Source organism: Zootoca vivipara, chromosome 8 (assembly GCF_965207765.1).
Source record: "Zootoca vivipara chromosome 8, rZooViv2.hap1.1, whole genome shotgun sequence".
NCBI lineage: Eukaryota > Metazoa > Chordata > Lepidosauria > Squamata > Lacertidae > Zootoca > Zootoca vivipara.
In genome coordinates, this window is record NC_142591.1 from 58,717,271 (window position 1) to 58,781,980 (window position 64,710).

At 43.3% G+C, this 64,710-nt stretch overlaps 1 protein-coding gene and 1 non-coding gene across 6 annotated transcripts; both read left to right on the plus strand.

Moving 5' to 3' along the window:
* The first annotated feature begins 23,259 nt into the window (after positions 1-23,259).
* On the plus strand, positions 23,260-59,476 carry PKIA (cAMP-dependent protein kinase inhibitor alpha). Of its 5 annotated transcripts, XM_088675628.1 has the most exons (6): positions 23,260-23,310; positions 23,854-24,003; positions 31,158-31,328; positions 54,407-54,485; positions 54,636-54,813; positions 57,486-59,476. In XM_088675628.1, the coding sequence occupies exons 4-6, from the start codon at positions 54,432-54,434 to the stop codon at positions 57,563-57,565; spliced, it is 312 nt and encodes a 103-aa protein (XP_088531754.1). In that variant the 5' UTR covers positions 23,260-23,310; positions 23,854-24,003; positions 31,158-31,328; positions 54,407-54,431; the 3' UTR covers positions 57,566-59,476. The 5 variants fall into 5 exon arrangements, with proteins under 5 accessions (XP_088531754.1, XP_034981183.2, XP_088531756.1 ...); XM_035125292.3 differs by lacking the exon at positions 54,407-54,485; XM_088675630.1 differs by lacking the exon at positions 31,158-31,328.
* On the plus strand, positions 45,561-45,634 carry TRNAN-GUU (transfer RNA asparagine (anticodon GUU)). Its single transcript has one exon. It is a non-coding gene; the product is annotated as a tRNA-Asn (tRNA).
* Positions 59,477-64,710: the final 5,234 nt, after the last annotated feature.

Here is a 64,710-nt window from a genome sequence, read left to right on the forward strand (position 1 = left end):
ACGTAAAAAAATAACAGCAATTTAAACAAAAAACAAAACAAAATGGAGCTGTCTCTCAGCAGCAGTCCTTTATAGAGCCCATCAGGCCCCGCCCTGGGCCAGGTGATGAGTGGCAGGACTGGGGCCCTCAGGCACTGAGCAGGGGATGTGCATGTTGCATTTAATGTTATGCTCTGTTGTGTCTGCGACAGTTGTACCTATGCTAATATTAGAAGATACAGAAGCCGGGCCCTCCAGATGTTGTTAGACCCCAGCTCCCATCAGCCGGCACGGCCAATGGTCAAAAATTATGGAAATTGTAGTCCAAGGCTGAAAACTTTCCCATCCCTGTTGCCAGATGTGGCCACTACCCTTATTTTACTTACTCCAAAACAAAAGAGGCCAACCCCTTGTATGTTTAGAAAACCTGGGTGTTTTGCAAGGAGGAAGAATTGCTGTCTGAGTTGCCCAGTTGGTGCTTACTTACATGTTTTGGGGTGCGAGCTTATGCCAAAAAACAGATAAGGATTTAGTTTGTAGATTATTTGGTTGGAATTAGCGGGGAATTATGTTGGCTTGAGTCAGCTCCTGATTTTATGTACATTCCTTCTATAGCCCCCAACCATCTTTCCAAAGTTAACAGTCACAGCACAACCCATGATGGGTGTCCAATTGAATTATTTCATCTCAATGCCAATACAAAGTTCTTTGAGGAGGGAACTATCAGATTAGTTGGAATCTGATAATCTTAGGAATTCACTGAATCATAGGAATTTATTGAGTTAAGTCTTCTCAAATGTAATATTTTGTATTTTGTAACCCCATAGATATGTAGAATCTAATGTTTTCCAGCTCTGTTGCTGTTTTCAAAACTATGGATATTTGAACCAAATGCGTGTTTTACATTGATTTTAAATGTAATAACATTGGATCAGAATGCGGCAAAAGGGCCAGATAAGGATGTGGAAGATAAAAACATTGACGAATATTGGCATAAGTGGACCAAGCATATGTGTCTTTGTGCTGACTGTTCATCTATGGCAGCTGTCACCACACTGTTGCCTTCCAGGTGGTTTGGCCTACAACTCCCAACAGCCCCAGACAGCATGTGCTGGCATAGGCTGATGGGAGTTGTTGTCCAAAACATCTGGAAAGCACCAGGTTGGTGATGGCTACTATCAGGGGTTTCCCACTTGCTAATTATGGCCACTGCTGTCCTTGGAATTCACATGGAATCTTGCATTCACACCAGAGTTGCAAGGTGAGCCATATAGCTATCAGAATTAGCATAGAACATCTTGCTGGCAGTGAAATATCTTGTTGTGGACAGGCCCTGCTCACCCAAACTGGCCAGTCAAGGCTATAAAAGGCTGCCTGTTGGAACTAGGATCATGCTTGAGCAACAAAGTGTTCCTGGTTCTGGTGTGTTTCCATGAATTCCTCAGCTTCATCCCTTTGGCTTGGTCACTCGGCTTCCGGCTCACCTTTAACAGCTCCTTAACAATTTAAGCAAACATAGAAGTACAGGCAAGCCCTGTGTTAAGAAGCATTAAAGAGAGCATAGACAACCTGATACCCTACAGATGTGGATACCCTGGTACTCCCATCACTTGTGACCATTGGCCATGCTAGCTGGGACTGAGGATAGTTGTACGCCCCCCTGCTGTAGAGATGGGAACATTTCTTGCTGTTTCTCTGAAACATCCGTCAGTGCAACTGGTGATTCAAGAAACAAAATCCATCAAACTTCCTAACTGCTGCTCCTCTGCTTCCCCAACCAGCATACTGCCTCTGTTGCATCCCACTATTAGTCTACCACTATTCCCTATTTCCCTTGGAATCAAAGGTTTTGGTATGTAATTGGTATGTAATTCCACATGGCAGGTTGAATTTTATTCCTTTCCAGGAAGATAGCCATGTTAGGCAGTGTACACATTACCAGCTCAAAATGCAGTTAGGTCATTCTTTTTCGCCGCTCAGATCCTAGGTGGTTTGGAGAAAAAGGCATCAAAACACAGGATTTCATGACAAACAGCAGGAGAGGGACAGGATAGAGACAGATTGTGGCTAATGTTGTATGTTTACTGCTTCCCAAACCAGTGGTGGGAGCTCACTCTATGCAGAATAAACAGGATAGTGTACAAAGCCTTAGGATGTTATAGCAAAAACTAAGCGCTTTGTAGTACCTTAAACGCTATAAAAATTATTACGGCATAAGATTTCATGGATCACAGTCCATTTTATCAGATACATCTGATGACGTGAACTATGATCTATGAAAGCTTATGTCACAATATGTTTTCTCATCTTTAAGATGCCAAAGGCTCCTTGATATTACTTCAGTCACAATTATACGTTTTCAAGTGCTGTATATTCAGCTATTCGCAGTAAGAGATTCACTTCATAGTAAAATGAACTCATTTTTTAAAAGAAGCACATATATTTAATGCATCCTTACAAAGCAGGCAGGCATTTGTCCTGCTGCAACTTTAGTTTCTGCTCTCCTCCCCCCCCCTTTCCCCATCTATGCTAATCTAGATGGAAGTTATATCGCTGGAACCATTTGAGTAATCCTGTTTATTCTGAATGTTTCACAGGTAACTAAAATAATTTCTGGTTGATTTTGCTTCGTTAAAGAAAAAGAAAACATTTAAATGGACTTCTCGTTACAGGATATATATAAAACCATTGTGCCCTCTCATATTTGAATGCCTAGCTGGAGCCTTCCCTCACTTAGGGACAAACCTAATAAAGGCAATTAAAGAGGGAAACGGCAGGGAAGCTGAGCTCACCACTCTGGTTACAATAGCATTCCTGCTGCTTGGACAACAGGCACACAGCAAACAAGGAACCGCTCCAGAAAGACAAGGAACCTGCAAAAATAATGAGTTTTAAATTATCATAGAAGCTCTTTAAACAAAGCACAAAAAACCCACCCCTGGAGGGAGGAGATATATAAAAAGTCAGCTATGGGAGACAGGAAGGAGCATCCACAGTATAAACCAATCCCTCTTTGCCTACCACTCACACACAAAAAATGACCCCCACCACTCTAGGAAAGGTATTATAGAACGTAGGTTGTTTGCTGCCTGGCTGTCAATGAAAATGTATTGCCGCTCCAATCCCACTGCATCTCACGCACCCCCCCCCTTTTTTTCAAAATTAAAATGCTTTGTCTGGGGACAGTTGTTGACTGATAAGGAGGGAACTGCCTGGATTTCAGTGTGACATTATTTCCTTGCAAAAGCATGGCAAAATTAATTTGGCTAAAGGGAAGGCAGCACCGATGCAAAATTGAAATGGAATGAATTAAAAGAAGCTTTCTTCTGAAAGCAGGCTGAGATGGCTTCCCCCCTTCCCCCACCCACCCCTCTTCTGTTGTATCTCTACCTGTATTACCCTTCAGTTACAGGGAATGAAATATGTGTTTTTCAGAGCACTCCCGTCTGTTTTCAGATTCAAATGACTGAGAAGTAATGCAGTTGGGGGCATTAGGAGAAAGACTCTATGCATGTTTTGATTGAACATTTCACATTCACTATCCTGTTTTTAAAGAGTTTTATATGAGTTGAGTGAATATCAGCCAATACAAGATTTGTATGGAAATGGACCAATAGCCACACCCTTTGCTGTCATTTGTGCAAAATGCCTAGGGATTGAATGGAATAGAATGCCTGCTGTATATAAAAATACTCATTTTACAATCTAATGAGATGGGACCTTTCTGGCCACCTGGAATAAGAAAGCAAACCATAAACAAAACCATTTTCACTCTATTACATCTGACACAGGGCCTCATAGATCTAGATTTGGATGTTATTTTTTCAGCATATTTAGCTCTTGTTTTATTTCACTGAATCACAATAACCCTTGTTTGAAATATTCTTCCCATTTAAACAGTGTCCTAAATATCTATTGGAACGGAGATGTATTCTCATCATCCCGAAGTCAAAAACTACAAACTGGCAAAAAGAGCTAGGTTAAGACAACCATTCACTTCACTATTCTAAAATAAAGTGATTCTTTCCAATCAGGTGAGTGGTTCTTGGCTGTTGCCGTTTCTTTTTTAAAAAGAAAATATGCATATGGTGCCCATTTTAATAGTTAACATTCAGCATGGTGTTTGCCCATTCAGGAACAGCGCTGAGATAAATGGTGACTGTGGTCCAACTTTAACTGCTCTAATAAATTGTTGCTTTTATGCAACTACTGTGCTTCTGTGTGGCCCTCATTATCTTGACCTATATTTTTGCAACCTTTTAATGCAGTGCTTTATCTTTTATCATTTTGTTCCCATATCCTGTGTGGTACTTTAAAGAGAGCTCGGGGCTGTATCCAATGCAGTACTAAGTTCAAGTCCCTTAGCTATATGTCTTCTTCCACTGGCAAAATGTTTAGCACCAGCAAAAAAGTGTGGCACAAGAAGATGCACATATCCCAGAGGTGAAATACGGAGGTGAGCCTCTCCAGCGAATCTTAATTCTTGGGCAGGAATATATGGGGAAAGTGCTCCCTCAAGCATCAAGGTCTCAAGCTGTTCATGGGTCTTAGTGTCATCACTATTTGGGAAAGACTGCACCACTGGTAGAAACCAGGATAGGGATTGGGAGAACATGTGGCTTGACTGTTTCTACTGCCCTGCCCACTTACTGATCAAAAGAAGAAACTTGACTAGTCTGTGTGCTGGACACCTTCCCAGATACTGTGGCATCAAGATCTGAATAGAACCTCAAAGTCTTTAGAGAAGGAGGAGGAGGAGGAGGGGGAGGAGGGGACAAAATAGGTGACACAGCAGGTAAGCAAAGGTTTCCAAACAACTTCCTTCCAAACATGATCCCAATGTGCTCTTTCCCTGCCGCATAGTAAGCACAGTGTTATCTTCTTGCTTGTGCTTGACCACATTCACTGTGTGACTTGACCCACTTGCATTCCAGCCATCATCTTGCAGCCTTATTGCTGTATCCGGGTTCTGTGTTGCACCCAGTAAGAAAATGACAGGTAGCAGCCAATGGAGACTCCGGGGTTTCTCTTTAAAGGAGAAAGGCTTTATTTGCAAATAAGGTACTTGGCAAGTAACAACTCACAGAGCAAGTACAAAGGAATGATTTTCCAAACTCAATTCTTATACCCTTTTCTGACTATGATTTCCTAAGACACAGACGCAGGATCTAAAGCATCCACGCAAAGGCAAAAGGTCAGAAACATAGAACATAGACGCACTATGGTGGTCTGTGCATCCTTCCCCCTTCCTCCACATCATCTGTGCATGCCGTCAGTTACTTATCTCTGACTTTCTCCCTGTGCCCTTGGGTATGTTCCCTGTCTGGGGCAGCTTAGCGCATCATTCCCTTCTGATAAGGGAATCCTTTTGCTAGGAATGTTTTCCTTTGGCAAGGCTGCTCTGTCTTCCTGCAATGTCTCCTTCTCAAGGCTTTTACTTCATTGGGGCCTCTGGCATAACGCAGGGTGTAAGGGACTATGAGTCAGGCCCCGCTTTGGGATTCCTAAGTCAACCTTTTACTTGGTTCCTCTCTGAGCTTGAACAGGTATAGTACAGGGATATATTCAATATGCAGCAATAATAAGCTGCGTTCAATTCAAATGGCCACCATCATCCCTCCAATCTGAGCTGCTTAATTGCCTGTAGACCTTCTGAGAACCAGGGAGCCTTATAGACCCTGCAGCACTGGAGAGGGTACCAGGGAGAATTTGAGTCAATAGCCCTCCCTACTCTTGTCATTCCATGGTGAGACCAAAGCTTTGACAGAATCTGTCAACCACAAAATTCCCCCAGAGTATCCAGCAATCCGTTGGGTCCCATAGGTGCCCCCCGGGGGGGGGAGAGAACTTAATTTTTATTCCATCCTTCAGGGAAGGATTTCCACTGTCAATCCAAACCCAAGAAGGACAGAGTTTGTGCTTAACAATATCTCATTTCCCCAGTGGGAGAAAACAAATCCAGGCTACAACCTGCCATGTGTGTTGGGCTGATGGTCTACTGAGGCATCCCCATGGCTGTCATGGCAACCATGGCAGGCCCTTCCTAGCATTGACATTGAAGTCTCCCAAAACAATAGCCCTGAGGTTCTCCAACACTAGCTAAGAAACCACCTCAGCCAGGGAAGTTGGTGATTAGCAGGGTGGAAGATGCTATGCACCAGCAGGATCCCTGCTGTCTCCATGGCTCAATACCAGGTATGAACCCTAAAGCTGGTGCCCAAGTAGATAGATCTCTTTGCAAAGGCAATGGATTCATTTTGCTGCACTATTTCCAACATAACTATCTGATTTCAAGTAATTTAGATACTACACGTGCCAAGTTAATCAAATGAGGTCACTTGAAACATCTGCATATTCTTTGTAAACTCCGTATCTATCTATCTATCTATCTATCTAATCTATCATCTATCTATCTGCATCTTGATGATCAGGCATGTAGTACTTCAGTAAAGCCCTGTGTCTGTGATGTTGTATTTCACCAAGAAAGACTAAGTGGCAGTTATTGAAGCCTTTATTAGAGAGCTAGCTCCTATCTACCAGCCTTCACCCCTGTCAAAAATGCAGGAAGCCTAATACGTGGGTGCAACCTCGGAGAGCATAATGCAGGATGGTTCTGTAACCCTGTAAGAAAAGACTATATTGCAGCCATTCTCACTCAGCCTGTTCCTATTCTGCCATATGCAGATGTTAGCAGTGGATTGTTACATTACATTAATGGCAGGGTTATAGTACATTTCTAACTCTTCCTGCTTCAGCTCATTACTCCCTGTGATATGGGCATAATATTATTCAGAATTGTCTCTCACCCATCTGAAACATGGCATCTATACTACATGAAAGCATCTACAGGGTGTGTGAACACACACATGCGCGCGCACGCACACACACACACACACACACAAACACAGTGTGTCCGTGTCCCAAGACTTGAGTGAAAGAGTATAAACTTCTCTGTTTCTACCTTCTTTGGGGTCTGCTGCTTCCAAATCACTGCAGTATCAAATTCCTGGATTTATCCGTTGTCTCCTATGAAGAGGTGACATTGTTACCAATCTAATGAGAGAAAGTCAGAGCATCAAAAAGAACCAAGGAAGCTGGACTGCAGACAAAGGAATCGTCAGTCTAATAGCTTATGTTTGCTGCCACACATACAGATATTCAGCCCTAAATCCACCCGCGTGAATGTGATTTCTTAGCCTGCTCTGCCACCACAAGGCCACAGTACAAAGCACATGCAGAAATCGGGAAATATTTGGTGTGTGTGTTTTCCCCATGTTGAAATATTCTGAATCTTGGACACTTCTGGAAACAGGGTAAATAATGAAGGTGCCAAAAATAGGATCTATGCATTTACATAACTGTAATAAATAAATGTAAATAAAACAGATTTGGGAATTGGATTCCCAAATCAATTTTCCCAAAGTCTCCATTCAGGCATAACATGGCCAGCTGAGATTTATTTATTTATTTATTTATTTACATGTTTGCAACACTTTTCAATGTATCAAAATGTTGAATTACAAAACCTCTCTTACGCATCCTCACAGAATCCCCTTCAGTAGATTTAGTGTTGCATGAAACCCACTGAAGAAATGCTATTATTAATTCTCTTTCTCAGTCCCACTGAGAATCTATGGGATGGATTAACAACCAATTGGTTCCATGGGAATGTCTGTTCTGCACTGCTTTTTCATTTGCATTGCCCACAATGAATTAAGGACTCTGAAATTTTAAAGCTGCAATTATGGGCTGTCATCCTAACCCTATTAATTTGGAAGGAAGGCAAACTGAAATCATGTACATTCACTGTCAAGTAAACATGGCGGCAATGAGAAGTTGAACAGGATTTGCCACAAAAGGTCTTCAATAAGATTATTGGAGGAGGTTTGACAAGGAATTATGAAAGTATTGTGAGAGTGAAGCTCTCTATGGCGAGTGTGGAAAGTGTGCTTGTTGATGCCTGTCCATCTCTTCTATTATTATCATCATCATCATTATTAAAAATTTGTATACCGCCCAGAACATACATAATAGAATTACTGGAGCAAGGATTTTGTTAGCCCAAAGATGGAAGCAAGGAAAAATGCCAACTAAAGAAGAGTAGCAGTAGAAAATGGAGTTCTTGGTAAATGGAATTCTTGGTAAAGTCCAGAAATAAACAGTAAACTGCAAGAACTCGGGCCAGAAGAAAAATCAGGGCCTTGTCCTGATTTTTTACTGGAATTTATTTTTATTTGCCTACTATACTGGGATTGATTCCTATTTGAACTCTTCATCACACAAATAAAACCTTGTGAAGATATATTTGAAATCCATTTTTCTTCTGGCCCGAGTTCTTGCAATTTACTGTTTATTTCTGAACTAAAGGAAAGTGGCAAGAGAAATTGATGAACTATGCTGAGATGGCGAGATTAACCGGGAAAATTCGGAACCAGCAGGACCAGACTTTCCTAAAGGAATGGAAGAAGTTTTCGATATATTTGGAAAGCAACGGTAACCAATTGACATCGCTTGTAGGGTTAAAAGAAGTTTTGTAAGGAGTAATATATAAATTATTGTGAAAAGAATTAAGAATAGCTATTAAGATTTGAATTTATAGCAATAACTATAGTAACAAAATGCATAATTAGAAAAGATTTTAGAAAACCATCAGTTGAGGTTGAAGGAAGTCTTAGGCTGTGATCGCCAAAGATTTGAAAATGATGTTTAAAAGAATGATGTGCTGGAAATTATGTGTAAAAAACCAATAAAAAATTATAATATTTTAAAAATTACATAATAGAATTAAAAACAAAGACAACTCTGAAGGATAGCATGCTCCCACATAAAATCTGTTGGATTATAGAGATTTTCAACTGAGGCCTTACTCTGAGTATCCCTGCACAAGTGAGGTAGTGTCTTACAGGCAGAAACGAACCTAGGCTCCCTTGCACCGTGGGCCAGGAGCTAACAGTATCGCCAGCCAACTGGGGAGGAGACCTCACAGGGTTGGTGCAAGGAGCCAGAATGGAAAGACACAATTTTTCTCCCCACCCCAGGCCTGGGCCCTTGGCAGGGGTCAATCCCTAGGTACACCCCTGATTACAGGGATGGGACCTTTCTGGCACTCCATTTGTGAAACTTCCTTTTCCAGCCATTAAACACCTACTTTACATAATTAAGCAACCCTTGAACAATGCAAAACACTTATACCTAGTCTTCTAAAACAAAGAGTCCCGCAAGGTGGCTGATAACTCTGGAGACCAGCAGCCTAAGTGGTCTCTTTTTGTTACCTGTTGGCTTTGTCTGTGCTCCTCTGAGCCTTTTTGACAAAGTGGAAAGAAACATCTGGGTTTGTATCTGTCCGCTAAACCCTTGGTTTAAAATCCTTGCCTCACTCCCAGCAAAATCGCAGTAAATAATGATAATAATGATAATGATAATGATAATGATAATAATAATAATAATAATTTATTATTTATACCCCACCCACCTGGCTGCGTTTCCCCAGCCACTCTGGGCGGCTTACAACAGAAAAATGAAATAAAACAATTAAACATTGGTTACAGGTAGGTAGCCGTGTTGGTCTGGGTCGAAGTAAAATAAAAAAATTCCTTCAGTAGCACCTTAAAGACCAACTAAGTTTTTATTTTGGTATGAGCTTTCGTGTGCATGCACACTTCACAAAAGCTCATACCAAAATAAAAACTTAGTTGGTCTTTAAGGTGCTACTGAAGGAATTTTTTTATTTCAATTAAACATTAAAAGCCTCCGTAAACAGGGCTGCCTTCAGATGTCTTCTAAAAATCTGGTAGCTGTTTTTCTCTTTGACATCTGATGGAAGGGCGTTCCACAGGACAGGCGGCACCACCGAGAAGGCCCTCTGCCTGGTTCCCTGCAACTTGGCTTCTCGCAACGAGGGAACCGTCAGAAGGCCCTCGGTACTGGACCTCAGTGTCCGGGCAGAGCGATGGGGGTGGAGACGCTCCTTCAGGTATACTGGACCGAGGCCATTTAGGGCTTTAAAGGTCAGCACCAACACTTTGAATTGTGCTCGGATATGTACTGGGAGCCAATGTAGATCTTTCAAGACTGGTGTTATGTGGTCTCGGCGGCCGCTCCCAGTCACCAGTCTAGCTGCCGCATTCTGGATTAGTTGTAGTTTCCGGGTCACCTTCAAAGGTAGCCCCATGTAGAGCACATTGCAGTAGTCCAAGCGGGAGATAACCAGAGCATGCACCACTCTGGCGAGACAGTCTGCAGGCAGGTAGGGTCTCAGCCTGCGTACCAGATGGAGCTGGTAGACAGCTGCCCTGGACACAAAATATAAAACAGGATGTTTTGCTGCTTTGGGCAACACAGAAAATGCTGCAACTCCCCACTGCCAATGATACCTCTGCCTCCCCACCCAGTAAATTATGTCAAGAAAAAGGCTGGGAAGAGTCGGCATCGGGAAGGAGGAGGAGGAGGAGGAGGAGGAGGAGGAGGAGGAGGAGGAGGAGGAGGAGGAGGAGGAGGAGTTTGGATTTGATATCCCTTTATCACTACCCTAAGGAGTATCAAAGCGGCTAACATTCTCCTTTCCCTTCCTCACCCACAACAAACACTCTGTGAGGTGAGTGGGGCTGAGAGACCTCATAGAAGTGTGACTAGCCCAAGGTCACCCAGCAGCTGCATGTGGAGGAGTGGGGAAGCGAACCCGGTTCACCAGATTACAATTCCACCGCTCTTAACCACTACACCACGCTGGCTCTCTTGGGAGAAGAGTTGGCAGCATTGACGGGGGGGGAGCCGGCATTGCTGGGCATTGACAGAGGAGGAGTTAGCAGTGGCGGGGGAGAGGGGAAGTCAGTGGTGGCAGAGGGGAAGTGTCAGGGCGGTGAACAGCTAGCTTCCCATGGACCCAGATCTGCTTCTCTCCCCAGCTGTCTGTACCATACTTGCTGCCCTGAGGCAGCTGCCTCGCTGAGCCTGATCTAAAACATAAACTAGCTTGAGAGAAGATGCACACATCAATTTTTATGCCTAGCATATGCATCTGTGAAACAAAACCTTGCAATAAAAAGGGACTTGTATGTGGTTGAATAGCATTGCAATTGAGTGAAGGAGTAATTCATGCAATTGATGACACAAAGAGCAAAACACCAAGCGTGCTAAACTGTTCCTCCCTGATACCTGTGTGACAGAAAGGAGAAGGAAGGCAAGCTTCTGCTGAACTGTGAAATCAGGCTAGTGGGAAAAGCTGCAATCCTAGCCCCACTTACGAGGGAGTAAACCTCATTGCATCAAATGGGACTTATTTCTGAGTAGACATGGCTAGAATTGCAGCAGTACATGGCTTTGTGATGGGCTATTTGTTGTTGTTTAGTCGTTTAGTAGTGTCCGACTCTTCGTGACCCCATGGACCATAGCACGCTATTAGCCACTTCGTTAACCTTGTATTTAAGGTTCCACAAGACTCTGTTGTTTCTGCGGCAAAAGACTAACAGGGCTACCCATCGGGAAATTCATTAACTTTGAAAGGCAACACACAGGTAAGGTAATTGATTTGTTAATATCTGTTGGTGACTGAGGTATGCATGTCTACTGTGCACTATAATATAGGTAAAAATTCATATATTTCCACATCAGCGGAGGATGCAAGGAAAGAAAGACGTGCTCAAAATAAACCAATTGCAGAGGAATGGGAAACACCAGGTGAAAGCATGGATGACTGCCAGAATGGGATAAGGCACATTTGTAGGTATATCCTGAACATGAACACAGGCTGCAGTCTTTCGTAGCCTGTCGCCAAGCAAGCAGGGGCTGGGAGTCTATTTATTGTTTGTCTTTGCCCTATTTAAATGTATATGGCACTTTAGATTTTGTAAACGGCTTTGAATTTTATTACAATCAAGTGGTATATAAACCTTACGAAATAAATAAATAGCAGCATAAGCAAAAGGGATATTTTCTTTCTGCAAAGAGCTTCCAGTCTCCATTTCAACCATGGGCAGAGGCCACAGAGGAGAAGGATCAGGTGATTCCTGGGGACAAGTGAGGTGCTGAGTACATTATGTCAGTTTGCTAAGCCTGCAATTCTAAGCATGCACACCTGGGAGTAAGCCCCACTAAACTCAGCTGGATTGACTTTGGACTAGCCATGTGCATGATTGCACTGTACAGGACTGGGCAAGCAGGCATTCCTGTGGGTAGGCCATGTCTGCTCACACTCGGACATTCAGCAGCACTGGAAACATACCCTCCCACATTTCTCTGATGAAAATAGGGATGTCCTCTCTCTCTCTCTCTCTCTCTCTCTCTCTCTCTCTCTCTCTCTCTCTCTCTCTCTCTCTCTCTCTCTCTCTCTCTCCACACACACACACACACACAGTGGAACCTCTGTTTATGAACACCTCAGTTTACGAATTTTTGGTTTACGAACGCCGCGGACCCATCTGGAACGGATTAATTCACTTTCCATTACTTTCAATGGGAAAGTTCGCTTCAGTTTATGAACGCTTCGGTTTATGAACAGACTTCTGGAACCAATTACACCCATGCTTCGGGTTAAGTACACTTCAGGTTGAGTACTCCGCGAAACCATCCAGAACGGATTAATCCACTTTCCATTACTTTCAATGGGAAAGTTCACTTCAGTTCATGAACGCTTCAGTTTAAGTACTCTGCGGACCGTCTGGAACAGAATAATCCACTTTCCATTACTTTCAATGGGAAAGTTCGTTTCAGTTTATGAACGCTTCAGTTTATGAACAGACTTCCGGAACCAATTGTGTTCATAAACCGAGGTACCACTGTATATATATATATATAATCCCTCACCCATCTAACTAGGTTCCCCCAGCCACTCTGGGTGACTTCCAACACATTTAAAAACATAATAAAACATTAAACATTAAAACTTTCCTATACAGTGGAACCTCGGTTTTCGAGCGTCTCGGAAGCAGAATGTTTCAGAACCCAAACACCGAAAACCCGGAAGTAATTGCTTCCATTTTTTAACGCGCCTTGGAAGTTGAACGGCTTCCAAGGCATGTTTTTTTAAAAAATTTCTCAATGAAAATTGCCAACAGCTCTTCTTTGTGCCTCAGTTCTTGTAGAACGTTTCGGAAGTCGAACAGTCTTCCGGAACGGATTACGTTCGACAACAGAAGTTCCACTGTATTGGGGCCCCTTCAGATGTCTTCTAAAGGTTGCATAGTTACTTATCTCCTTGGCGGGTGGTGGTGGGGTGTCACTTAACTCAATACACTCCAACATGTCTCTGAGGAAAATAGGGATGCCCTACCATACACTTCAACATTCCTCTGATGAAAACAGGGGCCTAAGGAAAAGCAGGACATTCTGGGATCGAATCAGAAACTGGGATGGCTTCTGTAAATCCGGGGCTGTCCCTGGAAGAGAGGGACACTGGGGGGGGGGGCTGCTCAGTCTGCTCACTGTGCAACTCATGTTCATGCCTTCCTGGTTACCAGGGCAACCTCACTGAGGTGGGTGATGGAAGACTTGATTCCCCTTGCCTCTGTGGGCAGGAATGTCTCCTAGTGCAGTGTTTCTCAACCAGTGTGCCTCCAGATGTTTTGGGACTACAACTCCCATCATCCCTAGCTAGCAAGACCAGTGGTCAGGAATGACGGGAGTTGTAGTCCCAAAACATCTGGAGGCACACTGGTTGAGAAACACTGTCTAGTGAACGACTTAAGAGTCTTACCTGCCACCTCATTCAGTAATCTCCTCTCCCTCTGATGAATCCTGCCAGGACCTCCTTGTTTGTTCTCACTGACCTCATAACACAAACTGATGAAGAAACGGGATGAACTCAATTTGACATGTGCAAAATTAAATAAATCGGGGGAAACCAAGATTTATAAAGATATCCATCCCTTCTAGAATAAGGATGCTGACCAGTTTTGTACAAATCCCAAGGTTTAGATATGTATCAGGCTGGGCAGCCGTGTGCAAGCTCTGAAACCTCTTGCTTCTGTAATTTAAATAATAATAATACTAAAATATCAGTACAGTAGGTAGATTTTTGTGTTCAATCGTAATGCCATTATGTAAGAGACACATTCCTATTTTAAAGACCACCACACGAGGGCAGCCTTTGAATATATTCAAATAAAATGATGTAGCTTTTCAAGCTGTTTACATAGCCTGAATTAATAAACTATCTCAAGGTGTTTTTACAACTTGATCTCTCAAGTTCAAACGAGAGGCTTAGCACAAGATGCAAAAATGACACACTGCAAAACTACCCCTGCCTTAAGATATGGCAAGGAAGAAGGTTCCTGTAACTCAAGTTTGCATTAGGGATCTGCTGTTAGAATTTGAATTTGGATTATTATGTTTTCATTTAATTGATTGTTTGATACCTTCAGGGAAGGAGTTGCATATTTTTCTATTACTTGTTGACCTGAGAACCCTAGTTGTTGAAGATGTAAGCTATAAATATATTAAATAAAGAAAAAGTGGGAAAGAAGCAATGAGTGCATTAGAGGAAAATGAAACGAGTGCAATACTTGCAACACTCAGGAGTCAGATTAGCTGTCTGGAGCTGCTAAGTTGTCGAACAAATCGGCTCCCGAACGCCACAAACCCGGAAGTAAGTGTTCCAGTTTGTGAACGTTTTTCAGAAGCCGAATGTCCGGCGCGGCTTCCGATTGAGTGCAGGAAGCTCCTGCAGCCAGCTGGAAGCCCCGCCTTGGTTTCCGAACGGTTTTGGGAGTTGAACGGACTCCCAGAACGGATTAAGTTCGAGAACCAAGGTGCCACTGTATGCACATAAATAGCAGTTGTTTCCAATAGATCGCAGGTTATGTGGAGGAAAGGGAAGCCCACATACAGTGTACCAGGCCCAGGAAATTCTGTTGGCATTATACCAGCTACTTTGCATTTCTGCGTTTTATATTTTCTCAGTTCTATAGTGTATGAGCTAGTCCCAAGCTTTTCAGCCTTGGATATGACACTAATCCACTTACTAAGAGCATTTATGTGTATCTTCAGTCCACTGGAGTCAGCACAACGGCACAAGAAGTCCAATTGGTTGCTTGGGATTGTAATATTTTTAGAAGCACCAAGGGAGGCCATAATCACACAAGCTGTGCTTTCCCCCAGGGAACTGAATCTTTCCAAGATATCCCACTGCACACCTCTTGCGTCATGAAGCACAGTCATTTTGAACATCAAAACATCTTCCCTTAGCCCTGCAGTACCTGCAAAATAAAATGCTTCTTCAGCTACCCATCCTATTTTTAAAGATATTCTCAAAGCCTTACGTGCAACCCATCTCGTCAACTCTGCATGACCCTAGTGACCTTTGCATCCAGGGCTGTATTTCCAAACCCCATCCCTCAGTTTTAATGAGGTTTGCCACAATGAACCAACAGCACAAAATATATATTCTAGCACAAATCCTTTATAACGGTACGCAGTGGAGCGACAAAGCACCAGACAATACTGGGACTGTCTGGGCATTCATTATATTGTCAGTGTGCTAACAATAAACACATTGTGGAGAAAACAAGAAGGCAAAGCAAGAAGAGGTCTGAAATCCGTTTTAAAGGAAATGCCTGCGAAACATGATATAGTTTTGGCAGGGTCCTGCTGGACACACGGAAGGCAAAGCAAATGATAAACTTGGTCTGAAAGCAATCAAAGGTACCAGACAGGAGGAGGAGGAGGAGGAAGAAAACAAAGTCACTTGCGGTTCATAATTGCAACTGCCAGGTGCATCCTTCATAAACAGGCATTCTGGAAACCTGGACTCGAGAAGATGCTCTCAGGCCACCCATTGCTTTCAAGAGTCCTCCTCGGCCACCAGTCAGCCCCTCCAAAAAGAAGCCCGCAAAGTTCAGGTGGAACCAAAAATTAAAACGCATTGCACATTGCACACTTGTCCATTCTTGAACGTAGCATCACTGTTATCACATTGCCACCATTCATTTCTGCAGAGCTTATGGTACGCCATAAACCTTAGAAGAGTTTTCTATCTCATCCTCATTGATGGTAGGTAGCTGTGTAACCAAGAGTGTCAGGATATTACAGACCTGGTGGGTTCCAATGGAATTTACATGCATCATAAATAGGTGCAGAACACCATCGGCTACAATGTTTTGTCAGAAGATTTGTGATACCTGAAGCTTAAAGATAAAAAAAAGGGTACCGTGTCTTTACGGGCTGCTGCCCTGCCAAACCTCCTGCCACTCCCCACCATGTTAGACCCCTTGAGCTTCCTCTTCCTACCCCATGCACTAAGTATTTTCGACTTCACAAACCTATTTCTGAAGTAGCTGCTTTCTTCCATTTAGCAGCCCCACCTTGCACCAGTCATCACTTTTACCCCCATGTCCATGCCTCCTTCCATTTTTTGGCAAGCCTGCCCCCCCTACACACATACCACTCCCCATGGTGACCTCCTGCATCGTCCCACATATTGCAACACTAAGCACCTTTTTCGTTTTTCACTCAGTTACAAAGCTGCCATCCTGTTCTATTCTGCACACCTTTAGTACCCCTTTCATCTTCACCCCCTATTCCCATGCCTCCTATTCCTTCATTTGGATAATCCAGCTATTATTGCCTCTTAGGCACCCTTCACTTTCCCAGACCAGCTGCTTCCAATTTGGTGCCCTGCAGATATTTTGGATAAAACCTCTGCAAGCCACCAGGTTGGCAAAGGCTGGCCCAGTCAGTCGAGAACAGGACTGTGCTGTGTTTCTAGGTAATTGTGGCGGTGATTGATTTCACCTAATATATCAGCTGTAGCCAGGGCTTTCTTTCAGCTGGAACTCAGTTCCAGCACCTCAGGCAGGTTCCGGCACTTCTTAGATGGGCACCATTGCCATTCTAAGAGAACAGGGGAGGGCTTCGTGGTGAGTTCTGCTACCTCTTTTTCTAGGAAAATAGCATTGGCCGTAGCAGTTACGGTTTGTACTCCTTTCCTCAGGTAGCCATCATTGCACATAGATATATTCTTGTACAGGGCCCTTCTGTTTTGGTTCGCATAGATAGGCACACCTCCCCGGTCTCTAATGGCACATGCCCTGGCAGCACATGACTTTTCTAAAAGTGGTGTGGGATTTTGGTGGAGGGGGCAACAGAAAATGTAGGCATGCAAGTGATCCACACACCGTTTTCTTGCTTGAAGTTCAATGTCTGAATGGAGTCATCCATGCATTTCGTTCAGCGGAAGGTAGAATCAATGAAAGCAATTTATATGAAAAGGCTGACAGCAGCTACGGGTGATGAATAGCAACGTGAAGTGGTAGTGAAAATGTTACGGGATGCATATCCTTAAAATATTTGTGCAGCTCAGCACTATAGAGAGCAGTTAATTAACAAGTGGCCTAAGACATTCAGGACTTTGCATGCTAAATCTACATCCTTTATTGGACCCGGTAAGCTCTGGCTGTTGCGTTTTGTACGAGCTGCAGTCTCTGGACCATTTTCAAGGCCAGCTCCATGTTGAGCCAACCTGTAGTCATAGAATCATAGAACTGTTGAGTTGGAAGTGATCCCAAGGGTCATCTAGCCCAACCCCCTACAACGCAGTCATCCAGATGGGAGGTCACTAGTGTCCAAATCACTGGGGGCAAGCCATAATTGTCCAGGAATGGCCATAGCTGGAAAATAAATAAATAAATAAATAAATAAATAAATTATACCCCGCCCATCTGGCTGGGTTTCCCCAGCCACTCTGGGCGGCTTCCAACAGAAAAATAAAATACAGTAATCTAACCAGCCATAGCTAGGAAAATATATTACCCACCACTGAAGTCATGTTAGATTATAGTGGCAGTCAAGTTGAGGAATACACCCAGACTATATATCTGATGCTTTAACCAGGAACTAATACCAGACTGTTGAAATGTCAGGTAAAAAAATTAGGCAGCAGTATATTTTTAAGAGGAAGAAAACCGCTGCTCTGCTGCAGTTGGCTGCTGAAGTACTCAGTGTCGACATGGTAGGGCACACAATTGCACACATCTGCCACGAGAGTTTCAGGGCTTAGAATCTGAGTGATTGGGTATGTGTTACAAAACCTAATGCGTCCTTCCACCTTTCTAGACCTTTGGTACATTAGGCAATCTCTCGCGACTGATACTGTGACCATTACTACTGTTGAATCCTACAGCACAATCCTATATTACCTGGAAGTAAACTTCATTGAACTCAAGACTTACTTCAAAGTAGACATGAATAGGATTTACACTGCTAGTCCTTGCCAACAGCCATTGCAGCAGACCTGCTGTAAACATTAGAAGATAAAGAGTTCTTCCAGATGTATCCCACCACAAGAGGAGATGGCAAAAATTAAGCTGACGGCAGAGGGGAAAAGTCATCTAAGTGCAGTTTTTGAACTCTATGAAAATGGTAGCAGCAGAAAGACTGTAAGGAATCAGATATACAGCATCTGAAGCAGTTGCAAATGAATAATGTGTGGTTTCAAGCTTCACTCTCTGGCATAAAAAATTGAAGAGCTTCTGCTTCTCCTTTTGCTTGTGGCATCAGCGCTCACAGGCAGTTTCCCTTCCTGTTCCACTTTTCAGAGCATCCTCCAGCAGCAAAGGCTAGCAGCTCAAGTAATGCTTCCCCAATCCCAGCCAGCATATCACAGCTGTAGTGAGTTGAAATGCTGTGTTCACAGGGCTTGGGCTTTCGGCTGAGATTCTACCAATCAGTTACTAGCCAGCTAGGGCTGCCTTCACTTGTTTAATGTGGCCAAGGTCATGAAAGTGCACATGGAATTTTTTATTTTTTATTTAAAAAAAGCACAGCCTCTTGTTGCTTTCACTATCTGCTCTCCTTCCCTCCCATTTTGATTGAACGGGCTCTTGAAGCACAGCTGCAGGATCTCACAAAGGAAATCCCAAAACCCTTTTCTGGCAGGAGCTTCATTTTGTTATACTGACATGGTAAAAAATATTAAGTTCTAAATATAGAGCAGGTTTTGCTGCTCTTAAAAATCTAGCATACTGTTCACAGTAGCAGAAGATTATTATACTATATCAGACTGTTTGTTAGAACAACGTAATCTGTTCTACCCTGTCCCTGACTGCCAGCAGCTCCTTGGAAGAAATTTTCTACATCTTCTGCTCTCGGATCCTTTTAACTGAAGATACCAGGGACCTTCCAAATGCAAAGCATATACTGTCGTATCCTCTGCTGAGCTATGTCCCTTCTTAATAGCTCATAGTTTAATATCTTCAGGGTTCTCAAACCCCATCAGGTGAAACTGGCTTAAGACTGAGATGAATCAAAATAAAAAAAAATCCTTCAGTAGCACCTTAAAGACCAACTAAGTTTTTATTTTGGTATGCGGTTTCGTGTGCATGCACACTTCTTCAGATACAATGAAACAGAAGTAAGCAGACCCTTATGTATATTCAGAGGGTGGGGTGTGTGTGATGGGAATGGGTGATGGGCTGATAGGAGTGGTAAACCTGTTGATGACTGTTAATGACTGCAATTGGTCTTGCGGGAAAAAGCAAGGGCTGAGGTGCTAAGGAAAGCTTGATCATGTATAATGAGATAAGAATCCTATGTCTCTGTTCATGCCAGGTGTCTCCATTGTTTTAAGCTTGGTAATGAGTTGCAATTCAGCGACTTCTCTTTCCAGTCTGTTTCTGAAATTTTTCTGTAATAAAACAGCTGCTTTGAGATCTTGTATAGAATGTCCTGGGAGATTGAAGTGTTCTCCTACTGGTTTCTCTGTCTTGTGATTCCTGAGGTCAAATTTATGTTAAGGATAATTAAAAGCTCCCAACAGGGGAAGAACTTGGATGCATCATGGGCTGAACTAATACTTTGCCTCAGAGGTCCTCAGTGGAAGCTGTTGCCTGGCAACTACCAACCAGCAAAGACCTGATCCGTTTGTGGACTGAGCTTCAATGTTCAGCAGCTCAGTCGCAGTTTTCTCAAAGATCCACACCAAGGAAGGCCAAGAATGAAGGCAAAGAAAAGGCCATCTGAACAAACTAGGCACCATGGTTCTCCCAAACCCCCATTAGATCTGCTAACCTTTTGGAATATTTGATATTTGGGAGCCTCTCAGGGCTAAAAAGCAGGTTGTAAGTAACAAACACTTTCAAAAATGAACCACTGAATGTTAAACATTATCAAATCAGGTTTTGCTGCTCTTAAAAATCTAGCATATTGTTCAGTAAGAGCTGTTCGGCAGTGGAATTTGCTACCAAGGAGTGTGGTGGAGTCTCCTTCTTTGGAGGTCTTTAAGCAGAGGCTTGACAGGCATATGTCAGGAATGCTTTGGTGGTGTTTCCTGCTTGGCAGGGGGTTGGACTGGATGGCCCTTGTGGTTTCTTCCAACTCTATGATTCTATGAAATCACATCCATTTCAAGAGAATTTGCTCAAGAGAAAGGTCTTGATCAAGCACTTCAGCCTACTTATGGTTTGATAGTGTATATATATATATATATATATATATATATATATATATATATATATATACTTACACTATTTGCCATGTCAGCCTGTGATATTTTTTAAAAAAATCTTGTCCAAGTTGCCCTTCCTTTGAACATTCTGCAGCTTTGAAGAAACAATACACCCACTACAAATCACTGTCTCAGAATCACTGGCCACAGATGTGAAGTATTTGCAGTACAGTATCCACTTTACACGGAATATTTATAGGTATAAAATAAAGGTCTGAGGGGGAGAAAGAGAAGTGGGGGGAATTACAGCAAACTTTGTTATAAATCCAATACATGGCCAATAGAGAGAAAGCCATTGAGCCTTTTCTGCAGATGGTTCTGATGAAACATAATCTGTGTGATGAAGAGGCTGCATTTTTGTTTAGAAGTGCCAGCTGAATCACCATAGAAACGCACATGAGGCAATGACCTTGAAGATTACCCTGCTAAAATTGCTCAAGGTGTCAGGCCTCAATACTAGCTTGGAAACACTAATTCCAGGTATGTAGTAATGGTTGTGGGTATTCTGTGGGGAGGGAAAAGGCTCCCTGAACATGCTGCAAACCACTTTCAATTGTTCTCTCCCTGAAAGTGTTGCAGCTTGCCAGATAGAACAATACCCCTCTCCTCACCCCACATGTGGTTCTGAGGGCTCTCCTGACCTACCCACCTGCCGTGAGCCAATTCCAGGGGGTCAGGAGCGCATGGGGGAGTAGAAGGGAGGAAACCCTACTGTGCAAGTCTAGTTAGGTGAACCCTGCCCACTGTCTTCCTTCCTATTTCTAACCTCCTATGTGCCTGGCATTGGAAAACATCTAGCCATTGTAAGCTAGAGGTGGGGGACATTTTTCAGCTCATTTCTTTATGGGTAACCTTCTGAGGGCCACATACCAGCAATGTGTGGGGAGAGGTGGAAAGGTGGACAGAGTAATATTGGTTTTGACTCTTACTTTGTATGGTAAATTATATTGCAGCCATGCAAAAATCACCTCTCCTCCCTGATGAGGGGAGTTATCACAATCCGATGATGCTTCAAGCCCGACAAAAATATTGGGTCCAGGTGGCATCTGCATAAGAGTCCTTGAAGAACTCAAAAGTGAAATTGTTGAGCTTACATACAAAAAAGTGTAATACATCCCTAAGATCAGCCTTCATATGCCAGTGCAACGGTATTAATTTTTTAAGGGGGATCCAGGGAAATTACAGATCAATTAGCTTAACATGAATTGATGGAAATAATTATTAAAGGCAGACATAATATGGATTTAAATGAACAAGCTTCACTGAAGAGGAATCAACATGACTTCTGCAAAGGTAAGTCCTGTCCCACTGAGCGTCAAAAGGCATGTGAATGGGGTTATCTGGGCTTGCACTTTTAAAGAGATTTGGAACACACACAAAAGCATACAAAAGGTTAATGTGTAAACTTAGCTGTCAGGGGATCAGAGCATTGGTCCTTAATAGTAACTGGTTAAAGAACAGGGAGCAGAAAGTAGATGTAAGTGGATGGATCCTACAATGGAGGAATGTAAGTAGCGCCCCCATTAAAATTTGGGGGATTGATGCCCCCCCCCACATTCACAAAAGGTCTTAAGAGAACCTTTAGAAGCCAGTTTGATGGTGACACCAAATTATTCAGGACAAGCACCCGAAAGGATTGTTCCAGACTTCCATGTAATTGTGCAGTTATGCACATTGGGGCAAAATAACATTTAAAAACCCCAAATTCGCATATACACCGATAGGCTCCGAGCTGGCCATGATTGAACTTAAAAGTGATCTTGGGGTCTTGGTGAACAGCTGAATGAAATACCAACCCTTTTGGTGGGAGTTGTGAAAAATGAAAATTCAGCGCAAAGGGCCAAAAATAAGACTACAAATATCATAGTGCCTTCATGCAAATTACGCGTGAGATGGTTACTCACGCTTAAAGCAGACCCAGTGAAATTAATGGGACTAGCTCCAAGGTTCACAGTTTGCTCTCAGCATGACTAAGCCTGGCTCTAACTCAGCAGAAATGAGAAAGATTGAACAGATTTCCGCTAAAACGCTGCGGGAACCTTATTGCAAACAGTTGGGACTGCAGCAGATATCTACGGCAACCACCACGCGAGAGGCCTATGTAGCCTTTCCTCGAAAACGCTCTGCAGGGAGCAATCGCTTTCCCCCAAGTACTCTTGCTTCTTGCTCAGCCTGCGAACGAGGCTCACGGATCACAAGTTCTGCATTCCGCAGCTACTACGGCGGCGGGGTTTGCAACTCGCAGGTGCAAATGGATGGATTCCGGCTAAAGCGCACAGAGCATCAGCTCCTCTCCCGCCCCCTCGTAAATAGATCCTCGGGGGAGCCCGGAGAGAAGTTGAGGGGAGGGGAGATTTTCGCGGAGCAGCCCATCGAGCATCCAAAGCCGGGGTGAAGTCTGAGCAAGGGAAGGCAGGGAATCTCCTTTGGCACGCCAAGCCTCGCCGGTTTCCCGGAGATGGAAGCTTTTAGCAATGAGAGGCGTGAAGCTTCCCCACGCCCTCATTTATCCATCCCTGCCTCATCCATTTATCGCGTGGGGGGAATTGTATTTCCACCCACCCCCAGTAAGAGCTGAATGCGGTGATCCGGAGTGGGGGAGGGAGGAAGAGGAGGAGCACGATGACTTCATGCAGCCGGAGCGCCGTGAATTTGGGATCAGCAGCTGCAGCTGCACGCTGGGGAGGCAATGACAGCGGGAGCTCCGCCCGGGCGTTTGTCCAAGGCACCCCCGGCGTGATCTTTTTCCAAAATAAAAAAGACACCCCCCTCCTTTGCAAATAAACCACCACCCGCAACAACCTGCAGGGGGCGGAGAGTTGCCCAAAAGCTGAGGAGGCTCCGCCGCAGTGCGAGGGGGAAAGAGGAGACGATGCGCTGAATCGGCCGTCGGGGAGGTGAGTAGATGTGTAAGATACACACGCACACCCTTTTCGCCGCCGCCGCCGCCGCTTCAGCAAAGGGAGGCGCAACACGTGCGGAACCGACGATGTGGGCGAGAAAGCCTCGCTTGCTGGGCCGAGCGCCCCGTGGTGGGGGCTGGAGAAGCCGCTGCGGCCAGATCGGGGATGCTCCTCTGCTGGCATCCGAGCGGGGCTCCCCCCGCCCGCCTCTCCGCTGCTGTCGAGTGACAGCAGGGCCCCTTCGCTGCTGAGAATTGGGCTCGGGATTTGACTTGAAGGGTTGCCCGGCCCTCTGGTTTCTGGGGTCCCCCCCCTCCTCTCCTTAGGTCTTCCAAGCAGGCTTGCGCGCAGAGCGAGCCGCCTCCCCGCCCTCCTCGAGGGGCAGCGCTTGTTTTCTCGCCTTCCTAAAAATAGCCCGGAGAGTTTAGGGAGGGAGGGTTACTTGAGACGGGAGGGGGGGCGCTGCCTCTCTCCTGCCTTCCCTCGGACCAGGACCGGCGTGACGGCGGCTCCTTTGCTTCCTCTTCTCCTCTCCAGGACGTGCGTAAAGAAGGGGCACCCGTTGGGGTTCATGGGGCGCCGGCGGGATGGAATAAACGACGGACCTACGCGCCAGTGTGGTGGACTGCTAAGGGATGACGCCTAAACTATGGGACATGTGACAGCTCTACTTTAGTTTACTTAAAGGTAGGCCAAAATATTACGGCAGGGGTTGGGGGTCAGACTGCTCCTGGGTCCTGGACACTCCTGGTTCTCCCCACACAGTCCCGGGTCATACTGTTTTTGGTTGCCACCATATTGGGAGCTGCTCTTAAAGGGTGCTACCATGTGTCTTCCCACCCCACCCCCAAACACAAGCAGCCATTTTAATGTTATGCACATACAGTTACACTGCTGGTAGTTAAGAAATGTCAGCAACAGTGAGGCCCTTGGAGAACTACTTGGTGATGTGTCGGGATATGAACCAGTTCTTGTATCAGAGTCTAAAAAGAGAAGCAATCTAATCCTGAGCTTGTTTTGGATTGGATCATAACCCAAAATATGTTTTCTGTCCTTTGAGCTACCAACCCTCTTCTGTGTGATGGTTCATTTTTAAAAATTGGTTTAAAGGATCAAGTTCTGTGAAGGAATGACATTTGCTATGTAACACCCACATGGACCCTTGATTTGAATCTCCTTCAACCACAGGGAAGGTGCCAGGCAGCAGCCCCCATATTTGCTGTTGGGTGCCTTCAGTGTTTCAAGCATTTGGCTGAATAAAAACCCACAAACGGGTGGGTTGTGTAGTAATCTATCATTTCCCTCCAATAATGGAAAATCCTGCCTGCCTGAAACGTGGGTTTTGTGCCAGAATGTGCAATGTGTTATGCCAATAGTCTGCTGAATGCCATGGAAGCTTCTTTTATGTTTGCTAGAAGCGAATTAATAGTGGGCATTTTGTTCTATTTAGCAAATGCGGAAAAGAAGGAAGTGCTTGCTGTGGGCCATTCCAAGTTTTACCCCCACATGCTACTAATTTAAGTGATAAATATAGGTTAAAATCAACACTACCGCTTGTTCAAGAGCGAGACTGCCAGCTAAGTCACCTATCTTGTGGGATGAAAATTAGGAGTGATGTGTGTCAGAGTGGTCGCTGCCTACATAAATGGGCTCAAAGTGTCCCATCCTCTCCTGTTTAGCATGGCACACTTGGACTTTTGAAGGTTTCTGTATATAGTAGCATAGATGACCTGTTTGAAGACCCAAATATATTATTGCTATAGGTTGGCATCTTTTGCTTTCCTTGGTGTACATTCCATCTTCTGAGCAACTGAGAAGCTGTTTTAAAATAGAATCTGTTTGACAGGTGTGAATCTTGGTTAAAAGTCTAATTGTCCACAGTTCTTGGATATGTACTGCTCAACTACCAGAATGATATCAGTGTTTAAATAATCTTTTTTTCTAAGTAGATATTTTCACAGAGGGTTACGTTTATGAAGCAGATGAGAAGAACACACAATGCTTTAAGAAGATGCTGTAATTGTGGCTCAGTTAGTAATCGGTTTACTAAACCACTGATGACTACTAAAAATCTAAGGGGAGGGGGAATCAACATTTAGAATTCTCAGTTATTTTCTGATGAGGCTCTTATGGTTGTAGCTGTTGTGTGACATGCAGAAATTACTAGAGCCTCATCAGGAGGTCACTTTCCCAAAATAAGGTAACATCATTTCAGCTTCCTAGATAATTTGGTAATATCTTGGTCTTGTGACAGAGGTACACTTTAAGCTTCACAATTTCTTGAAGGAGATTTTAAAATGTATCCCTTTCAGACTTTTCTGGTAATTGACATACCCTTTTATTATGCAGAAGGGACACGGGTGGCACTGTGGGTTAAACCACTGTGCTGCTTGGGCTTGCCGATCAGAAGGTCGGCAGTTCGAGGCCTGCGACAGGGTGAGCTGCCATTGTTCGGTCCCAGCTCCTGCCAACCTAGCAGTTCGAAAGCACACAGTGCAAGCAGATAAATAGGTACCGCTCCGGTGGGAAGGTAAACGGCGTATCTGTGTGCTGCTCTGGTTTCGCCAGAAGCGGCTTAGTCATGCTGGCCACATGACCCAGAACGACTGTCTGCAGAAGCGGACAGCGCCAGCTTCCTCGGCCTGTAAAGTGAGATGAGCACTGCAACCCCAGAGACGTCTGCAACTGGACTTAATTGTCAGAGGTCCCTTTACCCTTTACCTTTTATTATGCATGTGCCCCATTCTAGCTCTGAACACTTTGGAAGTATCTTGATTGTTGAAGGCTGGTTTAGGGTAACTGACCTTTGAGATGTTGCCGGACTCCCAAATTCCACCAGTACCAGCCAACATGGCCATTGGTGAGGGTTTGTGCAAGTTATATAGCATTTCTGATCCCTGATTTAAGGACACACTGCAAATCATCCTAGAATTTTCAATATTCAGTTAGTCAGTGATGTCAAATGGAGTGAAGAATATGTCAATATAAAAATTAAGAGGATAGGCCTACAGAATAGGTATCCATTGCTAAAGCACAGAAGAACTCTGCATTCAACACACATTTGCAGCAGTACACACCTGCATACCAAATTTCTTAGTTCATATTGACACAAATTTCATATGTGTTCATTCACACAAACACGTACAGACTCATTGAACATGTGTACAGCATAACATGAAAATCCGGAAAGAAATCTTGAATATAATAAACAAATGAAGCTACGTATTATTGGACAACCTTGGAGAACCACTGCCAATCAGTGTAGACAGCTCTGAGCTAGATTGACCATTGTTCTGACTCTGGATAAGGAAACTTCCTATGTTCCTCCTTTATTCTTGGATCACCTTGAGGAGATCCTTTATCTTTCTTTAGACCCTTAGGACTCCAATTCCAGTTCTTCACCATTCATTGTGTATTCCTTGAAAATGTTGCACTTAGATATTGCAGTTCTGTAGCCAGAGATGGAATAGTGGAGGAGCATTCATTGCTTTGTACATTCTCCTATATAGGAGCCGTCTTGTTTAGCCTAAGTAAATCTTGGGTGATGGCTTATGGCGCTGTTTGTGGGTATATAGATGAACCACTTGTTGTTGGCATCCATCGAGAGACAGTGGAGTGCCTCCGGGGGTGAAGTCAAACCACTGTTAACAGCACTGATGTGACCTCTCTGGGGCACAATCCTGGGCAGTGTGTATGGAGGTCCTGGGCTGCCCAGACGATAAGACCCCCCTCTTGGCCTCACTGATGTGGTCCAAAGGAAAGCAGAGCAATACATTTGGCACCAGCTTGACTGCAGAAGTTGCCAGAAGGAGGCATATAAGGTGCCATCAAATTGTAGGTGCCATCAAATTGTAGATATTCTACAAGGGAGTGGAGGTTTAGAATCAGAGTTTTCATGCTCCTTGATGGGCTAACTTCCCACGTTGATGAGCTCCATCTACCCCTCATTTCCCTCTACAGCACATGCAGAAACTGCCTCCTTGACCATTGGACCTACTATTGGTCTCATCTGCTCAATCCACCAGAGCCTGTCTTCTCATCCAGGGGATGTCCTTAACTCACCAAGTGAGACCCATCGGCCACCCTAACCAGTCAAAGCCATCTTGGTAGTACTACAACAAAAGCTGTATTTATGTCCCCAGCAGTGGGCAGGGGGAAATGGAGAGTGTCAGGGGAAGTCATTATCTACAGGATTCCCCCCCACCAACATCATGGCCTTGAAAAAGATCCAAAACTATATCCATCCTGGGGCTGGCATATTAATTTTTACTTCCATTTGGAGTGGGGGCAGGGAGGGAAAGAAAAAGTTGCTCTCGTCTGGTCTACAGCTAGCCAAAAATAGTATTTCTAGAGTAGGAGATGGACTGGAACAACCTATGGGAGATCCTTTCTGTTCTTCCTCTTCTGTGGTAGGCTACCTCAGCTGTTTTGGCAGCAGTCTGTGGTGGTTTTGCTGCTGTCTTTAAGCAAGGCTCGTTCAGATTTAGTTCTGCATAAAAAAATTATTTACCTCCACCACCTATAGGTTGGTATATTGCATTTGCTCATGGAGCTTCAGCTTAGCAATAGCCTCTGACCATCAGTGGTGTTTTCTGCACCATTGTTCCTTCTGTATCACTGCTTGGGCAACTGGCCTTGTCAGTCTATTTCTTCAGCTTGCTGGGTTCTGGAACGAGCAGAACAGGAAAACTGTTGTACTTTCAGTAGCTGTGTGGAAGAGGATTTTGGCTGGTGTAATCTGGCATTGTCAAGCAGTTTTTGACAGGGTGCTTAAACTTGCACCTCCTGAAATTGCTTCTTCTGTGAACTGTTAGAAGTAAGCAAGCCTAATGATCCCTTGCAACTGATTCAATCCTACTGGGTCGGCATTGCAAGCTTGAGAATGCCTACAGTTGCCATTGGGGCTGTTGTGCCTTTAAGTGGCATGGCAGCCAGAACTGGGAATGAGACATGACAACAAAAGCTGCATCTGTTGGATTTGCTGCCTGTTCTGCAGCTATTATAGAAGCGCCACCAGACAAAAAAGCAGCAACGTTAGCTGTAAGTTCTTCATTGTGGTCTGTCTTGAGAGAGCAAATGTTGTTGTGGCTTTTATGGCAGGCTATTCATTGGTAGATGGGACGCAGGTGGCGCTGTGGGTTAAACCACAGAGCCTAGAGCTTGCCGATCAGAAGGTCGGTGGTTCGAATCCCTGCGACGGGGTGAGCTCCCGTTGCTTGGTCCCAGCTCCTGCCAACCTAGCAGTTTGAAAGCACGTCAAAGTGCAAGTAGATAAATAGGTACCGCTACAGCGGGAAGGTAAACGGCGTTTCCGTGCACTGCTCTGGTTCGCCAGAAGCGGCTTTGTCGTGCTGGCCACATGACCTGGAAGCTGTACGCCGGCTCCCTCGGCCAATAATGCGAGATGAACGCCGCAACCCCAGAGTCGGTCACGACTGGACCTAATGGTCAGGGGTCCCTTTACCTTATTCATTGGTAGAGGTGATACCAGCATGAAATGGTTTTATCTCCATCTGTTATCCGCCTTTCAACATGGAAACTCATTTATTGGACAGAGTGGTCAAGATTCATATGAAAGTTGAGGATGAATCCACTGGAGCCTTTGCTGTGCTTACCCGTAAACTGTATTGGTTGGTTGTAAAGAGGGCGGCAGGAGGATGAAGGTACAACTCAAGAATAGTTAAACTACACACATGCTTGCCTAGGAATTGACATGTAGGGATACATAACTTTCCTCTAAAGTGGTTATGACATTAAAAGCTAAGTGGCTTTTCCCTTCCCCACCCATCCCAATTCAAGGTGCAGTTCTTCTGCTTTAGATTACGGCTTCCATGGCTGCATTTTATTTTTATTTTAAAGGAAAGGAGTCTCCTCCTTTGGAGGTCTTTAAGCAGAGGCTTGACAGGCATATGTCAAGAATGCTATGATGATGTTTCCTGCTTGGCAGGGGGTTGGACGGGATGGCCCTCGGTGGTCTCCAACTCTATGATTCTATGAAAGGCTAAAACTGTAGCTTAGCCCCAAAGAAATGGGTCTCTAAAGAGATGGGCTGAAGGAAAGAATTGAGGGGAGGGGGGTGCTGATTTCATTCTGTTCTCATAAAAATGCTCCCACAACCTGACATGCCTCAGAGGGTAGAGTTGTCTTTTGGAAGCAGATGTTAGCGTGGGAGGCAATTATAGCCGATATGGAGAAGCTACTTCACACAGTGAGGAGGAGAAAAATATAGAGGTGTTTGTGGGAGGACAAAGAGGCAAAGTCATCTTGCATGGAAAGAAAGAGGCATTAATTAGTGTGGGGAGATAGTTAGTCTTCAGCTACCCTTGCATGCCTGCCTATGTTAAATGTTAAAGCTGTTCCAGCCAGAGCCTGTATCCTTTGTTTTCTTCTTCCCTGAGCTGTAATGCATTTATTGCCCATTTACCCGTTACCCACCTTTCCTCCATTTAGGCAAATGGGACTTGGTGGAAAGCTTTTCCTTACCCTGCCCCATTTTTGTGGGACCAGGGAGAGAAGGTTAGAGCAGGGAAGCACATTCGCTGCACTCCTTTGTGACTTGACTGCTTCCACCAAGATGTGAGTGTGCCCAGCTAAAAAAAGCACCAGGCTATAAGGGACTTGCTTGGTGCTCGTGAACTGGAAGACATGAACCATGAATTGCAAGTGAACTTTGAGTGGTTGTCCTGCAAGTCTCTGCACCAATATGCATGACATAGTGTGGGATCCTGATTTCTTTTCCTTTCTCTCCAGTGCTTTATCTTTCTATGGAAAACGTTCTGTTTCCTAAGTTCATATTGGAAACGATGAATGGGTGCCAATTGCCAATAATATTAAGTGAGCTTGGTAGTTTCAGTGTTTTAAGCTTTGTTTATTAAATGCAAGTAAAATAAACATGCTAAATTAGGTAACAACAGCATATGGTACCAGAATTCGTTTTGATTTCAGTTGAAAAATTCCCACTGCAAATTCCCCTGTAATATACCAGGAAAAGACTCCCAATTTAAAATCTAAATATCTATATCTATATGATGCTGATATGTATAAGCGCTGAGATTATGTCACATTCGTAGTGAAAGAAAGCAAGGAGTGTATCAAACTCTTTTTCATATCTTTCTTGCATATCATGTTGGTGGACTTGCAGCCCCAGAGACTTGGGGGAGGTGGAGTCTCTCCAGCCATAGCTGCTGGCTCCCTCTGCATAGCATAGGAATATATTGAAAGGACTTCACAAATCTTTGTGCAGTGTTTTGAGGGCTGCAGATTTTTAGGGGCCTTCCTCTCTTGCTGCTGCACCTGAAGCTATTGTTCTAACTTCTATAATCCAGCATCTAGTTCTAAGAGCCCCTTATTTGGGGAGCTGAAACATACTTGGCTCCCAATAGTACATGCTTGTTGTAACCATGATCCTTGTGATACTCCCCACCCTGCTCAAAACAGCCTTGATTTAATGAACCTGAGTACAAGTTATTGACTTAGCTCTGCTGAATATTATCCACTTGTTAATCCACGCTGCTTGCTTTAAAAGGTATCCAAAATAGCAGAAGTCTGTATTGATCCATTTCTTTTTCATCTTTTCCCCTCCCTCAATTCACAGTTGTCCTTGTACTAACCTTGAACATAACAGTTAGTTTTAAAACATACATTGCAGTTTCGGATTGATGATTTAAGCCATGCATCTCCTCATTTTGGATGGCTAAATAGGATGGGTTGATTGAATAATACTTCCTTCTCTTTCTCTCCCCACTACCATGCTGTTCGCATATTCTGCATATTCAATTTCATTTTCTGCTGAGCAAAACACATTGCTGCAATACTCTTCCTTTTTTCTTTTTGTTGTGTAGGATGGCGTTCAGTAGGTGCTGATGTTGACACAGCATTTGTGGAGTCAAAGAGCTGTTTGTGTTTGCTAGAGAAAAGAAAGTAATGTTTCACAACAATGGAGATTGGAAGGGGCCTGCACTGGATATCACTTAATGAGGATTCTAGCCTATCTGAGGCATGTCTACTCTAAAGTAAGCCCCCAGTTCAACTTGCTTCTGAGTAGACATGAATACGGTTGTACTGTTCATTGCATTTTTGTGCATGCAAGTTTGGAACCACCTAGGTTTTTTTTAAAAAAAAACGATTCTCATGCATTCTGTTGATTGGAAGTACAAGATTGTATTCAATTGTGATAGAGGAGAGAGCAAGGGGTTTCAGATTGATAAACGCAGAATCAATATGGTTTTACATTAACAGCAGGGTTTTGTTCCTCTAAAGATAGGTGCTTGGATCAGGTCTAACTGCAGAAGCCCTTAGCAACCTTAGTTCCCGGTATTCAATGATTGGTTACGGTTCCTGTGGAATTTTTGGAATTCAGTGCTGTCAAGATATGCCAGTTATCTCTTGTTTAGAAGACTTTAAAAGAGGATTACAAATTCACGAAGAATAAGTATTGTCAGTGGCTGCCACTCATGATGATTTTATGAGTCATCTCTGTTTGGAGGCAACATGTCTCTGAGAATCAGTTGCTGAGGTGTGTCAGAGGGAGTGGGCTATTGTCTTGATGCCCCACTTACGGACTTCACAGAGGCATCTGGCTGGCCACAGTGGGAGATGGGATGCAAAAACTAAACAGACCATTGGGCACATCCAGCAGAGCTCATCCAATGTTCTCTTGCTGGGAGTCTTTCCTAGAGATGTGGAGATCCGGGGGGGGGGGGCATGGAAAAATGGTAGGAAATTGGTTTCTCTCTTCTCCCCCCCCCCAAACTTTTCCAGTTTTTTTTCTGGGCCTTCATATCACTAGCTATGCCACATCTATCTTTTTAAAAAAATCACACCTAAAATGAATATGACAGAGTTACTGAAAATAAACTGAGCACTCATCCAAAACCAGAGGCTGTGGCGTAATATGTGAAATGGTCCTTAGTGCCAAGGTATCATCATGCAGAACACCAGCCATTGGCAAACTTGAAGGTTGCAGGTTCTAATTCAGGCATCCCCAAACTGCGGCCCTCCAGATGTTTTGGCCTACAACTCCCATGATCCCTAGCTAACAGGACCAGTGGTCGGGGAAGATGGGAATTGTAGTCCAAAACATCTGGAGGGCTGAAGTTTGGGGATGCCTGTTCTAATTCATTTTTTTACACAGCTCCAGATTCAAAATAGTCACTTGGGGTGCGTGGAGCAAGATTCACTCTGGTGGGGTTTCAAGGGGTGGAGCTAAGTACCCATGGCACTCCCATGAGCTGGGTGGGCACACTGCAGATTTGGAAGATCCCCTTTGTTTTTTACTAGAACCCGGAGTCTTACCAACCAGAACCAAACAGTGGCTCAGATGGGAAGCTAGGAACTAAGGAACCAGATGTCTCTGGGTTCAGGCTCTGTCCAGGAGTTTGTGATCAGTACCAGAACCAAGCACATAATTCCTGCCACACAAAAATCTACTTATGGTTTTCGGGTGGGCATGCTTTCTATTTGTTAGAAATTTGAGAGTCAGAAATCCTTGCTGATCTTCTGCAAACGACTTGGAGACCTATGGGTGGGTAGACCCCAGTCTAGCATCTTCCCACCCTTGCCATGAATCGTAGCTGTAGCTAAGTAACTGGTTTTAATTGGTTATTAAGAGGGAGGACCCTTTTAGTTGTTGCTATTGATCAGAAAATCTTTCTAATCTACTGCAGATTACCCAGCAGAAAACCCTGTTTTCTTTCCAGCCCTGCTGTACACTACTATCCTGAAAAAAATTGCATCATTATCTCCATTATGAATTGCAGATTGTGCCCTGAGATTTACTGCGTGTTCAGCCCAGGAAAGTTCAGTCTCAAATTAAGCTCTCTGAAAGTCAAGGGAAGGGTCTGATTAATCTCTAGCAATTCAAAAGGCTATATTCAAATAGGTGAGATTTTAAAGAGAGTCTTATTTTATATGGGGGCTTTGTATTGTTCTGGAGCATTGCATCATGAGTGCTGTGCCTAAATTGAGACCAGAGTGCATAGGAGGCAAAAACTGGGTTTGGATATTAAGCACACACTTGTAGTTAGATGTGGATTTCGTTTGGGTTGGAAGCCCTCTGGTTGTATCCAAGCAACTCGGCTGGAGCTGAAGGACTTGTTGCGTAGGAAAGAGCAAAAATCCATTCTGTGCAGCTCCAGAGGTCAGGACTATATGTCAAGGGCTCGAGGTACAGGAGGGTAGATTTCAGTTGAACGTTTAAGGGAAATGTCTTAACGGTAAGAGGAGTTTGACCATGGAGACAGTTACCTAGCAGGGGATTATACTCCCTCTCTCACTAGCAATATCCAGACAGAGGCTACACAGACATCTATTGGGATGCCCTTGCTCTGGATTTCCTACATTGAACAGGAGGTTGAATTAGATGGCTTAGATGTCTCTCCCCAACCCCCCCCCCACTGCCCTTAGAGCTTGCAGCTAACATTATGTGGCCAACATTATCCTGATTTTTAATAATGGTCACAAATCTTCATTTCTACTAAAGTGGTTCCATTTCAGAAAGCCATATGACTTTTATTAGATTCTGCTCCTTGTTTAGAGTACAGCTGTTCTCTTTGAACACAAAGAGTATGTGAAAAGAATTATGTATGTGTATATATTATTGCCGAGTATCTTTGAAATGCATCCAAATTGGATAGAAGATGGGAAATATAAGACATTTGCGAAATATTGACACTTGAAGGGAAAAATTGTTGGCTGCACTATAATACTTGTAAGATCAATTCTAAAGCTCAAATCTATGGTGCTGTTAGAAAAGACGGAAAAGAAAGGGCAGTCTCCCTCCTCTGAGCCCTTAGCCCCCTGTGGAATCAACCATAAGTGTGATTATAGTTGAGAAACTGCTGCCAGCAGCGTTCCTACTGGTAGTTTTAAGGATAGGTAAAGGTACTCCTGACCGTTAAGTTCAGTCGTGTCCGACTCTGGGGTTGCGGCGCTCATCTCGTTTTACTGGCCGAGGGAGCCAGTGTTTGTCCACAGACAGCTTCCGGGTCATGTGGCCAGCATGACTAAGCCACTGCTGGCGAACCAGAGCAGCGCACGGAAATGCCATTTACCTTCCCGCCAGAGCGGTACCTATTTATTTACTTGCACTTTGACGTGCTTTTGAACTGCTAGGTTGGCAGGAGCAGAGACTGAGCAATGGGAGCTCACCCCATTGCAGGGATTCGAACCACCGACCTTCTGATCGGCAAGCCCTAGGCTCTGTGGTTTAGACCACAGCGCCACCCGCGTCCCTACAGTGGTAAGAACAGCACCATCCATGGGTCAACTGAACCCAAAGCTGCTTGTTAACTTTGTCACTCCAGTCTTCACTGGCTGGGATTAAGATTACTCTGATGTTAGATTAATAATTTTTCAATGCCATGATGCATGACCAAAACATTATTTAGGATTTTCTCTAAATTAAATAACATTGAGGCTGTGTTCAACACCTGACATTAACCTAATGCAGGGGCCACTGCCTTTTTGGACCAGTGGGCACATTTCAGATTTTGAGAACATTGTAAGTGCCAGTCACAAAAAGGCTGTCATTGGGAGCATGCCATAGCACAACAGGGCTGCCACAGGGGGTGGGGCATAGCATGACACAGAATTACGGACAATACAGTCATTGCTGCTTCTCTCCCCACCCTACCCCCCAGAACAACCTCATGCTTACCGTAGGAAGTCAGTGATGTCCTGCTGGTCCTGACTGTGCAGATATAACTGCTAAAGGCACAAGAACTCTGTTTTCCCAGTGCCAACCCTAAACCCAAAGCCTAGGAGACATTCCTAAGCCTATTTGCAAAATTGTAGCACTCTGCCTTTGCTGTTTGGAGAGGGGATTCTTTAACATCCACCTGCACTTACGTATTAGTATTTGCGGAAATTAGCTTCTAGGGAGTACTTGATATCTGACAAACCCACAACAGGAAAGTTGCACCCTGGTTGCTAGGAAAAAAGGAAGGGCAAGCTATGGGTATTCCAATGATTACTAGAAAATGAGAGAGAAGCAGGAGAAGTGCACTAAAGGAAAGGGGAAATGCAAACTGTTTAGGACTCCAGGGGTTCCTATTGCCTGGTTTCCAAGCAACTCGGTCGTCAGTGACAGCTCTGACTTCACTCATTGGCCAAAAACGCCGAAAGACATGAGCAGTCAGGCTGCATCATTTCACAGAAATTGTTTAGAAGGGTACCTGTACATTTTGCTTCCCAACTTTATTTCTAGGAGGGAAAGTCATGAAAACTCAGAGTCTGGGCCCCTGCCTGGGAGCACCAATGAAAGACTTGGGTGCCAAGTTGGTAACCCCAGCCTATAATAAAAAAGCTGCCTTGATGATGTGTGTTATGGTTGCATGATGCAACATGGCATTGCAATCTCCTGGTTTGTAAACGTTCCAAATTTATTGATTCCTCAATCAAGCATCTTTTGCTGTGGTGCCGCCTTGTACTCTTTTTGGTGCCTCCTAAAAGTGCTCTTGTTTAGGCTAACCTACCCAGACATGTAAAGTTGGCATATATTTTAATCTGCAGTTTTAGCATATGGTTTTTACTTATGCTGTATTATAGTAATACTGGCGTCCAGAGTTTTCCCTCTCTATGATGGAGGTTGTTTCTGTCGTCCCTTCCAAGGTTTTTAAAGCTCTTGAGATTCCTAAGATTGCAGTGGAGGATATTTATTTCCTTGTAATGGTTTGGTAAAGATGCAATCCACTAAAGCTTCAAGAGCTAATTTTAATTTATCTAGACTGGTTGTCTCTCTAAGGGGAGTTTCGTGCAGAAGGAAATGCTTGAATATGATTGACTTGCGTGCATACGGTTTCCACTACTGCTGCTATGAGTATTGCTGAGGGTGGGGTGGAAAGGTTCTATTGAGGCTGTCATGTTTATCGATGGCCTGTCTGCAATTCCACTTAAATAACTTAAGTCTCGTCGTGCTAAAATAAATGACAGGCAGACTATACCCCAAGTTTTCAGTTATTTGTGATGACCATGTCTGGTTACTAAACGAACTCCACTGGTTGAGCAGGAATAATTCTCTGACTTTACACACTTAACACTTGATCCAATAATGTTATAGACATTCTAATTAGACAAGCCGCTCTTGGTAGACGATGAAATGTGTCGATATTAGTTGCAACCGTGTCAATTCTATTCATAGAGAACATTTATGGCTCATCTTATTCCACAGTAATATCAGCTTTTGTCGCTTGTAACACCCTTTTCTTCTAGGAGTAATAGGCTTCAAATCCTGGAAAGGAGCTAACCCTAGTTAGTGTTTACATGTGATTAACTTTGGTGTGGTCGTTCCAAATAGCCATGGGTGAGCCAAGCTGAAGCGGACAGAGAAGAGAGAATGTGATCCTTCAAACCTTGTCCCCTGCTCCTGCGGTGTTGCATCTGTACAAGTCAATAGAAATGGAGGTCAGAGGCAGGAAAGGGACCCTTGGGAATACTAAGAACACAAGAAGAGCCTGATGGAGCAGGCCAGTGGCCCATCTAGTCCAGCATCCTGTTCTCACAGTGGCCAACCAGATGCCTAAAGCAAAGCAACTGATACTCAGCTGATGAATCTCTTAAAGCCATCCAAATTGGTGATCATCACCACTTCTTGGGGGAGCAAATTCCTTTAACTAAGCACTGTTGAATCCTCCTATCAAAATGGCTGCTTAGTGGAAAGGTTGGTGCTCATAAGAGAACTCATCCCCTTATCCCAACCATGAGCCTTTGATAAGGAATTTGTATAATCCAAGTGTACACATCTTCCTGTCTCATGACTGTATATGCCATCAAGTAGCTGTAAGCTATTGTCGAAACATGGTTCTATACCAAAGCCATGCTGCTGTTTTCTCAGTAAGGCTTGTTCTTCTATAGTCTACCGCATAACAAGTATGCAACGAAATGCTTCCATTGAGAAATCTGTCTTTTCTTTTTGGTAATGGGATGTTTCCCCTCACCCCTTTCTGGCCTTGTGCGGTGCACTTGCTAGATGAGAGTGGATGAAGGAAAGCTTGGCAACAGTCAAACAGAAAATAGAGCGACACTCATTAAATCATAGAAGAATTAGAGCATGTAGAAATTTCAGTCTCTCTTCAGAAGAAAAAGTGGGTTGAGAGTACACATGGAAAAAAAGATTGAATGAACAACAAGCTTCGGCTCAGAATTTTAAGTAAACCTCCCTTTGTAATAGTTTCTACAGGCGAGTTCTAGTGCTGGAAGTGCTTGGATGGTCAAACAGAATAACAGTAGAAAATTCCAACAAGAATATAGTGCTCTCATATTCTGCCTCATGCTTCACAGTGACCTGTCAAAGAAATATGTTGTTCATTGTCGATAACTGTTGTCAGTGTGGGCATGTAGGATGTGAAAGCAACATGAATTACATGGGGGAGGGCAGTGTTATATTAATCTCAACACATGCTACATTACAAAGCTACATGGCATGATCAAGGGCGTGAATTATGCAGTATCATAATGTGGTGTTAATGTTAAGCAATGCAATAGCAAGAGGGCATGGAAGAGCTGCTGGCGACAAAGGCAAGAAATGAGCTGGCAATGTCAGGTCTGGCAGGCACAATTGATGGGGTGCATTTGGCTTGAATGGTCACAAATGCAGGTTCAATTATTTGAAGAGAGAATGGGCGACCTACTCACTGTTAGTCAACACTGTATTTAGAATTATTTTAGCTGAATATCAACTGCAATCATTTGTCTTTCACCGTTCATATCGCAGGCACTTATTTTATGTCACATCATTTTGTTCTTATCCTGGAAGATCCCAGAGCCTTTACAAATGTTTCAGCTTTGGCACTTCCATTTCTGAGATGAAAGGCAACCGGTCTTTAGCACGAAGTTGAAACAAGCAACAATCAGTTTTCTGCAGATTTCCATTTGTTCTGATTTATCACTAAAGAGTTTGTTTTCTGGGGGGAAGCAGGGCAAAGGCAAAACTGCTTGGACCCATGGCGTAGAAAGCACGGGGCAAGCGGAAAACCGCTCGGACTCATGCTTTCTAGGCAAAGGGCAATTGGAAATGTGTATGAACCCTCTAGGGAAAAAAATCATTTTAAGATTTGGTGTAGAGAGGGAGACAGTATTTCCCGCATGTCACAAGTATGTCTTGCCTTAGTCCTAAGTGACGTAGGGGAGTAAGATTCATTTGCATTGTTTTCTAATTTCCATATTGTTTTTTTTTAGGTCTGTGGCCCTCATAACTCATTTGAACTCTGCCTGTATTGGAGAGAACATCAACCCTTTGGTCACAATTCCCTTTTTTGATAGTTCTCTATTTTAAAGATAATACTGCTCTGGAAACATTTCCTCTGGGCAAGGAATTCCCATTTGTTCACCCATAGTGCTTCAGAGGCATTACAGTGGTATGACCACATTATTCTTGCGAGTCTTCTGGTGTACCTGACTAAAATCAACCCATTACGATGCTCGCAAAGGAAAAGTCACATATTTAATCTTATGTCCAATCTGGCTTAAATGCCACATTTCTCTATAGCTCTCCTTTTGGAGCAAATTGTGCCTTCCTGCGATCCCACTTATAGGCTGTTAACTAGCCTGTTTGTGCAGCACCAAAAAATGTGCTGCCATTTCAATCAATTAGACGGGTAAATCTTCTTCCCAAGCAGATCAGTTTAATGGCAGAGTTGTGTAGTGTATATGTCATAAAGGATAAAAATAGTGCTGTCATGAAGTAGTTTTTGATTTCACATTTAGCAGCAGTATAAAAGTGTGACCAGGCCCAATATTTAGTCTCAACTGTTCTCTCCTAGATATTTGTTGCATCATCTCAGCAGGTTTATCTAGCTTCTCATTTGAGGGCCCGATTTCTGCTTTTTCAGTCTTTTTTGAGAGAGGGCAGTAAAACGGAGACTAAAAATAACATGGATCTTTGAGTTTTTGCTGTTGGAACCTGTTCCAATCTACAGTGGTACCTCGGGTTACAAACGCTTCGGGTTACAACACTTTGGGTTACAAACCACAGTGGTACCTCGGGTTACGAACTTAATTCATTGCGGAGGTCCGTTCTTAACCCAAAACCGTTCTTAACCTGAGGCGTGCTTTCGCTAATGGGGCCTCTCGCTGCCGCCGCGCAATTTCCGTTGTCATCCTGGGACAAAGTTCTCAACCCGAGGTACTACTTCTGGGTTAGTGGAGTTTGTAACCCGAAGTGTTTGAAACCCGAAGTGTTTGTAACTTGAGGTACCACTGTATTGTGTAACCCTTGAGTCAGCATTCGGGACCAGTTTCAGTACAGTATCTAGAGTATATTTGTATTACATTCTGGGACTCCAGTTTGGATGTCTATGAGTAGCAGCCTTCCCACAATACACACCCACTCATAAGCCATGAGCAAGCAGTGTTGTTTATTCAGCTGACAACAGTGGATCACCAAGAGATCAACAATATAGGCAGCAGCACTCATGGCAAGAGAGAACTTCAGCAGGTGGCACTGGAGTCCATTGACAGCAGGGTAGCTCTAATCATCTTTTCCTAGATGGATTTCAGCAATAGTATTTTCAACCTGTAGTGATCCAGCCAGTAACTCCTAGAATCCTCTAACTGACGCAATCTGCAGGGGACCACTTCATCAGTCATCTTCACAGGAAATACAAGCTAGGTATGGGGGAGCAGGCAGCCAACCCTTATGCACAATGCAGGCCTTTAAGACAGCACAGCTTCCTCCGGGAAACAAATGGTGTGTAGGGCTTGGATCTATGTAAGTCTCCAGCTGTTAAACTCAAGATTTGTTTTTCCTTTGGCTACATTCCGTATGCCAACTTCCCTACAACCTGTGTTTGTGTTTTTAGAAGACCTTGTTCACCACAAGTGATCTTTCAAGTAGAGTGATAATAACTGGGAACTTGAGATGCCCAGGTCTAGCTAGTATGGACTTCCCTGATCAACAAATATTGATCAGTTTCCAGCTGATGCTACAGTCTGTACCATGTTGTGAAAGCACACAGTTACTGTACTGAAGCCAAGCAGATATGGCTCTTTTCAGTCCCCAAATGGGAGACCAGCTGAGCACAGCAGCATGAGTTCCATCATGTAAGAAAGGCTGGGTATAAATGTAATAAATGGTGGTTTGGATCCTAACTAGACACCTACAGACAGAAGGGCTCCTTCCATTCACAGATGGGATTCAGATCCAGTGGAGGTTCACATTGTGGAGAGGCCATTTCTGCCGATCCTTCCACTGTCTTCCAATGTTGTTCTAGATGGGGCCATACCTTCCAGAGCAGATTGTCAGGAGTAGTAAAAGGGCCTTCAGAGGGAAGGGATAATAGTGAAAACTGGCTCTCCCTCTCTTTTGCTGGTGGAAATATCCTAAGAGCAGAACCATGTTCAGGGGAAGGTTGTGCAAAGGTTGAGAAAGCAACCAGCCTTTACTTCAGGGCATATGGTGATCACATTGCAATGGGCTGCATTCAATTAAATCATTACGCCAGCAGAACCCAGCTTCCCCACTGGCAGAGCAGGACTTTCTCTCTGTCCTCTCCCCACCATGTGCCCCTGCACCCTTCTCAGATCTGTCCCAGAGGGTCTGGAGAACCCCTGGGACAGCATACAGGGGGAGAGGAGGAGAGGGGAGATCATTGTGTTGAGCTTGAAGAAACGCTTGGACTGGTGGAACAATCTGCTTAGCACTACATTGAACACAACCCAATATAGTTCCATTAAACTTCGGTCTTTAGTTTTTACAGGAAAACAGGTGTAATATCTCTCCCATTCCCCCAGCCTGCCTCCCCCGCAATAGATAGATAGATAGATAGATAGAAACATTCCCACATCGTGCTGTTCATGTGATGTTGAACTCATGTAGAGCTTAATGCGAATGTATATCTTTCGGCTCGAATGGTACCCAGTTGTACAAACGCCAATTAATTCAGCAGTTGCTGCCCTTTAAAAAGTTACGTCTACGTGGGCTTGTTTGTTTCACCTTTTTCCTTTTCTGAATGGGAGCCACTTCAAGCAAAGCTGCTCTTCAAATAGTTCTGTAGTGAGGAAGTACCGCAGCATGTGTGCCAAGCAAGGTCGCATTCAGCTGTCAATATCTAGCTTTTATGATGAGTGTGTGTTTTCCCTTCTCCTTTCCTTTTGGTGCAAGACAGAAACTATATACTCCATGAGTAAATTAATATATGAAATATACTCTAGAAGTAAATGTGTGAAATATAATGCACATGGAAATTAATATGTGGAATGCATAGTTAATATTGCTCATAATCCACCCTAATGGTTGATTACTCTTTGCAGACTGGTTTTTATACATGTTTACTCAAGAGAGTCAGTGTGGTTCAGTGGTTAGAAAGTTTGACTTGGACCTTGCACATCAGGGTTCAAATCTCCACTCAGCCATGAAGCTCACTGAGTGACCTTGGACCAGTCAGTCTCTCACCTTAACCTACTTTTCAGGGTTGTTGTGAGGATAAAATGGGGAGAGGGAAGAACCACGCAAGGCATCTTGAGCTACTTAGATGCTTACCTTCCAAGTCCTTCTGCAGAATCCGGGACTGGCAGCCGTGTGACACCAGAGGTTGTGTCAACGTAACTTCTGGTGTCGCTTTTGCCCTTCTATGGGCACCAAAAATAGCCACCGCCGGGTTCGAAAGTCGCTTGTACGCATGTCAGGAAGTGCGTCGACACAACTTCCAGTGTCGCTCCGCCCATCTATGGGCACCAAAAATGGCCACCGCCAACACTGGAAGTCGCGTCTATGCACTTCCGGACATGTGTAGATGCGACTTTTGAAGCTGGCGGCGGCCATTTTTGTGCCCATAGAAGGGCAAATCGGAAAGAAAACAAATGGCCGCCGGCAGGAGAAAATAACAGAGAAAAACGGGAGACGAAGTGATACGGGGGACCACCGGGAAAAGGTAAGTAAAAACAGGGGTTTCCTGGGGAAAACGGGGTACTTGGCAGCTATGCTTAGATGAAAGGTGAGATATAAATGTAATGATAAAGTGGGGGAAAGGTCACACTGATTTCAGTGGGGCTCTCAGCCAAGATTTGCATCCTCTTGTTTGCTTCCAACTAAATGATGTTATATGTGCATGAGAGATGAATCAATAGGCCTGCTTTGGTAGTTCCTGTGAATACTACAGAGAATGTTCCTGGATATAATTGTGCTTAATCACACACCTGACCACACAGCGCTGTGAGAGCTCAGCAGTGTTTGCTGTTGGAAACACTCAAGTGAAGAGTCATAGCCTCTAAATGGGAAGGAACATTCAGTCATCCATCTTGGCAGCCAGAGTCCAGGGCTGGAGGAAGGGAAGAAAAGGCCTGCCTCTGCATGCTTGCCAGAGCTCCAACAGCTGCCCTAACACTGTGCTATTCTTTCCATCTAGCAGAAGTTCCATCTTAACTGCCAGGACTTAGAGAGTAGCTCAATACAGGGACCTTTTTGACGGCAAGCAAAAAAAGCAAAAAGGGCAGGATGGGCAGGAAGACAATATCTAGCATCAGCAGCAGGTTGTGAAGACATTGGCTGTTAATTTGCAACACCATGTTGTATCTGCATTATTTATTCTGAGCCCCTGACAGTGGAAGGCTAAAAATGTTCTGCACATATGAAATCCGTTTCAGGTTGATCGGTTGCGGAGTGGCATAGAGGCCAGTTTTCTTCTGTGGGTATATCGAGCAACAAGATAAAACACCCAGGGGAGCCCACTTCTGACAAGCAGTTAGTCATATGTGAGCATGAAATAAACTCTGCATGGAAGTGTCATTAGAAAAGCTGATTTGCTTCATTTTTGCCATGCTGAAAAATATCCCAGAGAAAAAGATGTATTCTGACTCTCTACTTCATGCCCATGCTTAGTTATTACCTCAATAGTACAGACACGTACTGGTTTTAATATTCCTTTTGCGCCCTGGAAATGTGAGCTAGGGGTCTCTTAACAGAGCATTGTATCCATCCTCACAAAGCTATAGGAACGAACTGGTCAACAGTGTGGGGGAATTCCTGGCGATTCCATGCACCTTTCCTCATCGGCTCTGGAACAGATTTAGGAGTATGTGGGAGGAAGGGGAATAAACAGAAATTTCCTCCCTCCCCTGTTCTGTTGGCAGATTCCTTCCATCAGGGGACAGAAAACATGGGATACCATCCATAATTCCCAAGATTCTTGGGATGTTGCAATAGTTAAGCTGTTATAAGTTCTATATATAAGTTTGCACTATGTTGAGTCGCTTGCCGGAAGATAGGGTGACATAATTATGGTAAGACCAGCTGCCTTCAGTTTTTGCCTGTGTTTTTCAACTGGTGCACATATATTTTCAGGCTGGTCTGTGTCCACCACTGCGGTGGGAACTTTAATGATCCGTGTAATAATGAAGCGGTAAACTTATTTCTGCTGGAAACAGACCTAAAAAGACTGATGAAATAATAATTGTCTTAACTAGGCTGCGTAGTTGCCTAACAGCAGAAGTGGAGAGGCTAAGACTTTACCCTAGCTGGTGGAAAAAACAAAACAAAATCCCACTGACTTCACTTATAATGGAATGTCCGGGATACAGGTGTGTAGATAAGTGACAAGCAAGCTGTTTGTTCTAAAGACAAATGTTCAAGTGAGGCATAAGCCTCTCTGAGCAGGTATTCCTTATGTATTTCTTCTATCTGTACACACAGAATAAGAAGATAGGAAGCTGCCTTATGCTGAGTCAGACCATTTGTCCATCTAGCTCTGACTGGCAGCTATTCTCTAGGACTTTAGTCAAATTTGTTTTCCCTGTTGTCGGGGAACAGGGTATCTTCAGATAACATGAAGAAAGCTTCTTCAGCTTTTGTGTGCATGCACACTTCTTCTGATATCAGAAGAAGTGTGCATGCACACGAAAGCTCATACGAATGACAAACTTAGTTGGTCTCTTAAGGTGCTGCTGGAAGGAATTTTTTAATTTTATTTTAGAGGTTCAGGTACCAGGGAATATGGTAGCCCCTAGACAGACACTGCACATCAGAGTAGACAACACTGGGCTAGTTTGACTTGGTATAAGATATAGGTAGGTAGCTGTGTTGGTCTGCCGTAGTCGAAAAAAATCCTTCCAGTAGCACCTTAGAGACCAACTAAGTTTGTTATTGGTATGAGCTTTTGTGTGCATGCACACTTCTTCAAATACCAGAATCTTCAGATATGCACGCACACGAAAGCTCATACCAATAACAAACTTAGTTGGTCTCTAAGGGGCTACTGGAAGGATTCTTAAAAAAATTGGTGTAAGATGTCTTCCTATGGAATCAAAAGTGGTTTTTCCCACTTTCTCAGAAAGCCCCACCTATTTTGTGTGTGTTCCTTCATCTTTTGCCATAAGTTTTCTAGTATACAAAAAGTACTGCCCCACACTGAAAAAGGACAGCACTGGTCATGATTTTAAAAGCCTAACGATTTGTGAATCCAGACAATTGCTGAGCTGTTAAGCTAGTTTCACAAATGTCGCCACATTTATTAGAGCCTCATTATGAATTGTCTGCTTGCCTTCCAAATGAGTAAAATCCTCTGTGTTTACAGTTTTGCTTTGTTTTTGTTTTTTAGTAGAGGGCAATCAATGACTCCTGGTTAAGAAGGCTTCTGATATCTGTTGCCCACAGGCATTGCCCATCGGAGGGTAACGCTTTAGAGTTGTTCTCTTGTTGGTGGGATGGAATGGGAAATGGGGAGGTACACAGCTTAGCTGTCACTAATGTCCTCATCATGCATTAATGGACCAGGTTCATTGATTTCATTTGGCAATAATGGGAATTCCTTCATGTTGAACCCGTGGGGAGATGCTGCTGATACTGAGCTAGAAGGACCATTTGGTGTGACAGCTTTTTTATAAGCTCAGACAGCATCCAGTCTAGCAGAACAAATATGACCTACATTCCATCGCAAGGCCAGCAGCAGCAAGCCAAGTAGGATGGTTGTGCTAATTTCAACACCAAAATGGGTCGCCCAGATAGGTTCCATGATTAAAGATATTTATTTAGCAAATAGAGCTTCATCTATGCCCTTGCCTTCCATGCCCATGAAACTGTATCTCCCTCAAATGTTCTCTCATAAGCTTCAATAAAAAGGAATCTTTCTGACAGCTGTGCAACCATACTGGGTTTCGTTGACTTTCCAGTGAATGAAGTTTTGGATGACAGTTCGGTATCACATCTGGTTTAATCCTGCTATCTTTCCCCATTCCTAGATAACAAAGATTGCAGCAATGCAAATGAAAAGAGTAGAAAGTGCTTTATTTGTGCACAACAGATGAACAACAGAACTACCTGGGATAGCTCAGTTGGTAGAGCATGAGACTGTTAATCTCAGGGTCATGGGTTCGAGCCCCACGTTGGATGAAAGATTCTTTCATTGTAGTAGTTTGGAATAGATTACCATTGTGGCCCCTTCCAACTATAATTCCAAGTCTCTCTTCCTCTGTTCTTCTTTCCAAGGTTCTCTATTATAATCCTGATCATCAGTCTGTACACTCCCTTAGTTTATATTTCATGCCATTGAGTCTTTTGTGTAAGTGACTGTTTTGGTTTGTTTCTGGCTATTTGGGCTCCCCCCCCCACTTTGCCCAGGTCCCTTTTCTAATTAATATATTCTAATTATTATTCCTGTTAAGATCTTCCCTTTGTGCTGTTTTGGGTTCAGCTCTGTGAGCAGATTCAAATCAAAATGGAGCAAATCATCAGACTTCGGGGGTTCTTCCGGATTATATAATTTCCTGCTTAAAATGATATTAAAAAATAATACATGAAAAATGATTGACCACTTTGTTTATTTTCTTTTTAAATTTTAAACCAATGAGAAATAAACACAATTCAATTCATTCTAAAACTTGGTTGTTCATATGCCATTTTAGGACCAAGCAAATTAAATGAAAGCTACAGTGGGCATTCCTTGACTGTCAGCTGTTTCATTCCTTAAACAGGAATCTTCTATATACGGTTCCTAAGCCCTTTATTAGGGCTATGACAGTTACCATAAAGCTCTTAGGAGTATTATTCAGCTGATAGATCACCCATTCCAGCTGAATTATTTTACATTTCATATAGAAGAGGCTGCAGAGATTCCCCACCCCCGGAAAAATGTCGTAGGTTCTGAAACATTCTTAGAGGATAATATCATTAATGTGCACATCCTCTGTTAATTTCCTGAGTACTTCCTCCATGTGAATTTATTTTTTTCTCATATAAAACAGTATCGTGCGTGCACACACACAACCTTGCTTAAAGGCATATTCACACTCCTTGCATAAAATCCTACTTTGTAACTAATCATTAATTTTTGGGCCACTGCTGATGGGTCATCTGCAGAAGGCTTCAGTTTTGTAATCCTTTGAAAGCCTCCAACAGAGAGCTGAGAGCTAGGAAGGGAAATACCTTGGAAATGATGGGTTCAGGGACAGTTTGAGGACACAGAAAGACAGGGATAGGGAGCTCTGTTTGGGCTACCATTTCCATGATTCCTGACCACCCACCATGCGAGTTGGGGCTCAACTCGCACTTGAGCTGTCACAGGTTCCTCATCCTAGCAAAAGGGTGGGATGGAGGAGAAACAAGCTTTTTTCTTGCATTTACCAGCTCTCTTGACATACATTAATTGAGGAGCCAATCCTATGCACATTTACCAGGGAGCAAACCTGCTGGACATAGTAAGACTTGAGTCAGAAGACTAGGCTGTAAAATACATAACCATTGCCTGTCTGCTTTGCTTTAACTATTTCCATGCAACGTTGTCTGATTTAATCACTTAAGGATAGATATAGTCATGTGCTGGATTGAAATTAATACCTCTATGTTTGAAAACTTCTACATAAAATGCAGATAATGTAGGGAAGAGCTCTACAGCCTCCTGTATCTTCATCCTTGATTTTATTTGAAGCTGCCTTATATTCTGTTGATCCAACTAGTGTCACATTGTTTACTCTTGACAAGAGCCCTCCAGAGCCTTGGGGCAGATCAAGGTCTTTCCCAGTCCTGCTTTTTAATTGTTTATTTATACCCCTTAAGGCAGGGGTCAGCAAACTTTTTCAGCAGGGGGCCAGTCCACTGTCCCTCAGACCTTGTGGGGGACCAGGCTATATTTTGAAGGGGGGAAAAGAACTAATTCCTATGCCCCACATAACCCAGAGATGCATTTTAAATAAAAGGACACATTCTACTCATGTAAAAACACACTGATTCCCTGACCGTCCGCGGGCTGGATTTAGAAGGCGATTGGGCTGGATACGGCCCCCCAGGTCTTAGTTTCCCTACCCATGGCTTCAGGTCAAATTACCTGTGAAAGATCCCAGGTCCTGTTTCATGCCCATTCTCCACTTATGGCCTTGTCATCTGCTGTGTGTCTCACTGATTCCCCCTCTATCTCCGACTCTGCATTGCTGATTTGGGACAGTAAAATAAATCCACAAAACAAACCTCTAAATCTGGTCCGGAATATTGCATGTCATTTTAACATACATATGCAGAACAAGGCAACATGTATTTAAATAACACTGCAAAGTTTTGATGCAGTATCTTTGCATAATGATAGTGTATAGTATGTGGTTTGCCCAAATCTTGACTTTTTTCATGTGACACTTAAAGTGATAATTCATGCTTGCTTTGCCACTGAAACATGTATATTGTTTGACAGGTACATTCATTGAGCTCTATCTGGGGCAGCTGACCTGGGACATCAAGGCAGCCCGACCTTCATATGCATGTAGTAATTGAAATACTTTTATGAGAAGCATAGTTCTGAAAATCAGCTTGTTTGGAAAGTGTGTGTTAGTATGACCTGGGTCATATTAAAGAACTAAATTGTCTTTCCATGTTCTCACTAGGGTCTACTTCATATTTCTACAGGGATGTTCTCTGGAAATATTTGGAAAGCTGTTTCCTTAATGGTTCTGTTTCAAGCTTACACTGTTCAATTTCAGCTCTTTATTGCTGCTTTGAAAGCTCCTGATGTAAGAATACTTCCCATAAAGAAGCACCAATATCTGAAAATGCATCTGTTTCCTTTTGCAGATGTCATGGTATCTCAGCTGGGACCAGTAAGAAGGGACAAATGTTTAGTGTGTTGCACTAGAGCAAGAATTGATACACAGCATCCTTGCTTATCTGTACAGCAGATCCCACCAGGTTCTATTTCAATAAAAGGAGAAGTGGTTATCCAAGTCAGATGATACCATCTGCTATTTTTAAAAGAGATTTGAGTAAGAAGTAAAATGATGTACCTGCTGGATCATAGTGTTGATTATTGAACCAACTCGCTGACTTTCAAGTCCTTGGGGTGTATGGTTAATTTTCCTCGAATTTCAAGCCAACTCCAGCAAATGAACATGTTTGTTCTTTCTTTTTAATAAGTAAATACATTCCGCAGTTTAAATATTCAGTACAAATTAGCTTACATGTCATGGCTGTGTCCCAAATCTGCAATTTGAAGGTCTATAAAGTTTCAGTGACCCATGTTTGGCCAAAGCTCTGTTTGGGGTGGAGCATGGAATGGATGAATTGGTCTTATAGCTGGTAGAGACACACCTGAATCTCGGGCAGAAGTATTTCACAAATTTACTATGTGATCCTTTTAATGACAGGAATTGAAGCTGGGATCTTATACATATGAAGCATGTGCTGTGTGTTCCCTCCCCAGCTTGGGTCATGAAAGACATGGTATTGTACAAATTAAAGGAGTTGTGGCACTTCTAATGCTTAAACATGCTCTAGCCTATTTCCAACACAACCACAATCTTCCAAGTACAAAGTGTTTATAATAAAATGTCTGCATGTTCTGGTCTGGTTATTTTCTTAGAGATCACTTCTGCCAATGGCAGGCAAGCTTTATTTCTAGTTGTCCAAACGCTTAAGCGTGTGGTTTGGAGTTTGAGACAGCCTAAGTTAGGTAAGCATAAAGGTAGGAGCAACAGCACAATTTTATATATGTCTACTCAGAGATAAGTCCCACTGAGCTCCGTGGGTCTTTCTTCCAGGAATATGGACATAGGGTTGCAGTTGAAGAAATCTCATGAATTTATAAAAGACTTGTATCTTTTTATTTAAATTACATTAGTCTCCTCACACGATAATTATGTATGAGGCTTTTAGGAAACCCTAGGCAATTCACTTATTGTAAATGGTTTGTTTTTCTATGGGGAAAATGTTTTGAAATCTAAGACTTCCAGCTAATGCAGTTACACGAAAAATTAAAAGTGTTTTTTATGGGATCTTCATAGACCTTAAAGGCTTTCTGTTTCCTTAGAGAAAATGAAAAATTCTAGTGAGAGGACTTGTTTCCTGTTGTTTTTTTCCTTCCAGGTATTGGGCCGTATTTATCTATACAGAGTGTCCTCTGCTCTTTCTTTGGCACTTCTTGGAAGTGTAGACTATGATCCAGAAGAAGCAGAAACAACATGGCATAGGGCACCCCAAACAAAGCATACACCTTGGTTTAGATCTGTCAAGTTAAAGACTGAGCTGAGATTTGAACTAAGAGCTTCCCAGATCCTGCTATTAGCCACTGTATTGCACGGGTTCTTTGCCTGGGTAGAACTAAAATGAAGTGAAATAAAAAAAATTCCTTCAGTAGCACCTTAAAGACCAACTAAGTTTTTATTTTGGTATGAGCTTTCGTGTGCATGCACACTTCTTCAGAACAAGAAGAACAGAACAAGAAGAACAGAAGTGTGAAGAAGTGTGCATGCACACGAAAGCTCATACCAAAATAAAAACTTAGTTGGTCTTTAAGGTGCTACTGAAGGAATTTTTTTATTTTACTTCGACCCAGACCAACACGGCTACCTACCTGTAACTAAAATGAAGTGGTCACTTTAACTATGGAATTTTCTAGGAGGGGGCAGTGGGCCCACCAGTACCTCCATGATGTCCATGCAAATGTCTCCATAAGTATCCCCACAATCTATCAAGCAGAAGAGAGTGTTTCTTCTTCCTGTTCATTTCCTCTTTGACATCCAAGATATCTATTTTTATCTATTTTTAGGATCCACCCTTTTCTTCTATTGATAGTTTTAACTGGTTTTATTAATGTATTTTTTTCATTGTTGTCACCCACCCTGGGACCTGATGATGATGCAGATTTATGGCAGGTACATCTAAATCATCATCCTAAAACACAGACAGCAGTGCATCCATTAACGCAGGCATCCTCAACCTTTGGCCCGCCAGATGTTTTGACTACAATTCCCATCATCCCTGACCACTGGTCCTGTTAGCTAGGGATCATGGGAGTTGTAGGCCAAAACATCTGGAGGGCTGCAGGTTGAGGGGGCCTGCATTAACGAAACAGTATAATCATTAGTATAATAAAAACGGTTCAGAAAATAGTCTTACTAATTCTGCCATCCTCCATATACAAGTGACTCTTTAGCTTAATTGACTAAATATGACGTAATGCCATCATTATCAATTGTCCAGGAAACTTATTGCAATCAACAGAGCAAGATGCAGTTTTCTGTAGTGCATGAGAGCAGGCTTTGTAATAAGCTTTTTGCATTAACAGATTGCTGTAAGTCAGCAGCCTGGCAGGGAATAATTAGTGGGCGACATTGGAGTGATGCGAAATTAGCACCAAGAGCCCAGTTATCATTTGTTTTTGAGAAGTGGCTTGCTGCAGCTGGTCTTTTGCCCAATTACCCAGAGGCTTTGCACATAAGTCTCGGAAATCATCCCTGGATAAAGGGATCAGACAAATATCAAATGGTAAATACGTTTATATGGAAGGAAGGCTCAAAGTATGAAATTTTGATACAGGAAATTGTCTATCTGATCATCGAATCCAGAGCAATTGTTGTGCTACAGTGTCAGCCCAACCTTGTTTTACTTGCATTTTGTTTATTTGCAAAAACTTTTCTCTTTCACTGCTAATTTGTTTTTTTTAAGTAGGATAAACAGAACATTAAGTTCTCACTTACCATTGTGTCTACCTTCGAGTGAGATGGAAGTCTGTTATGCAACCTTTGAAAAATCTTTCCTCCCCCTTGTCCCTCTCTCTGCCACCTTGCACCTGTTATGTTCTTTCACAGTCAAATTATCTGCAGTATTTGTATTATTATTATTATTATTATTATTATTTATTAATATAATGTTTGTCACTTTATCTTGCCCAGGGCAACCCAAAGCGTCTTGCAGCCAAACAATTGGACAACAAACCCCATATAGAGATACATTAAAACCAAAAGGAAAGAGAAATAGAAACAGGGAGCCGTTGCAGGAAAGGGCCTGCCACACATATGGGCCTACTGCAGATATTGGGAATAAGCTTTGAACAGCTTCAGGGTGCCACTCAAACTCCTCTCCTCTCCAGCTGCCAATCAGAGCTTCAATAAATAATTCGAGTGGGACAGAGGGCAGTTTCCTCTGTCCCTTCTAGGAAGCTTTTGTGCACTGGCTCCAAACAACAACACACAGTGGTACCTCTGTTTATGAACACAATTGGTTCCGGAAGTCTGTTCATAAACTGAAGCATTCATAAACTGAAGCGAACTTTCCCATTGAAAGTAATGGAAAGTGAATTAATCCATTCCAGATGGGTCCGCGGCGTTCGTAAACCGAAAATTCGTAAACCGAGGTGTTCATAAACCGAGGTTCCACTGTGGTTTTCCCCCAGTGCTGTTTTGGCCTTGCCTGCTTGACCTATGAAACTGATAGCTGCCTAAGCCAGTGGTGTGGAAACAGGCCCTAGGCCCCAAATGTACAGTGGTACCTTGGTTTAAGTACACAATTGGTTCCAGAAGTCTGTACTTAACCTGAAGCGTACTTAACCTGAAGCGAGCTTTCCCATGGAAAGTAATGGAAAGTGGATTAATCCGTTCCGTACTCAAACTGAAATGTACTTAAACCGAGGTATGACTGTAAACATACCTGACCCGTCTAGACACTCTCCTCAGGCCGCACTCTTCACAAGCCCGGCTTTCCCCCCTCCACAAGCCTTTAATTTTTTTTTAATTTTTTATTTTTTTTGCCTTGCATCATATTCAAAAGTGGTGCTTTAGGGAAGCTTCCTATTGCTGTAAGTGAATTGCAGCCACGCCAGTTCATCTGCCCTTATTTCTTCATCTCTTTTTGGGGTGGGGTGGGGTGGAGGATGAAGGGGGTTATTTTATTGCTGTTAAAATTTGTCCAATCTCTATATAACCATATCCAAGCTCAAATAATGGCCCATTGGGTGAGTTTAATGGAGGCAACACTTCTCTCTTGGATCAGATATAATTTGAAAGGAGCCAGAACTGTGCTTTCCCCACTTTCTCTGTGCTCCTTTAGCTTCCTAGGAGGCTGTAGGCAGGGATGGGGAACAGTAGTCTCTCCAGAAGACAGCATAGCACTCCTTTCCCATAAGAGGGATTTGTAGTTTTCCCAAGAGCAACCATGTGCTTTCTCCTCATCCCAAATGACACTATCAGCCCAAGGCAGTCTGGGAAAGAGGGGTGGGGGTGGGGAATGGTGGCTGTTGACACCAAAGAAGAAAAACTTTGCCAGCTTGGTTATTGCCATTGCCACGGACCCCTGACCGTTAAGTCCAGTCACAGGCGACTCTGGGGTTATGGTGCTCATCTTGCTTTACTGGCCGAGGGAGCCGACGTTTGTCTGCAGACAGTTTTTCCGGGTCATGTGGCCAGCATGACTAAGCCACTTCTGGCTAACCAGAGCAGCGCACGGAAATGCCATTTACCTTCCCGCCAGAGCGGTACCTATTTATCTACTTGCACTTTGACGTGCTTTCAAACTGCTAGGTTGTCAGGAGCTGGGACTGATCAACGGGCATTCACCCCGTCGCAGGAATTCGAACTGACTACCTTCCAATCGGCAAGCCCTAGGCTCAGTGGTTTAGACCAGTGCTCCCCAACCTTTTTATCGCCGCGGACTAGTTGACGTTTGATCATTTTACCGCGGCCCGCTGAGGGGGGGGGCATTGATTGTTTATATTTTATTTAGATTGTTTTGATTTAATAATTTTAATTTAATTGTATTTAAATGTTCCTTGGGCGGCCCGGTACCAATTAATCCACGGACCGGTACCGGTCCGTGGCCCGGGGGTTGAAGACCACTGGTTTAGACCACAGCGCCACCCGCGTCCCTTTTGCCACTTCTATAGGCAGCAGCAAAGAAGTGTGTATATATATATATATATATATATATATATATATATATATATATATATATAAAATAAAGGCCCGCTACCACATTACCACCTCTTTCTAACATTAGCCCAAAGGTGATGAATTTAGACGCACATTTGTATGATAGGACCACATAATCAGGGTATCATTTTACCTCTGCCCTAGAATGAGGTCTGTTAGCTATATGTGTTGCGGAGATGTGAAGGAAGCTAGAATTAACGAGTTTATTGAGAAACGTTTTCTCTGCTGGTGTGTGTGTGTGTGGCTTTTAATGAATTTTTGAGCCCTATATTAGATCTTGTTTGCAGCATTCAAGTTAGTGTGTCATTGTTCGGGCTGATAGCCCTGCTGCATGCCATTCTCAGAAGTCCTGTCGGTGTGAAGCCCTGTGTGGATAAACTGCTCAGAGACATTCGATATGGCTATATTTAGCCCGTATAAAATGTTGTACCTAATCCCCTTCCGCCAGCTTCTCAAATAACTGTTCACTTGGCTCCAGGAAGGCTCATGTAACTATTTGTCTCTTGTCTGATCGAAAGGAAGACGGGGGGGGGGGACGACACACACACAAGTAAAGAGGCTAAAAATAGGCAAATGCCTGCTGTTAGCAGGCTTGTTTTAGGTGTATGATTCTGTTTGAAAGCAGGACAGATATAGAGATCTCCTCATTCAACCATGAAGTTGGAATTGATGTAAAGCAGTCTTCCTCAACCTGGAGCCCTCCAACAGACTCCAACCAATGTTCCCTTCTTTCTAGTTGAGAACCTCAGGCCAGTAAGATATACCTTGTGCCTTCCAGATGTTGTGCAAATAATAATAATAATAATAAATTTATTATTTATACCCAACCCATCTGGCTGGGTTTCCCCAGCCACTCTGGCAGCTTATGGACAGCCATGGCATTTTTCACCAGCTAAAGTCTCTAAATCATTTTTAATGATGTTAATTATTAGATTAACATTAACATTTTTAGATCAGCTTACTTTAACCTGTTGCCCTTCAGCTCCCACCACCCTTGAGCTTTGGCCATGCTGGCTGGCGCTGATGAGATCTGGTGTTCAACAATACCTGAATGGACACAGGTTAGCCATCCCTTCCCCCAAAGCCTTCCATGATACAAGGTGTGAAATCATCTTGCCAGTTGTGCAAATCATTTAAATATGCCATATTTGTCTGCTTGCTTCGTGCCCTCCTCCCTAATGTAGCTTTTGATTTTCTTTGGTTTTTCTTAGGTACTGCTATGTGGATACTTGTTAGCAATGACTGATGTGGAATCTACATATGCAGATTTCATTGCTTCTGGGAGAACCGGGAGAAGAAATGCCCTTCATGATATCCTTGTGTCCTCTGCAAGTGGAAATTCTAGTGAACTATCCTTGAAGTTATCAGAACTTGATATAAACAAAACTGGTAAGTACTAATCTGAAAGGTTAAGAGAAAATTAATTAACAAGGGACATCATTTATGGAAACAACACGCTGGGCTTTAATGCCTTTTCACATTTATTGTTATTAATTTATTTACATTTTATTATTATTATTAAATGTCTTACCTGCTCTTCACCATAAGGTTCTAAAGCAGGCTACAAATTTTTTTAAATACAGTATTAAAAATTAGTCTTTAGCTGGTTTGCATATGGGTGCATTTTATGTACTGCTGTCTAGTACAAGGCCATAGCAGAATAGTAGACTAGTTCATGAAATACTATATGTTGCTGTCTGAAAAGGACAACATCTCCTCTGCTTTTTTGAGTTAGTGCAGGCTACCACAACCCACCTACAATATGCTAACTTTCCCCCTTCAAAAACAGATGGATTGTCATTTAGCCTTTTATGTGTATAGTCAGTTTTGGCCAAACCGGTGGGCCTAGATTAGAGAAATTTATAAAAATGTGCTTTGAGGAGTTCAATTGATAACCCTGGGTTACCAGCTAAAACTAAACCCACACCATCCATTTAAAACACTATTATACCACTTCAAAAAGTACACCCATTGACAGCTTGCTAAGATTTGTTGAGAGACCCCTGCTACTTTCACAGACCCTACAGTTCCCAAACAACTCTCAGCACTCTTTACAAACTACATTTCCCAGGATTCTTTGGGGAAGCCATGTATATTAAAGTTGTATACTAGTACTTTAAATGTATGGTGCAATTGTGGCCTAACACATCCCATCAGTGCAAGGATTTCTGTTTTGATTTCCTTCCGCTCCTCTCTCCTCTCATGCTCTCCCCAGATCTGCTCTGGAGGGTTAGGAGAACAGATTTCAGGGCCACACAGGGGGAGGGGGGGGGAGTTGCATTGCACAAGCAGATTTCCTTGCACTGATGGAAGGAGTTAGTCGGATACCACTCAGTCTTTCCAGCTTATATGAAGGAAGTTCTCTTCCCCCACCCCAATATCTCCACAATGGACATGAGCTCTGTGATATGGAGGAATAGTTTCATGGTGTTAATAAGAGCCACTTAAGTCAATCTGCTCGGCACAGGATTGGGGAAAATGTTGCTGTGCAGAATGTCATTGATTCTTCTCATCGTTGACCACTGGCCATGTTGGCTTGAGCTGATGGGAGATGGTCTCCAACAACACCTTAGCAACTCAGAACCATCTACCATGAAGCTAACATACCCCAGGAAATCCTACAGCAGAGCAATGATTTGGGTTTCTGGAAATTGTTGCGTTGGGAATTTGCACCAGAGTTTCCTTTTAGTTTTAGATTTTCTGATACCCTAGAGAAGATCCAATTTGGCATGTTTATTTTTGCTTGTATTTAGCAAACACAGCTAAAAACAGTGAAACTGCCAAGCTTGCCTAATACTGTATTTGCAGTTGGCATCCACTGATTGCTACTAATGAACTTGTGAAACAGATTTTCCTTTTTACATTTTCCATCCACATCACTGCAGTAGAGTAGCCTTGTAATTACAGTAGGGACAATACTCTACAGGTCTTGGATTATTTGCCCACCTGCTTCATGGGGACTCTCTAGGCAGGAAGGCATGTACTACAGGGAGCAAAGGGCAAACATCTTCCCTTGCATGCCCTTCTTGCGTGCCTCTGCAAGGTTTCTATACTCTTGGGTACCATAAAGAGGAATGCAGAGGTGTGAGACTACCCCCCCCCCTCAAGGGACAGAGCTGCAGCGGGGAATATTTTTCTGTCCATTTCCCCTGTATGGGGGTGTGAATATTGGCTGTGTTATTATGTCTGAAAAAAACTTGTTTCTATTAAACAGACACAAGTTATGACAGCTCTACCTAAGCGTGGAATTTCTTGGTGTAATAAAGGTTGTATGGGAGGTGGCTGCAACCACCTCTGCTCTTCAGAGGGCAGTTCCTGGGAACAGCTTGCTGAGAGATGCACTAGTGAATATTTGCAGAGTGGTTGGAAAGTGAGCGCAAAAGAGAATTCGTCCCTCCTGTGGGATTCCATTTGCCATAACAGAAATGCCATGTTCTTAATTTTTACTGAATGGTACTGAAAAAAGCTAAGGGTTCTCCCATCGCTCCATTTAAATAATAATAATTCTAGCAGCTAAATACAATAAGCTGAATGGCACACACAGTTATAACACGACATAATGCTTATGTCTCTAGCAATGTACATCCAAGTGTGAAGTACATCACACGTTTCTATATACCCACAGAACTTCCATTCTTCTTTATGTACTCTAAATTAGCTAGTTACCAGGCACATTTTTTAAACTCATTGACTATTTAAGAAGCCAAACCAAACACCCATCCATGGCTTTCAGTGCCATGGAATTTTCAGGCTTAAAGTAGATTGGTCTGTACCAATGACTTCAAGTTACAAGAAAGGAGATTCCAGCGAAACATCAGGAAGAGCTTTCTGACAGTAAGAGCTGTTTGACAGTGGAACGGACTCCCTCAGGAGGTTGCGGACTCTCCTTCCTCAGAGGTTTTTAAGCAGAGGTTGGATGGCCATCTGTCATGGATGCTTAAGCTGAGATTCCTGCATTGTAGGGGGTCAGACTAGATTACCCTTGGGGGATCCCGTCCAACTCTGTGATTCTGTGGTCTGGATGCTATTTCACCACTGCTTAACTTTTTTTTTCCTTGCAGAAGGGGAAGGAGATGCACAGAGAAATCCAACTGAGCAAACTGGGGAAGCCCAGGGGGAAACAGCAAAGCAAGAAAGTTGACATCCTACTTTGACCGACAGCCGCAACTGTTGGGATGTTTTCAAATCGCAAAAGCCTATTGGGAAAAGGGTATTTTGTGAGCAAGCTGATTGAACAAAAAATGAAAATGGATGCACCTCGTTACTGGAAGCTGCCCGGTCCAGTGCTGAAAGGGGCAAAGCAGGCTGTAGCAGCAGACAGAACTTTCTCTACCTCTGTTAGCAATGGGTGAGACTTGCTTGCTCATCTTGAGACTCTCTCAGCATGGATCTCACCAGAAATGACCACTTGATGAAATGCTCGTAGGAAGTAGAGCAAACTAGATCGTGTAGCAAACGGCCCTCAACTCACCAGAGGCTTGAATTGCATTGTATGGCAATGGCTCCCGTGATCTTCAGAGGTTGACCTTCAGAGGGTGTTCACCTATTAAAATCACCTGTAAAGGAAGCACCGTTGGTTTGTTTTTTTAAGAACTCTGCTTCTGTGTTTTCAGCTCTATTACTTACAATGTTTTATATTGTACAGTTTAGATGCGCCACACTGCCCCTTCTCAAAATGCTTATGAAGGCAACTTCTGTGACTGTGATTTTTTTCTACCACTTGTTTTAAAAGGGCTAGGGTTTTATTTTCGCATAGTGTGGTGGGTGTGCACATGGTAAGATTATCAAATCAGCTGCTAATCTGATGAAACTGCATTCTTTCATTTATAAGAACATACAATGTAATTAACGTATAGTCTGGTGCGTCTTGTGTTTTCTCAGTACAGTTCGGTCACTTTGCTTGTAGATGGTTGGAAATCCAAGATTCAGACAGAATCTTTAAATCTCATCCCTTAGGGAACTCGCCTTTTCCACTAAAAAGCCAAAACAAAAACAAAAACATGATGTTAGTGCTGAGGTTTTAAGAGCAAACTTATCAGTACAACTTTTTTTTTAAACGGAGAAATAATATGTTGGGAGCTGATGAAACAGAAGCCCCAGAAAGATTCTGAATACTTGTGTCTTGAAATGAAGCATAAATTTATTGTAGTGTTTAGAACTGGGGTCACCTTGTCTCTCAGCAGCTGAGATTGGAGTTAAACATGAATATTCCTGTAGCAATCAAGTGGGGCAGCAATCACAAGTCCCCTATCCCATCCCAATTTGTTTTCTTTATTTTAATTTTTTTTAAGTAATGTCCTGTTTTCTTCTTGTTTCAGATGTTCTGCACTTTTTAAATGTTTATAAACTTTACTAAAGGACTAGTGTAATTTTGCTTTCTAGTAAATTTGAACGTTGGTTAATGAAACAACCTTTACTGTTGTGGCCATGGCTGTTTCTACAATATATACATATTGTGGTTAGTTGTCACTTAGAGGTTTTTTTGTGTGTGAGATGTGTAAACTCTCTAATCAGTATTGAGTTCAGTAATTAGTCTTGAATAAATAAAACCCAGCAGTATGTTTATGGCTCGTTAGCACAGTTTGCTCCTGCTACAACTCTAGTTTATTTAGAAGTCCACTTATGGTTGAGGTTTGACTTTAAACATGCACAACCTAGTTAGAAATGTGGTTTCCATTCTGGTGACCTGCTTCTCTTATTTTTCATTTTACAGTAGGATGTCTTTCCTGTCACATATGCATACATTTTAAAATAAAAACACTAATTATACTAGACAGAGATCAAGAAAAGTTACAAGACTGATACACAAGTTTGGTTTCTAGGAAAGCTTCCATGATACATATTTGACATGCATGTGTAAGGTAGGTGGAAGAGAGATCTTAGCCCACTGGCCAATTTTTTTTTGAAAAACAATTCGGTGCCTGCTGGTTGCTGAGAATTTTTGCCAGGAATGCTTGACTGGGCACTTCTTCTTCTTCCTCTTTTTAAGGAAATGTGCATTGTTGGGATCACAGATTAATTTATGCCAACTATTAAAGAGAACTTGAGTATATAGAGTATGTGTGTATATTAAATTTATAAGCAAATCACAGAGATTCTAAGTTGTGGGAGCTGTGGACAATAGTGGCATGGGAGATACGGAAGGAAGAAGAAACACATTCAGGCTGAGAGGTTTCTGCCCAGTAGACCTCATGTTTCTCAAAAGAATGCAGGGGAGAACAAGCAGTGGACAACTTAAGAAAATCCAAGAGGTAGGATTGGTTTGACAGGAAGGGAAACAACTCAGGTTGGTACACAATTTTGAGTAAGTCTTTCAGCAACAGATTAAAGGAGGATGGAGTCCCCAATAACGCGAGTTAGACATGAGTGAGAGGTTAAAGTCTCTCAGACTAGTCTGGCTATACAGTGGTACCTCTGGATACGAACGGGATCTGTTTCGGAGCCCCGTACACATCCAGAGCAGTACTTACCCTGAAGCGCTGAATCTGCGCATGCGCCCTGTGCGATTTGGCGCTTCTGCGCATGCGCGAATCGCCGAACCCAGAAGTAAGCCGTTCCGTTACTTCCGGGTTCGGTGTGTACGTATCCCGTGTCGTACGCAACCTGAAGCATGTGTAACTAGAGGTATGACTGTACAGACCTGCGAGGCAGATATGTCTCAGGCTGCAACACACACACTTCTGAGTTCCTTCCTCTCTGTCATCTGTTAAGTCTCTCTTTCCAGTTCTCTCTGTGGTCTTCAAAACTCTGCAATCAGAAGACAAACAGACAGAGAGAGAGAGACCAACTCCTACAGGCAACATTTTGAGCAGCAGGAGGTTCTACAGCATGTTTTTGGGCTGCAACTTCCATCAGCCCCAGCCAGCACGGCCAATAGAGATAACACCAGTTGTAGTCCAACAACCGCCAGAGAGCCACAGGTGTGCCATTCCTGTTTCATGGGTTGGGTTCAGTTGATTGCGCTGCCAACCTCATTTGATTTGCTCCAGAAGCATTTCCACAATTTTGTTTGTTTTTAAAGCAAAAAAAAAAGGTGGGCAAAAGTGAGCAAGTGGAGCCTGATATAAAAGGATTTGCTCAATAGATGCAAATTTTCTCAGTCTACACCTGCAAGCATCGTGGATGACATCTCTAGAGTTGCAGAAAGTTGATCCAGCTGATATGGTAACTATTTGCTTTGAACATAGCATAGGCGGCAAAATTGCAACTCTCCATGTCCATGTACCGGAGAATATAGGAAATTTGAGTGGAGACATACAAAGTAGTCTTACACAATTTTAGCATATTGCATGGATGAACTCTCAATGGAGAACATAAGAAAAAGACTGCTGGATCAGGCCAATAGCCCATCTATTCCAGAATCCTGTTCTCACATTGGCCAACTAGATGCCCATGGGAAGCCTGTAAGCTGAAGTATTCTGCGCACCTACAATTCCCAGCTGCTGTTTTTTCAGAGGCATACTATGTCTGACAGTGGAGGTAGAACGTCACCATGGAACTGAACTATTGCTTGGACCCCAGGTTCTTGCAGTCTTGATATTATTTCTACCCACCCATTCTCTGTTTGTGTTCAGCTGTGAAGTTTAATGAATAGGCAAGTGGAAACAAAAGCAGATGGAGAAAAAGAAAATGTTTCAATATATTTTCCTTTTCTATTTCATAGACACTAATTGATCCAACTGTCTCACTTGCAAATACTGTTCCAGGAAAACAGAACAACAGTTGCACAAAAAAACAGACTTTCTTGACAAGCCATTTAGTGTTATGAATTGTCCTTGTTCAGAGGAGCTTCAGCTTAGCCTTCGCAGAAATACACTAAGCCCCGTAAACTGGGAAAAGGTAGATTTACCATATAATCTGATGAACCTATACTCATAAGTAGTTCCAACTATGGCCATTGGGATTTACTTATACAATAGAAATAAATGTGTCACTTCTCAGGAATGTTGTAAAGTAAGTATAATACACACCATTTTATATTTATTTGAGGTGTTTATATTCAGCTACTGTAACCAGAGAGCCCTCAGGCTATTCATTCAGAAACAAACCAACAAAAAACAATGCCCAAGGTATGCAAGGGTGATGGGCATGTGGTTTTCTTTCCACTAGAGCAGGGGTCGGCAACCTAGGGCCCATGGGCCACAAGACGCCCACGGGGGTCGTTTAACCAGCCCCCAAGCCGCCCGCTCAGCAAGTCCCTGCACGCTGCGTTAAACCAGCACAGTGCGGGGACTTGCTTCTGCGGCGCTGGAAACTGCGGCTGCGCACGTGATCCGACCCATGGAGGGATCTCCGCTGGAGTGAACCGGCCCAGGCAAGGTAAACCTTGTCGACCCCTGCAATAGAGATCCAACCCTCTGCAGCCTTCCTGGCTGCTTGTGCTGCTTTTTCTTTCATAATATATTTTTTATTAATATTTTTTTTTTACAAAACCAATCAACAACCAATATAACCAATTACATTTCTTTTCCCGCCCCCACTCCCACCCTCCAAAGACTTCCCTCGGCTGCTTGTGCTGCTTAATCTAGAAAAAATCCAGTGGGAGAAGTTACTTCACGATGTCTTACTCTGGGTTTTGACCATAGCTGCCAAGTCTCACGCTGAAAAATGCGGGATCAGCAGCGACGCAGCACCGGAAGTCGCTTCTACGCATGTCCAAACATGCGTAGAAGCAACTTCCGGTGCCGCTCTGCCCGATTTCCGGTGCCCAGGCATGGGCAGAGCGGCACCCGAAATGGAGCCTCCCTGGCAGGTAGGAAATCCGGGGGATTTCCGGGAGTTTTTCTATTCGGGGTAACAGCGGGAAACGGATTAAAATCCAGGGGTTTCCCACGAAAAACGGGAGACTTGGCAGCTATGGTTCTGACTGAAGCACAGGCACCTGGGAAGGCTGCTGAGTGCAGACCACTGTTGAGATTATTTGTTACAATTGAAGAAAGGACACAAACTTCCCTGGGCCACCTCAGAAGTACAGTAAGCACACCGAACGTCCCCCACTCCGCCTTGAGAATGTGACAATTTTTTCCCTACCCTTTGATTTTCTTTAAAAAACTTACTGTTTTCAATATATAGTACACAGCAGCCACATTCAAATAAGCATGTGAGTAGCAATAAAAAAACAATACATTTCAATGTCAGGTTGCTCGCTATGTACATATCAGCATTCAGAAAAGGAGGGGCAATACAGAAAGATATTGGCACAGACGTCGGTGCTACAAGACAAAGATGAGACCAACTGTTGGTGCAAAGGTGTCTCAGTGTTCAACAGGCCTTCCACTTATCCGGTTCAGACAGGCTTTGTGCCAGCCTGATGCTGTCAGTAATTCCCCCCCTCCCCCCGAAAGACTATATTCCAAATGTGGTTGCATCAGCTTTCTGGAGGATAAAGTCAGATGACTTAGTCCAGCTAATAGAAACAGTCATATGTGTTGCTACTAAGGGCTGAGTCATCAAATCTGGGGACCCTGGAAGGCAGCGAGAAGAGCTAGCAAAGGTCGTTTAGGATCCTGCTGGGCAGCGATTCCCAGGAAGATTTTTTTCTTTAAAAAAGCCGAATTCAGAATTCAGCACCATAGGGACAGGGCCACCACGTTGGCATTCAAGAACCCCCTTTGCTGCATGCCCTACCCTCCAACAACTGGAAGACAGATTACTATTAAAACATCTTAGGACAACAAGAGCTAAGATGTCAGCAGTGCATAACTTTTACCCTTTGGTAATTTTCTAATGTAGTTTCTTTTCTCCTTCATTGATGGAGAATGGTAAAAAATAAGAATAAAGGAGACGTTTCTGGCTCAGCATTAGCAGAGGTGCTCCAGGGAACGTGCTCTTATGGGTTGGCTTTGAAAGGCAATGTGCAGAGGCAACTCCCCTGGAGACTCTTTATTCGTGTCAAGGCCCATTTCCTGGTTTCATCATCAAGCCCCATGTCAACAACAGAAGGAGCTGCCTACCACTATCCACAGAAGCTTCTCCAGGGTGGTTACTGAGTCCTCAGAGGCCTTCTGAGCTCAATGAGCATTGCGTTATTATTAACATGTTGATTTTGTGAAGGCCCTCCCTTCCTGAACAAAGCTTTTCTTTATAGAATAAACACTGCAGTGCACACACTGGTTGCTCTTTACATGCCTCATTTGTCGTTCTGTCCAACCGCAGCTATGGGCAACACAACATATGGCATTAATTGCATGTAAGCTCTTAAAAGAAACTGCCCAGTGCAGGGAAGCGGGCAAGCTAACAGGAGTTTCTTTGCATTGGCTAATAAGGTGGGGGGGTTGTGGGTGGGGCTTTAGTGGGGGAGGGGAAATAGTTAACCTTCTCTTGTGCTTCCTCCTGCTTGTCCTACTCCTAGGGCAGCAATCTCAATTTTTTGAAATGTGCCTGTTAATTGCTCACATGCAGTGAAATCTATTCAGGCTATATCTCAGCCCTTCCCCGCATGATACCCTCCAGATGTTTGGGGCTACAATTCACATAATCCACGGCCATTGGCCAAGCTGACTAGGGCTGGTGGTCTTTGGGAATCCAAAACAGCTGTAGAGCTCCAAGAAAGGAGAGAGTCGCTTAACTTGTTCCAATCTAGAGCTCTCTATGAGCTTCAGTATTTAAAGTTATACTGTGATCACTACGAGGAAGGCACTCGGCTTTCTGAAAGGGTCCTTCCGTAATACAGTGGTACCTCTACTTACGAATTGAATGCGTTCCAAACTTACATTTGTAAGTCGAAAAAATTTGTAAGTCGAATCCCATAGGAATGCATTGAGAGAAAAAAATTGTAAGTAGAAGCAACCCTATCTAAAAATTCGTAAGTAGAAAAAATCCTATCTGAACCGCATCCAAGATGGCGCACGGAGCTCCATTCGTAAGAAGAGTTATTCGTAAGTAGAGTTATTCGTAAGTAGAGGTACCACTGTACATAAAGCTGTATGAGTAATGAAAATATACCCTCCATTAACGAAACTTCACATTTCGCTTGATTGACTCGAAACAATTTGTATCCCATCCTTCACTGCAGTGTTATAGCGCCTTTTACTTTCATGATTAATAATAGAATCACAGAATTGTTAAGGTTGGAAGGGACCTCGAGGGTCATCCAATCCAACCCCTTGCATTGCAGTAATCTCAGTGAGAGAATCCCAGGCATATTACTTTCACTTTTATTTAGTGCAATACCAAAAGTTTTCAACAATCCATACTGTATCAATAGATCAGCATGTCCCGAGTAGGGCACTATATTTCACTAATCCCAACTGGTAATATATGTGGGGGAAAAAGTTGAAAGGGTTG

What these genes read in the sequence shown, in the direction of transcription:
- PKIA (XM_088675628.1), top strand. Translation starts at nt 54,432, where the DNA reads ATGCTGGCTGGCGCTGATGAGATCTGGTGTTCAACAATACCTGAATGG. An exon ending in CAATACCTGAATGGACACAG is followed by an intron (nt 54,486 to 54,635) that starts GTTAGCCATCCC and finishes GGTTTTTCTTAG; the next exon opens with GTACTGCTATGTGGATACTT. An exon ending in ACTTGATATAAACAAAACTG is followed by an intron (nt 54,814 to 57,485) that starts GTAAGTACTAAT and finishes TTTTCCTTGCAG; the next exon opens with AAGGGGAAGGAGATGCACAG.